We start from the raw sequence: 72,089 nt of genomic DNA on the forward strand, positions 1-72,089 counted from the left end.
ACGATTAGATCGTTTTGAATGTTTAATTTGAAAATTTCAGGATGTGCTTATGGTGCGTGGGGGCAAGTTCAAGAAATCTGGAAAGAAGAGGAATGCTAAGAAAGGTGGCAACAAAGCCAGCCCAACTAAGCAAACTGGCGCCAAATCTGCAAAGAGAAAGGTCAGTCAACCCACTTCTGAATCCGAATGCTTCTACTGCAAGAAGAAGGGGCATTGGAAGAGAGATTGCTTGAAGCTAAAGGAAGATCAGAAGAACGGAACAGTCGTTCCATCTTCAGGTATTTTCGTTATAGACTGTATACTTGCTAATTCAACTTCTTGGGTATTAGATACAGGTTGTGGCTCACACTTATGTTCCAATCCACAGGGACTAAGAAGAAGTAGAAAGTTAAGCAAGGGTGAAATCGACCTACGAGTGGGAAATGGAGCACGGATTGCTGCATTAGCTGTAGGAACTTACTATTTGTCGTTGCCCTCCGGGCTAGTTTTGGAACTGGAAGAATGTTTCCATGTTCCAAGTCTTACTAAAAACATCATTTCAGTTTCTTGCTTAGATGCTAAGGGATTTTCCTTTATAATAAAAGACAATAGTTGTTCGTTTTATTTTAAAGAGATGTTTTATGGATCTGCTAGATTAGTCAATGGACTTTATTTATTAGATCACGACAAACAAGTATATAACATAAATACCAAAAAGGCCAAAAAGGATGATTCAGATCTCACCTATCTGTGGCATTGTCGATTAGGCCATATAAACTTGAAACGCTTAGAAAGACTTCAAAGAGAAGGAATTCTAGAACCATTTGACTTAGAGGATTATGGTAAATGCGAATCATGTTTACTTGGCAAAATGACAAAGCAACCTTTCTCTAAAGTTGGAGAAAGAGCAAATGAACTATTGGGTTTAATCCATACAGATGTATGTGGACCAATGAGTACAAATGCTAGAGGTGGTTTCAGCTACTTTATCACTTTCACTGATGACTTCAGTAGGTATGGTTATGTCTACCTAATGAAGCATAAGTCTGAATCCTTTGACAAATTCAAGGAATTTCAGAGTGAAGTAGAGAATCAATTAGGCAAGAAGATTAAGGCACTGCGGTCTGATAGAGGCGGTGAATATCTGAGCTATGAATTTGATGACCATCTGAAAGAATGTGGAATTCTATCAGAATTGACTCCTCCTGGAACACCACAATGGAACGGTGTGTCAGAACGGAGGAACAGAACCTTGCTAGACATGGTCAGGTCAATGATGGGTCAGGCCGAACTTCCATTAGAATTTTGGGGACATGCACTAAATACAGCTGCACTCACTATAAATAGAGCTCCGTCTAAAGCTGTCGAAAAGACTCCATACGAATTATGGTTTGGAAAGCCTCCAAATGTGTCTTTTCTTAAGATTTGGGGATGTGAAGTATACGTCAAACGATTAATTTCAGACAAACTTCATCCAAAATCTGACAAATGTATCCTTGTGGGCTATCCAAAGGAAACAAAGGGGTATTACTTCTACAATACATCTGAGAACAAAGTGTTTGTTGCTCGAGATGGTGTCTTTTTGGAGAAGGATCACATTTCCAAAATGACAAGTGGGAGAAAAGTAGACCTCGAAGAAATTCGAGTCGAACAACAAACTCTAGAGAATGCTCAAGATGACATTCAGGATGAAACTCAGAGATCTTTAGAAGAATCTGGTGAGAATCATGGTCAATCTAGAAATGTTACCCCGCGTAGATCGCAAAGATATAGATCTCAACCGGAAAGGTACTTAGGTATTTTGACGAACGAGAGCTATGACGTTCTATTACTTGAAAGTGATGAACCTGCGACTTACAAGCAAGCTATGACGAGCCCTAGCTCCAAGCAATGGCAAGAAGCCATGCAATCTGAATTAGACTCCATGTCTGAAAACCAAGTATGGGATTTGGTCGATTTGCCAGATGGCTACCAAGCCATTGGAAGCAAATGGGTTTTCAAACTGAAAAAGGACAAGGATGGGAAACTTGAAGTTTTCAAAGCTAGATTGGTTGCAAAAGGTTACAGGCAAGTCCACGGTGTGGATTACGATGAAACCTTTTCACCAGTTGCAATGCTAAAGTCTATTCGAATAATGTTAGCAATCGCTGCATATTACGATTACGAAATATGGCAGATGGATGTCAAAACTGCTTTCTTAAACGGCGTTTTAACAGAAATTGTGTTTATGACACAGCCTGAAGGTTTTGAGGATCCAAAGAATGCTAAAAAGGTATGCAAGCTAAAGAAGTCAATCTACGGATTGAAGCAGGCATCCAGGAGCTGGAATATACGTTTTGATGAAGCAGTCAGTGACTTTGGTTTCATCAAGAACGCGGACGAATCTTGTGTATACAAGAAGGTCAGTGGGAGCAAAATTGCTTTCCTAGTATTATATGTCGACGACATATTGCTTATCGGAAATGACATTCCTATGTTGAACTCTGTCAAGATTTGGCTTGGGAAATGTTTTTCGATGAAGGATCTAGGAGAAGCACAGTACATATTGGGCATCAAGATTTACAGAGATAGATCTAAAAAGATGATTGGACTTAGTCAAAGCACTTATATCAATAAGGTGCTTGATAGGTTCAAGATGGCGGACTCCAAGCGAGGCTACCTACCCATGTCTCATGGAATGACTCTAAGCAAGACTCAGTGCCCAAAAACACTTGATGAGCGTAGACGAATGAATGGGATTCCATATGCATCATTGATTGGTTCAATAATGTATGCTATGATATGTACACGCCCGGATGTTGCGTACGCACTCAGTGCTACGAGCAGATACCAGTCAGACCCAGGAGAGGCGCATTGGACTGCTGCCAAGAATATTCTGAAGTACCTGAAAAGGCGCAAAGATGACTTTCTAGTCTATGGTGGAGATGATGAATTAATTGTTAAAGGCTATACGGACGCAAGTTTCCAAACCGACAAAGATGATTTCAGATCACAGTCTGGGTTTGTCTTCTGCCTCAACGGAGGAGCAGTAAGCTGGAAAAGTGCTAAGCAAAGCACCATTGCGGATTCTACAACTGAAGCGGAGTACATTGCTGCACATGAAGCAGCAAAGGAAGCTATATGGCTAAGGAAGTTCATAGGAGAACTTGGTGTAGTCCCCTCCATTAAAGGACCAATAGCCCTGTATTGTGATAATAACGGAGCTATTGCACAGGCAAAAGAGCCTAGACACCACCAGAGAGTCAAGCATGTACTTCGTAGATTTCACCTTCTACGAGAGTTCGTTGAAAGAAAAGAAGTCGAGATAAGCAAAATTGGAACTGATGACAACATATCAGATCCATTAACTAAACCTCTGCCGCAGGCGAAGCACAACTCGCACACTGCAGCTATGGGAATCAAGCATATTGGAGAATGGCTTTGATGTCTCTGTTTAATGTTTTAAAGTTTTAGAGTTTAAATCTTTGTAAAACATTATCGGTTAATCATTCACAATAAATGAAAAGAATTCATTTTTCCATTTAATTTGTGGTTTATTAAATGATGAGTCCCTTCAATTTGACGATATATTCAAGATAGACTGTCAGGACCAGTCCTGTGACTAAGAAATGTCTATCAAGTGAACTTGAATGTCAAAGGTTGAAAATGGTCCCTAATCGGAGTTTTCTATAAAATTGGACGCATAGAAAACGTTAGACGATTAGAATGCAAGATGACTAGTAGTTCTGTTTCTTGAACTATGTGGACATGGCAATGTCATAATCATTTGCATAGATACTTACTTTGGGAAGACTAGTATCGGACGAGACCTATGAAACTTTACTGTAAGAGATGAAAGTCTGTCATAAGTAAATTTCATTAAATTATTAGACACTAAATCCTCAATACCTGAGTGATTTGAAGATTACTTGTTTGAGAACTGGTTGCTTTGACGTTGACCAACCGTCGCACCGTAAAAGGAGGCTATAAAGGCAACGCTCAGGTAATCACCTATCAAACGAAGTCTAATCTCAAGATCGCAAGATTGGGATTGTCCTCCCATAAATCGGGATGAGATGCTTAAAAGTTGTACAAGGCCACTCGGAGAGCTAGAAACTGTGAAATGCATGGCCGTGCTCGGATGAATCATAGGCTATGATTATCTGTTTATTTGATCAGTTGAACTCTGAAACCGAGGAACACCTCTGGACATAATAAGGATGACAACTCTTACCTTATGTTCAAGAGCAAGCATCGAGCGACAAAGGAATTAGGAAATGCACACTTGTCCCTAAGGACAAGTGGGAGACTGAAGGAAATAATGCCCTTGGTCCAAGTATGCATTCTATGATAAGTCTAATAAATGCGGTTCAGTATTAATTAACAAGTTAATAATTCAGTGAGATCAAGTGAGCTGAATGCCTAGCTAGAGGCCGCTTCAGTTCAAGTGGAATTAATGATATTAATCCACAGCTTACTCTTGACTGAACCCGTAGGGTCACACAAATAGTACGTAAACGGATCAAGTATTTAATAGCATTAAATACTCCATCTATGAATATTCGGAACCGACGGATCTTGGTTTCAGTGGGAGCTAAGATCGTCACAGGCAAGGAATGAATACTCCGGAAACGATGATATTGCCGGAAACGGAAATATGGATCGTATCGGAAATATAAATATTATCCAAGTCGTAGATGTTGCCGGAAACGGAAACATGGTACGTGTCGGAAAATATTATCGGAAATGGAAATATTGCCAGAATCGGAAATATTGCCGGAAACGGAAATATTGTCAGAATCGGAAATATTACCGGAATCGGAAAATAATTCCGGAAACGGAAATATTAAATATTTGTTCGAAACGGAAATTAATTCCGGAATCGGAAATATTAAATATTGTTCGTATCGGAAATGAATTCCGGAATCGGAAAATTTAATCGGAAGCGCATCGTACGAATAAGCATCGGACGAGGCCTGCCGGACGAGGCCCAGCACGAAGCCAGGCCATCGCCCAGCAAGCCAAGCGCGCCGCACAAACAGCCACGCCAGGCCCAGCGCAAGGCCAGGCCCAGCAGGCTGCGCGCAGCGCGCAGCGCGCACAGCGCGCACAGCACACGCAGCGCACAGCGCGCACAGCACGCGCAGCGCGCAGCGCGCGCGGGCGCTGAGTGGGCTGCTGCTCGCGCGCACGCATGGGGCCCATCGTGGCTGCCGTGCGTGTGTGTGCAAGTGTTTGTGTTCGTGCACGTTTCCTAAAACATGCAGAGTTCGGTTAATGATTAAATTCCTAATTCTATTTGATAAATTAATTAAATTAGAGTTCTTGTAGGATTCTAGGTTTAATTAATTTGTATCTGAATAGGATTTCGATTCCCTTTCCATACCGCTATAAATATGAGGCTAGGGCTCACAATTTATAACAGAAGTTTCAAAGTATTCAAAGTGAGTTTTTTGAGAGAAAAATTCAGTCACACATTTGCCTATAAAGTGCCGAAAATAATAGTACCTTAAGGGCGATTCTAGTTGGTCAATCTTAAGGCGGATCCGGACGTGCTGTGGACTATCTACGGAGGGACGACACTTGGAGTCCTAAAGACTTGTTCTTGTTCGGTTCGGGCGCAGCTAGGGAAGGCACGCAACAAAGAGTATGCATCTAATCTATGCTAAATGATTATGTGTAAATAATATGTTTTCCTGGGTTTATGGTTTTTCCGCATGATTTATGAATTGTCATATGTATCATAACCTAACACTTCCAAGACTTTGTATGAGACACCCTGGAGTTTGACAGTCTGTTAGGCACTTAGCATGAGATCGTACTCAGAAAACCCTAGAGCCTTCAAGGTGGCGAGGGGGCAGATGTTTTCTTGAATATCGGTGGTTACCCTAGGTTCGGGGATCACCCAGTTTTGAGCATTTGGGAGTAGATGGCAAAAGCTTGGAACCATCCGCTCGTAACCTGGCTTGTATATTGTATAGATCAAATTGCATGGAAATCCCTCTTCTTCATCTTCACAGTCATAGGAGATGGCTTGGACCGAGGGAGTTTTCTTGGCCCCGGGTGGTAAGGGTAAGGTCTTGTTGTCGACCATGTTCTGGATCAAGCGCTTGAGCTTGTAGCAATCTTCGATATCGTGACCCTTTCCTTGATGGTACTTGCAATGAGCTGTCGGATCCCAACTCTTTGATCTTTTGTCGACCGGACGATCAGGTGCTGGGCCGATTGGTGCTATGACTTGCTTCTCAACCAGCCGATCGAATGCCTCACTGTAAGACATACCAAGGTTTACGAACACCCTTTGTGGTCTGCCTTGATAGCTGCGCTGGTTAGCATTGTTCTTGAAGTTGCTTGACTTTGGACCTTGAGGAGCCTCTAGGACGTTGACCTCATGAACTTTGGACGTTGCTTCAGGTCTCTTTCCCTTCCACTTCTCACTTTGTGCAGCTGGGGTTGCTGTTGCTTTCATCAGGTCATCCTCTATGTCGACCCCGATGTCGTAGGTTCTTTTGAAGCTCTCTAGACCGAGGTACTTCATATGAGAGTTGTATTTCTGGAGAAGACCGGCAATGAAGATTTTGACTAAATCTCTCTCGGAGGGCCGAGTTACCATTTGGGATGCCATTTCCCTCCACCGGTTGAGGTAAGTAGTGAAGCCTTCCTGAGGTCCCTGCCTGAGAACCTCTAGCTCCCTTAGAGTAGTTTGGAGTTGAATGTTGGGTTGATATTGCTCCATGAATGCTCGAGCAACTGCTTCCCATGTGCATGTTTGATTCTCCTTGAGTGAGTAATACCATTTCTGGCAGACAGGTTCCAGAGACATGGGGAATACCACAGGGTATAGTTCCAGTTCAACCCCCTTGATGGCCATTGTAGCTCTGAAATTCTTGAGGTGGTATTTGGGATTGTCAGTTGATTTGAACTTTGGAATATCATTGGCGGAGAACTTGTCCGGCAGATTCGCCTTCCCCTTGAGGTTGTCTTCCATTGAGGTGTCAAAGTAGTTTTCTTGATTGGTAACTTTACTGACCAGGCATTCAATTTTCTTGGTTAGGTCATCAGTTTCTACGGCACCCAATTGGTTGCTTATGTTCTCGACATTGGCGCTGAGGCTGGCAAAAGCCGCTAGGAGTTGTGTGAGTTGATCAGAGGCAGACATTTGTACTTTTCCCTGAATGGGGCTAGGAGTTTGGTTTGCTGGAGATGATCTGGCTGCTTGTCCGATACCGGCTATGCGGGAGGCTAGGGCTGATGGAGTTCTTTTCAACCTCTCCCCTCTTCGGCGAACCCACAGGATCCTTAGACTCCTAGTTAAAACATACCAGGCGATTTTAGAACTTGAACTTCCCGACACATGATATGATATGCATGCAATGAATGAGACCTAGACTTGACTCTAAGTGTCACTCCGAAGATTCGGGATTTTGGATTTTTGTACTTGTATCCGGGATTTGCAACCCGTTGGAAGTGTTTGAGAGGAGCCTTCATTCTTTTGTAGAAGCCGACTCTTTGTACTAGAATTTGGGAAATCGAAAAAGAATATCTCGACCTATTGGAATTTGAACTGCTTTAAGGGAATTTCAACCCGCTCAAGAATTTGGAAATCGGACTTGTACTAGGAAATTGAATTTTGTATTATTTCAAGGGAATTTCAACCCGTCAATATTTTAGGGGACTTTCAACCCGATTGGACTTGGAATATTTGAAGGGGATTTCAACCTGATTGAAAAGAGATTGATTTTGTATTGTTTCAAGGGAATTTCAACCCGTCAATATTTTGGGGAGTTTCAACCCGATGAGGAATTGGAATTTGCATTATTTCAGGGGAATTTCAACCCTGAGATAGAATTCGAACTTGAATTTGTATTATTTCAGGGGATTTTCATCCCGTTGGAAGTATAATATTTTAGGGGAGTTTCAACCCATTGAAAGTAGAATATTTTAGGGGAGTTCCAACCCGTGAATAGAATGCGGAATTTGAACTTGTACTATTTTAGGGGATTTTCAACCCATTGGAAAATTGAACTTGTATTATTTTAGGGAATTTTCAACCCGTCGGAAAATTGAATTTGTATTATTTCAGGGGATTTTCAACCCGTTGGAAGTATTTTGACTTTTGTACTTGGAAGACAAAGATTTTTTTTGTAGCTTGAAGATGAGCTTGAAGTTTGAATTCGATTCGAAGTTTGAATTTTGAAATGGAAAGAGATGCACTTTTGTATATAGAATATGAGGCCTTGAATTTGGAAAATCCGGCATTATGCCGCCATGGATCTGAGACATTGAATTTGGAACTTGGAAAGTCCGGCATTATGCCGCCGTGGACTTGGAATTTTGAAGTGTTTGAGAATGAGATCGAATGAGGAAAATCATGCCATCATGGATTTCGGATTTGAAGCTTCGAATATAGGACTTGAGATTTGAAAGATTGGATATAGGAATTTTGAACTTGAGGTTTGGAATATGGAATGGAAAAGTCAGCATTACGACGGCATGAATTTGGAACTTGAAATTTTGAGTATAGGACTTGAAGTACGAAAGGTTGAACATGGAATTTGAGATTTTGAGTTGAAAAGTTGGCATTACGCCGGTGATGAGTTTGGATATTTGAACTTGAGGTTTTGAGATTGGAATTGGAAACTTGAGTTTGAGGTTTGAAGACTTGAATATTTGAAATAGGAAATCCGGCATGGCGCCGTTGGATTTGAGCTTTGATCTTGGAAATTTGACTAGAAAATCCTGCATTATGACGCCGTTGTATTTGGGTTTTGAATTTTGAACTTGAAGTTTTGACTAGAAAATCCGGCATTATGGCGCCGTTGGATTTGGGTTTTGAATTTTGAACTTGAAGTTTTGACTAGAAAATCCGGCATTATGACGCCGTTGGATTTGGACTTGCAAATTGAGGTTTTGGGCTAAAAAATTAAGTTTTGAATTGAAAACTTGAAATTTGGATTTGAAGATCCGGCATAATGACGCCGTTGGATTGAATTTTGAACTTGAAATTTGGAATTTGGACTTGAAATCCGGCATTATGACGCCGTTGGATTGAATTTGGAATTTGGACTTGAAAATCCGGCATTATGACGTCGTTGGATTGAATTTTGAACTTGAAATTTGAACTTGAAAATCCGGCATTATGACGCCGTTGGATTGAATTTGGAATTCGGAATTTGGACTTGAAAATCCGGCATTATGACACCGTTGGATTGAATTTGAACTTGAAATTTGGAATTTGGACTTGAAAATCCGGCATTATGACGCCGATGGATTGAATTTTGAATTTGGCATTTGTGCGTGAGGCGTGTTTGAGGGTTGTGAATCAAATGGAATGACACTCCTAAAGACCCTAAAATCGGCAATTTAGATGCATGAGGTTGAATGATGCTCCTAGGGGTTTGGTTTCCTAGTTGGAGGCTAATGGGTTTTGGCAAGCTAGATCGAACTCGGGGTTAGCCATTCACGCGTGCAAAGACGCCCACACAATGCACAGGTAGCACGTTGTCACACTAGTCATGAATATAAATGTGACATGCACAGTTCTCAACCTAAGGTCGGTCTAAGTTTTGTATGATGCAAGTGGTCGGCTTAGGGTGCCAAAAGGTACTCGGCTAAGAGACGGATCCGGCGACAAGCTTTCACATCCGCCTAAGGGAAGTGTGTGTCGGCAGACGGCCTCCATACTTGACATCGGGAATGTCAAGAAAATGCCAAGTTTCGGTAGGCGCGGAAATGGTCACACACTTTGGTCAGGAACCGTATGGAGAGTCACCATTTCGTTGCCCCCGGGGCTAGCCCGAATGTAGAGCACATCCGTTTCGGCAAAGGTAGAAATTCATTTTGCACAAATATGGTTTTCGAAAAATGCATGAAATGCCTAGAAATTGAAAATTGAAATCGTACTTGAATTTGTATTTGTAAAGCTCGTTTTTCGGCACTCGTTCACGAGGTTTGGGAGCGTCCTTCGAAGTTCAAAAACAGCCTAACTCCCAACACGAAAAGTTGAGCAAAAGTGGGCGACAAGCCACTGTGAGCCACTGTCCTGGATGCAGGCAGTGGCGTTGGGCGCAGGGGCTGCGCGTTGCGCCAGTGCTGGCACCCAGTACTTAAGCAGATCAGTGGCTTGCTGCTCGAAATCTACTCGCATTTTCGAAATTGAAGTTAGAAATTCCCCAGTGGAGTCGCTAGAATTGTAGAGGGGGTTTTTGTCGTCCCTTCCACAAGGGGTGCGCGCGGCGGTTCGTTTTAGAGAACCATTGAATTTTTGTGCCTCGAAGGAGTCGCCACCAAACATTATTTAAAGTCTCGTTTGGAGAGACCGCATGTGACTCTATTTTGGATAAGGCTTTGAATCCTCGAAACGGATGGGTGAGATCCGGGCACGGGAACGAAATGCTTATGAGCTTTAGAAATATTCAAGTACGTTGGCACAACATTTTCTAAAATATACCCTACATTACGTTGGCACAACATTCAATTTGTCCTTAATTCAAACCCACATAGTCTGAACAAGGGTATTTTCGAAAATGTTGTGTCACGCACTTGAATTATTTCTAAAGCTCGCGGAATAAGCATCTCGTTCCTTGCCCGGATCACCCATCCGTTTCCAAGATTCAAGTCTTATCCTAATAGAGTCATGTACGGTCTTTCCAAACAAGACCCTAAACAGTGTTTGGTGGCGACTCCTACAAAGTACAAAAATACGAAGGTTTCTAAAACAACCGCCCCAGTAGGGGAAAAATCCAAAAAACACTCCCTACAAACACAATATAGCAGCAACTCTTATCCTGAAGGTCATATAAAGAGTACTATTCAGGCAAGCGATTTCAAAAAATAGGGTGAGAAGCAATACTACTCTGTTGGATCTTGTTGAACCACCCGCGTGGATTATGATTGAAATCATAATTTTAATATTTATTTGATTAATAAAATCAATTTGGAAAACTCAATCCTTTTTCCATTTAAAAACCCTTCCTTGTATAAGGACACGTAAATTTGAATTGCTCAATTATATTATCAAAATCGGCTTAATTCGATAATCAAAAACATCAATTCAATAATAAAAAACATTTCTATAAAATCAAAATAATAAATCAATGACGATTTACTTCCATAAACTATTATAATATGCTTAGGATAAACTAATTGATAAAGAAGAGTTGGGCAAGAGTTATACCCTTAAGAGAAAACCGAGAGGCAGAGAAACAACAACACAGGAGTCCGGCAACTAAAACCAACAATAACAATGCACGGCAACAACAACTGCAACAGCAACAGTGATTGCTCCGACAAGGAGGAGAATAAGAAGCGGATATGTGATTGTGGAGACATGGAAACACCAATCAACAACCAAGGCAGCATCACCTGCAATAGGAAAACGCAGGCGGTGGAGGACGACGCACCACCAATATAGGAGAGAGAAAATCGACTGAGTTAGGGTTTGTAAATTAGCTTTTTTTTCAATTCAACAAATCAATGAACATGATTAAAGAGATTACACCTCAATAAAGTCGACCAAAGTCATACTACTCTTCATTAGTTTGCACTTCATCACTCCTCGTCCTCGTCCTCGTCCTCGTCCTCGTCCTCGTCCTCGTCCTGCCATTATAAATTACGATCTACTATTAATAAGAAATAAATCATTTATTTCAAATAAATACAATCGATATATAATGAGTACAATTAACAAATTACCTCATCCATATCCAATTCAGACATATCATAACCCAAAGTTCCAAAATATTTCTCATGTGCCCTTCCATAACTTCCATTAGTTTTTTTTTCTAGATTTTTATCTCCTTCTTGCTCTTGCAAATTATTGTCATCATTATTCTCTAAAATTTTCCTTTTGTTATGCTCTAAATCAAACGTGTTTTCATGTTAAGTAGCAGAATATGCAGATTTGATACATGTTTTGAAATAAATATATGTACAGCCAAGTATAATGTGTATGGGAGAGTGCAGGGCTTTTGGGGATGCAGGGCAGTTGGGCTACAAGAGTGCATTGATGCTGGTCTGGTTGGCAGGGGATGCAGTTCGTGTAGTGGCTTCGTGACGGTCGTGGTTGTTTGAGTGAAAGTTGGTGTACAGGTGACTGACAGGTAACGGTGGGATATTGTGCTGCCATTACCAAATAATAAAAATAACTTACCTCCATGGAAATGACTGTTGTTTTTATCATCCTTTAACGCCTTTTTTCGTTGACGTTCTAGCAAACATGAATTATAAATTCATCAATTCCTAATAAATGTGTAATTTAATCATATATGAAATAACATGAAAACTCTAATGACTTAATGAGCATATAAAATGAACCTTCTCGTAAAGCTGTAAGCTAGGGTTGCTTCAATAGTTCCGACTTCTTTCGTTCCATGTTTTGCTTATTTTTCCTTGTTCGATCTTGGTTTTAATAACTTAGGAACTGACATCGATGGAATAAATTTACTCATTACTTTTGACCAGAACAAGTTTTAACAATAAAAAGTAAGTACGCAATGGATAATATACACAAAAGCTACCATTCAAGAAACGCATTGAGTCTTGGTAACATGAGAATACTCATTCAAGATAGTCTCAAGTAGGCTCTTTTATCTTTCAGAAAGATGTGAAATCATAATATAAACAACAGAAGGAAAGTAACTGTTCTGTTTGAGCAATCTGCAAAAGGATAGTTTTACGGTGTACATGTGTAGGTGAATCTACATCTATTGTAAGCTTTTAAGATAAAACAAGCACACTGTAATTGTAAGCTTACAAGATTGCAGTGGTTAGCAGCTGTCGGTAATCTGTAGTAAGAAGCGAGGAGGCACAAATGCAACTTTTCGATCAATTAAGGGGTTGAGGAGGGGAAAATTATTTCAAGCTCCAGTCACAACTCAAGTGAGAAGCTTAGCTTTACATGATGGTCGTAAAACATAATTGTATACAAAAAATGATGAAAATGTATTAGATGATCAGGAAATCATCGTCAACCACAATAAAAAAATAGTGCAGACATGCATCTCCAACTGTGCACAAAATGTGATGCAGGAAAGTAGACAGACCCGATCATCCAGGAAAACAAAACAATTAGACAAATAAACAAGAGTAGCTTGGAGAAAATAAAATGAAAACTTAAACAGAAGTTCAATCGTGCTGCACTGTAAACGTTTTTAAGTTACTGGAATCAAAACCCATGTTCTATCATGTTATTCCCTAGGTAATTAATCATCGTTTCTGCTTCAATAACTTGAGACAAAATCTCATAAACTTAACTCTAAAAGACACGCCCCCCCCCCCCCCCCCTACCCAACTCTTCACCAGATGGTTAAACAAGGAATGCTGCAAATAAACGTTTTTGATAGACCCCAACACAAGTGAAAATCAAGAAAGAAACCTTTTACACTAGGAGATCCTTCTACGATAAAGGTTATTCAAGTGTCTAGGATGAAGTCTAGTACCAAGAGATGTTGCCTCATTGCTGGTGGAAATGTTCCATCATTGACCCACAAAGACCATAAAAACTATAAATATAAACTTTCAAATGCAAGAATGGCCGATTTCGCTTGGCTGAAAAATTATTCCAGCAGAAAATACAAGGCAGCTAACCTACTATGGGTTTGTTCTGTTCACCTTTCTTCCCTTCTACCCTGTACAATCACTGGTAGTCAGCAGACCCAAATTTGAACTCGTGAGGGGTCAGGACAGCGAAGAACACCATGGCTGGGAGGCCCTGGCCCTAGCAGTACCAACAATTGTTTACTTTTTGTTTTTTCCTCTTTTAACTTCCACGCATCAAGATGATACTACTCAAAATCAACAGATAATATCAAGAAGCTATGGAATCAAATCTTCTCAACAACCCAAGATCATAAGATAATGATGACAGGAAAGTTAAGGATCCAATTGAGAACCAACCCTACTCCATTAAGAACACACCCAACAAACAATGTTATTAGTCAGCTTAAACAAACATGGATGTTTGAGAAATATCTTCCCTTTACTCATTCATTCAAATATCAGTACATATTTCATATCATTGTTCTGATCAATCAATAACATTCTTGCTCAGATTAGGCCTTTCACATTAGGAAAAAAAAATGTAATTAACTAAGTATTACAGAATACACATCAGGATAGATTTAAGCCAAAACTCCGGACCATTTGAATCTCCTTCTCTGAGCGCTTTTGAGGAAGCAATCAGAAAAGAAAAAGAAAGAGCATAGAAAACATCTAAATAGTATTATCCAAAATCCTTCCCCGCTTAGATGATAACATGAACAATTGTTTGAATTATTAAGAGTCAAAATTAAACAAGCCGCAATAAGATGAGAACATTAACCAAAACAAAGAAATTTCGTCCTAAACACATACAATTAATTGATAAGTTCAGATAATGTACTCCAATCCAAAATTCTCGCATAAACCAAACAAATCACACAAATTTGCCACATATAAATGAATAAATTATTAAGAGTCAAAAAGTTGAAGAAAGATGCAACTACCTAATTTATGATATGGCAGCTTCGTAAAGATGAGGTTCAATTCCGGCAGGCGATGTTCAATTTACGCAGGTGATGACGTTCAATTCCGGCAGGCGGAGTTCAATTTGCGCAGGCGAGATTCAATTTGTGTATGAGATGTTCAAGGCGTCGCACAATGTGAAGAGAAAATCTCCATCGGTTTTGAAGTCCGCAATGAAATCGCTGCTTCTGAATATGAAAACTACAATTAGGTCTTTAGGGAAAAAATAAAACCTAATTGTACTTTCCATATTCAAGTACTGCGGGACTTTCTGGAGGGAATAATTGATTACGATTTTAAAAAGTCCCTCTGGGGATGTTGATTCGAGCAGGCAGCAATACAACATCAGAAATCTCCATACTTTTTTATTCTTTTTGTTATTGGAAAATATGTTTGACAAAATATATACTCCATCAAATTGTAATTTAAAAATAAGATTAGGGTTCGTACATTTACGAATATTCTAAAATTATATTTTAAAAAAATTATACTTCAATATATTTGAGTGATATAATTTTGTTTCTAAAGTTTTTGCATAATTAATAAATCTTGAAAATACTATTTTTATTTTTTGAAACTAAAATTAATTCATTGATAAAACGTCATACGACATCTACAAAAGAGATATGAATCTATCAAATACTTAACAAATCGAATCAAATAAAACTGTTTTTCCAGCAAAACTACGATCGTTGCACGTCAAATATCTTGTATACCCTCTTACACATCGTTGTTTGATACAACCTTCAACGAGGGGTTCTTTTGATCTATTGTAGTTTTAAAATTCAATTAAATCAGATTCAATTGATTGTAGACCTAAAACTAACATTTGTTGCGACACCAAACAAGTCTTCTTTGACGAATAAAAAAAAATCATTTTTAGCAAATTATTATTATGTGGCATGTATTATTCTATAATCTATAAACATATATTTTTTTCCATAAATAATAAATCAAAAAAGGATAGAAACTAAAAATCAAAAATTAAAAATTAGAATTTTTTAAAGGAACTTTTTTTGGCAAAAAGTTTGCACCATGGAATAACACGTGTCACTAATGGTGTCTGTTTTAGTATAATGTAATAGATTTTTGGACAATAACTCTTATGTGGCCATGTGGCAAATACATTTGGGTTAACAATTCCTTTTTTATTCATTTTTTATGGCAATTCGATTTTAGGTTTGGTTAAATGGTGTTGGGGTTAAAATAGGTCGAATTGAAACGGGTTTGGCTGCACTAAGGGGTGGATTTTGATCGGTTTCGGAAACCAACACGTCGATTCGGTTCTGTTAATAAAAAATTCCAATTGAAATGAGTCGGGATTTAAACAGTGGTCTGATTACGAGTAAGTGTGAATTTTTTTATCATTTTATAATATTAATAAGATATCAATTACATCTACAATTATAATCGTATACCGAAGGTAACAGGAATAAAACAACATGAGATTATAACAAATATAGAGGTCACCCTCTTAAACTTGAAAAATTAAAGTTCATGTCAACAATAAGTTTTTTAAAGTTATAATAAAGTTTTATTAGGTTAAAAAGTTTCACTAAATTTCAATTTAAATCATGTCAATAAGTTTACACTAACTTCTTATATATAATTTTTTTTTTTAACTTTAAGAAAGGACATTGATAATCATAAAGCCTCGGCATTGATGGTTAACACTTTAATCTATAATCTATAATATATATAAAAAGGAGTTAATAAGAAAGTATACGAGACATGTGGCGCTATATTTATGAGTCGTTTGCTTCATGTAAATCTTCATATACATTAAAAAAAAAATCGAACATGATTTGTGTAATGTTCGAACCCCTAACCTTGAGTTTAAACAATAAACCTTTTACCACTAAACTATTACATATTCCATGTTATCATTGCAAACAAAATATGTATAACTAAATATGAATATTATTAATGTAGTAACCCGGGGTATCGCTGGGGCCAAAAACTAGATTTTTTTATTAAATATTGTTTTGGATATTAACGTCAACTTAACATAAAAAGTAAATGAAAAACTAGTAAAAATAAATGAAATCGGCCAAACATTGATGGACGGAGTCACATGAATCAATGGTTTTCTTGAAGCTAGGCCAACAAAACGTTTGGGCCTCTAGTATTGCAGCCAAAATTCGTTTCCTTAAAAAGAAGGCCAAAACATTGATGGACAGTGTTAGATGCTTCATTCGATGAGACGCAATTGGGTTTCATACTGACTTTGTGCCATGAGAGTTCTAGGACAGGATGTTATGTAGGAAATAAAGTTGCACCAATTTCACATAATCATGCCAAATTGTGCATTCTAGATTCTAACATAAACTGAACTTATTTGAACTTAGTTTTACTAAAATGAATCGAAATAAGTTAAAATAAATTAAAACAAACAGAACCTAGTTGAATATTCAATTGAATATGATATACCAAGTATAACATTAATGAGCTCAAACAACGTAGCAACGAGTCAAACAAGTTTCATCGGCGATGAATTAAATCAATGTTAGTTAAAAGTAATATTCATTTTCGATAAAATTAGACCCATTATTTATTTTATTTACAAAATCCAACATATAGTCAAATACGTATTATACCATTTTAGTTTAAATATATAATCTCAAACAACATAACAACGAGCCAAATAATGAAGTTATTTAAATAAGCTTGAAGTCAAATAAGTTCCAAAAAGTTCATATAATTTCTATTTATGTCAAACTCCTACAAATATAGTTTCTTGCAATCAAGACCGATTTAGTACAATCATTTGCTATAAATTTCAATCATGTTCAATCAGGTCCAATAAGATAAGTTATATTCAGATAAATTTAGGTACGTGTTACAATACGAACATGACTCACTCTTAGTTCAAAACAAAGTAATGTTTAATTACTCGGTTGAATATATTGTAACGAAATAATTAATCCATTTATAAATAGTCATTAGTTTAAACACTCAAAAGGCTTAACAAAACCAACACGAAATAAAACACGAGCCTTTTTCGCAACTAGCCTACTACAAGCACCTGTAAGGATTAGTAAGTGAGATCGCAATCCACAAATAGCAATAACAAGTCCCTATTCAAGGTTATAAGTTAAATTTCACAAAACCGTGCAATGCACCTAAGCTAACTGGTTATACAATACAATACAATCTATTGCGCGGTGATTTAGAGGTAGGAGCCCGTTGTTCTACATTGTCCAATTTCAATCCCGTTGCATGGAATTCATTTCAATTTCATTTCCCGCTGTGCCTCATTGATTCAACAATTCATTTCAATTTCATTTCCCGCTGCGCCTCATTGATTCAACCAAAGAATTTTTTTCAGTCAAGCCAATATGTAACTCATTCTATTTCATATGAAGAATGAAACATAGGGTTTCTCTTAGTGAAAGTGAAACCCACAATTTCCTTTCCCTCAACAAATAATTACAATTTCGTCAATCTTTGATTTCGTACATGAAGTTGCAATTACCGACGAAGAAGAAATTGGAGGAAGTGAGGGAAGAAGTGCTGCTCTTGGTGGTAAATTTATTTCTCTATTGAGTATATAGATCTCGATTTTTATTGGGAAGCACCAAAAATGGAGTCTTGCTAAAGCTACCGATCAACAGGTAACTCCTATCCACCTCATTTCTTTGCTCCGGGGTTTTTAAATTAAGCTTTTGTTGCAATCAATTAATCTTACTAAATTGAAGAAGACCATATTTTTTTTCTCATGAAGTTGTTCAATGTAAAAATCAGACCCTTGTTCCCATATCTTATGTCGTATTCTGCCTTTTCTATAAAGAGAAATTAATGTTGCGTTTAGTTTTCTTTCAGTGTGTCCTGTGGCATGTGAGCTGTAATTATGTAGCTAATTAATCTACTGATATAACAGATCAATTATTGGACATTCAGAGTGGGGAGTCAGTCTAATTTTTCCTGATGTTATGATGTGAAGCAATAAGCAGTATTGATCAGTAGAGTGTCAATTTTAGTTCAAGTTTAAGATTATTGCTAACCTTGCATAAGTTGTATATTTTATTGGACATAAATACTGGTAAAATTTTGTCGCCATACATGGATTTGGAATTCATACAGTAAATGGTTGTATGCAAATTCTAATTATAAATTAGGTTGGATTTTGTTAATTGCTAAATATGCTAGTAGGTAGTATTCATTCATTCCTTCAGATCTGGCTTGTAGCGCGTATTGAGAACTTTGATGCCCATTTCGTATGAAAGGGGATGGGATTGGTAGTTGGGCTGTGAACACATTTGAACCTTCTGTAGGAACTAATTTAATGTTTCTTATTTTGTAGTTAGACTGTGAACATCTCTATTGGTCTTTGAAGTAACCTTCACCATTTGCTAAACTAATACAGGACCAAAGCAAAACTGAACATAACCAAATCTATAGGTTCTGATCAGTCTGCTACAAGACTTCATGAACTCAGAAAATACATTCGAGCTAAACCAGGCGCGGATAATCTTTTAGTTTTGGTTGATATGATTAAGAGAGGCAAAGTGTCTCTTCGCATGATCAGGTATTTATACATAGTGTTCAATTTTTTTTATTTCAGGGTGTTAGCTAAGGCTTGTGATTATGAGCTGTAGCACAATTAGTTTATTTTTAGTGTACTTTATTTATGACAAAGGAAACTTCGCATAATTCAAAGGAAACAATGCAGATTCAGTTTGACTAATATAACCGGATAGGACATTCTTACTTGATCTCATTGACCGTGGCGTCATCTAGAATCTAGTTATGGACGTTCAAGTGCCTGCCTGGTATAGAAATAAAGAGGCATCTTATCACCTTTTAGCTTGGTTGTAAGCGGTGAATAGTTTTTTTTTTTTCTTACAGGCATTGGTTCCTTTGCACTTATGTAGTCAATATAATGTTTGTTGAGAGTTTTTCTTCAAGGTCGGTAACTGTTTGTTAGTTCATACATCATTAGTCTTGAAAAGGAATGTTTGGAAGTTGAAACCCTAGAATATCCGAAATGAGTTTTAACTTGACTTATTTTCATGCCGCTGAAATGCTGGATTTGCCTGATTGAATCTAAAAAGGGAATCTTATCTGTGCCTGTCTACATTTGTCAAACAATCTAATATAATTTATTTATTTTAATTTCAGGAAAACAAAACTGCTCAAGGAGATCGGTGGACTGGAAAAGTTAACTTCGTTGAGATTATATTCAAACGTATTGGAACGTCTTCAGAAGTTTGACAGAATGTGGAGCTTTTTTATTTTGGCTTTGCATGCAACAGTCTCTTCTGTTATCTTAATCTGAATGTGGAATAATGTTGCATTTCTGGTTATTTTCAGGCCATGATTATTATTGCACTGGAATGGCACAGGCGACCCAAGTGCAATATTCGAAGTATGTACTAAGCATACTTCAAATATTGCAGTTCATCCCAGCTTCAATAATTAAGCTTGTGCAAGGTAGGTTGTGCTACACTTAGTTCCATGCTTAAGTTTTTGTCATAAGCTCTAACAGAAAATTATTTCAAATCTAATTGTAAAGTTTTTTTATCTTCCCTTTTGCTCCTCCTTTTACGTTTATGGGTACTCTTAAAGCTGGTTTTTCTTTAGACTGGAGTCACTGCTTGAAATTATGTTGTTGCCGATTCTTTGGAGTTGTGACTGTATATCCAAGTAAATTTGATGTTAATTTTTGTTTCTTGCTCTCAGCTGTCCTTGATGTGGTTCTCGGTTGGAAATCAAGACGAACCATGTCATTTAATGTTAGGCTTAGGTACATTTTGAAGGTTGTCTCAGCTGCTGCATGGGTGGTATTCCTGCCAGTGACCTATGCATATTCTTGGGACAATCCCAAGAGTCGCACAGACTATTAAAAGTAGGTTTGGGAGCAATGCTCACTCACCTTCACTGTTTTTTCTGGTTGTTGTCTATCTATTGCCAAATATGCTCTCTGACGTGTTGTTTTTGTTTCTTTCATACGATCTGCTCTTGAAAGATCCAACTACAGGATCGTGATGCTGATGATGTGGTGGTCACAAGTAGTCTAGGAAACTATATTTTTGTTGCCACCTTGTGAAGCCACGTGGGAGGAGGCTCTGTTGGTTACAGCAAATGCCACAGGAAGGAGCAAGCACAAAGGACTTTATGCTCGACGGTACCACTTGCAGCTTGTTATCCTAAATGTCAGCAGCATCTTTCAACTTCTTTAATTCATTCTCCGAGCTAGTTCTAACTACATGGGAAACATATATTGTTCTCATCAGTTAGCACAAAATTTCTGGTTAGCATGGGCTCACTTAAGATAATAAAGACTATGTGAACTAATATGTCACTACACTTTGTTTTATATGCAACTTCACAAACTAATACTCCCTCCGTCCCAGAATACTTGACCTGTTTTCCTTATCGGGCCGTCCCTTAATACTTGACCTATTTCTAAAAATGGAAATATTCTAACAATATTATATTATTTCTCACTCCACCCCTATTAACCCACCTACCCCCTACTCCATACAAAAAATAATTAAAAATTCAACCCCTACTCTCCCCCAACCCCACCTCTTAACCCACCTCCCACTAACTACATTAAAATAATGCCCCACTATCAACTACTACCTATTAAACTAAATAAGTCAATTCAAGTTCCTTAAACTCTGTGCCGGTCAAACCGGGTCGAGTATTCCGGGACGGAGGGAGTATGTCACTACACTTTGTTTTTTCCTCTTAAAACTACCATGACACTATACCAATAAAAATAGTCTATTAGCTCAACTGGCAGAGCTTTGTGCAATTGCACGATGATGTAGGTTCGAATCCTACATAGGCTACTTTTAGTTTAAATTATTATTCTCCTATTGGTTGATCGTTTACTTTAGTTTATGATACCCTTATTAATACAAGGAAAAAATAAGAAACCTAATTCATGAAAAATAAGTCGGAGAAATGAACAGAAGAATATAAAAAATACGGCTACGAGCACAAAATATGGATAAAAAGCAAAAAAGAACAATAAAAATCAAAGACCTGACCTAAATTTTTTTTATTGCTAAAAAGCACTATTTAGGGACATTATAAAGTTCAATGATGCTAAAATAAAGGTTTTAAAGGCAAGCAATACTTTATTAAAGGGGAGTACTATACGCGTCGAGTAAAAGTAGGTTGCGTTTAGCAACCGTGTTATTAAAGCTAAAAAAATAATTTAGGGGCAACTAAAATTTCACTGATGATAATTTTTTTAGAGGTAACCATTACTTCATTAATGCTAAAAATACATTTTTAGGGGCAATTTATTTTTCATTGATGCTAAAAAATGTTTAGAGGCAACCATTACCTCATTAATGATAAAATGTACTTTTTAGGGGTAACTTAAATTTCACTGATGCTAAAAAAAAGGTTTTTGAGGCAAACATTATTTTAATAATTCTAAAAACTACTTTCTAGGGGCATCTAAAATTTAACAAATGCTAAAAAATAAGCTATAGAGGCAACCATTATTTTTTTTATGCTAAAAAAAATATTTTAGAGGCAACAATTATTTCATTAATGCTAAAACGTATATTTTAGGGGTAACTAAAATTTAACTGATGCTAAAAAAAAAGTTGTAGAGGCAAACTTATTTTCTGATGCTAAAAAAATGTTTTAGAGGCAGCAATTATTTAATTAATGCTAAAAGGTACTTTTTAGGGGCAACATAAATTTCATTGACGCCAAAAAACAGTTTTAGAGGCAACTATAATTTCATTAATGCTAAAAGGTACTTTTTAGGGGCAACTTAATTTTTTTTTGATGCTAAAGAAACTTTTTAGGGGCAACCATTATTTTATTAATGCTAAAAAGTACTTTTAGGGGCAGGCTAAATTTCACCCACCCTAAAAATAACTTTTAGGGGCTACCATAATTAACTAATGCTAAAAGACACTTTTAGAGGCCATAAAAAATGAATTGCCTCAAGGTGTTGCCTCTGTTGCGATTAAAGCGAGAATTAGAACAAACTTATCTGATTCGATGAACTGAACGAAGAACAATTGTTGCGTCGTGGACACCCACTGTCCTAAAAGACGATTCCGCGCTACCTCCCGGTGCAGTAGAACAGAATGCGGTCGCCCTCCAGGATTAGCGCAACTCCGACGTTGTGTGCACTCACAAAGCCGGATGGAGTCAGAACGTATGCCCAAAACCGAGAGCAATTTTGTGTGAGAGTAAGAATGTGTTTTCGTATTTTGTGTGTATGATTTTCTGTGTGAAGGGAACTGAAACTCTGATTTAAATAATTAGAAGGAAAGCATTGCAACAGACAAAAACGGCTGAGGGAATGAATGTTGCAACAGCCAAAAACGGTCAGAGACATTGAATGTAGTAACGGACGTAATTAATCCAACGGTTACGTAATCAATACAGATTCCCGTAACAATGACTTAAGCAAAACGGTCCAGTTACCAAAAAGAATAGGGTTGACCCACAAAACCCACCCCACGCCCGCGAACCGCATTCCCAAGTACCAAGTACCAAGTACCAAGTACCAAGTACCAAGTACCAAGTACCAAGGCCCAAGGCCCAAGGCCCAAGGCCCACGGCCCACGGCCCGCGGCCCGCGGCCCGCGGCCCGCGCCCGGCCCGGCGCGCGCGCGCGTGTGTGATGTGTCCACCCATACCATTCTCACACTTTCTTAAACAAGAGTTACACTCATTCCCCAATTAATAAACAAGAGGAATATGAAGAGTTTTTCCAATGTGGGACTCTTGAATTTTCACTCACCCTTTTTTCCTTTGTGTTTCCCAATGAGAATTTCCAACAATCCCCCACAGGTTCGAATATGCGGAAAAGAAAGAAAAGAAAGGAGAAGGATATTGGTTTTGGGCAAACAAAACAATTGAATAGGTGTCAATGTCTTTCGACTTGAATTAACACTTAGTGACATTTAAGCTATGATCTCTTTCCTACCAAGTGACTTTCGTATTGAACTTGATAGGGAGATAGAAACCCGTCACTTAAAGCACGCAACTGAATATGTATGACATTCTGACTCCGCGAATAAAGTGACGCCTTATACTGGCCATACGTCCGACCTGGATATGCTCATAGGTGCTCTAGAGAATAGCCCACATCGCAATTCTCATAGGAAGCGGCCACACTTCCACACCTACGTAGGTGAATCCCATCAAGTGTGAGCTACATTCACACCACCAAACATATGGTATGGGTTCATTAAGAGCCGTATGCTCAACCTCTTTCCTATTGTAGCAAGCACATTATAACATCTAGGGGATGGACAAAAAATAAAATTTTGTGCTTCCGAATTATAACAATAATGTCGTCCTTTGAACTCTGTGAGTAGGAGTTCATTATTTTACAATTCATTCAACGGGCTTCAGGCCCATCCCTTCCGATGTTTCCAAAACTAGTTTTCTACATAGGCCTTTCGTTAACGGATCCGCAATGTTCATTTCAGACTTTACATAGTCTAGTGATATCACCCCACTTGACAACAATTCTTTGATGGCCTTGTGCCTCAAACGAATGTGCCTTTTCTTCCCATTGTAGGCATGGTTGTTTGCCACAGCAATAGCCGCTTGCGAATCACAATGAAGTGCAACTGAAGGAGCTGGCTTCCCCCACAGCGGAATATCTGCAAGCACATTTCTCAACCATTCTGCCTCATGACCTGCCAATTCAAGAGCAATAAACTCAGATTCCATAGTAGACATAGCAGTACAAGATTGTTTACAAGATTTCCAAGACACAGCTCCACCCCCTAGGGTGAAAACATAACCACTGGTAGAGTTAATTTCATCATTGCCAGAAACCCAGTTAGCATCACAATAGCCTTCCAAAACTCCTGGAAACTTGGAGTAGTGCAAACTCCAATCCATGGTACCCTTAAGGTACCTGAGCAATCTCTTCAAAGCATCCCAATGTTCATGACTTGGGTTATGAGTATACCTGCTTAATCTACTCACAGAATAAGCAATGTCAGGTCTAGTGTAGTTCATCAGAAACATAACACTACCAATAATCTTAGCATATTCAGATTGGCTAACAGGATCACCATTATTTTTCCTTAAGTGGATGCTTGGATCATAGGGAGTCCTAACTGGATCGACGTCAAAAGAGTTAAATTTTTTAAGTAACTTTTCAACATAGTGAGCTTGGCTAAGACAAATGCCATTTGGAGTTCTCTTGATTTTCACTCCTAAAATCACATCTGCCTCACCCATATCTTTCATTTCAAACTTAGAACTTAGAAAACTTTTTGTCTCATTTACTCGATCCAAATTAGTCCCAAAAATTAACATATCATCCACATAAAGACAAATAATCACACAACCATCAGAATCATGCTTAGAGTAAACACAAGAATCACCTTCATTTACATGGAACCCATTACCTGTCATAGTCTTGTCAAATTTGTCATGCCATTGCTTTGGAGCTTGCTTAAGCCCATACAAGGACTTGACTAATTTACAAACCTTATTCTCTTGACCAGGAACAACAAACCCTTCCGGTTGAACCATGTAAATTTCCTCATCCAAATCACCATTTAAGAATGCAGTTTTAACATCCATTTGATGCACAACAAGATCATGAATGCAAGCAAGAGCAATCAAAGTTCTAATAGTAGCAATTTTAGTGACAGGAGAATAAGTATCAAAATAATCAATACCATGCCTTTGGGTGAATCCCCTTACCACAATTCTAGCCTTATACTTGTCAATGGATCCAGTGGATTTCAATTTTTTCCTAAAGATCCATTTACAAGTAATGGGCTTGCAACCCCTAGGCAGATCAACCAACTCCCAAGTATTGTTACTTAGGATTGACTGAAGTTCACTATCTATTGCCTCTTTCCAAAACACTGCATCAACAGATTTCATAGCCTCTTCATAGGTCCTAGGATCATCTTCCAAAATAAAGACATAAACAAAGTCATCATCAATCAAGTAAGGTTCAGTTAAGAAAGCAGTAATAAAATCATCACCATAACTGGTTTCCTTTCTTGCCCTCTTGCTCCTCCTTGGCTCCAATTCAGAATTCACATCAGAGGTGGGAGGAGCAACAACAGGCATACTAGAAGAAGTGCTAGAAGAAGGCACATCATTGATACAAGATATTTTCAAAGGAAATACTGTTTCAAAAAACTCGGCATCTCTTGCCTCAATGATGTTACCACCTGCATAAGAATTGTTAGCACCTTTAACAAGAAAACGATATGCAGCACTTTGGTAAGCATAACCAATAAAAATACAATCAACCGTTTTAGGACCAATCTTGTCCCTTTTGAAGCTGGGTATAGCCACCTTTGCTAGACACCCCCACACTTTCAAATAACTTAGGTTAGGTGCACGACCCTTCCATATTTCGTATGGAGTCTTGTCTAGCTTCTTGTGAGGTACCCTGTTTAAAACATGACAAGCAGATAATATAGCTTCCCCCCACATGTTATCAGAAAACCCAGAACTAATAAGCATAGAATTCATCATGTTCTTCAATGTTCTGTTCTTCCTTTCAGCAATCCCGTTCTGCTCGGGTGTGTAGGGAGCCGTTGTCTCATGAATGATCCCATTCTGCTCACAAAATGCCTTAAGAGTGTTAGGGTCATATTCACCACCCCTATCACTCCTAAGTCTCTTGATCTTCCTATCAAGTTGGTTCTCCACTTCGGCCTTGTATTTGAGGAACATTTCCTCAGCCTCATCTTTTGACCTGAGAAGATAAACCATGGTGAATCTTGAGCAGTCATCAACAAAAGTAATATAATACCTTTTACCACCCCTGCTCTCATAATTTTTAAAATCCCCCAAGTCACTATGAACAAGCTCTAGTACTTTAGTTTGTCTATCTATTGATTTAAATGGCTTCTTTGCAAACTTGGCCTCAACACATACTTCACATTTTGCAAAATCAGTTTTAGAAAAACTGGGAATCAAGTTAAGTTGTTTAAGCCTTTTAATTGAAGCAATGTTAAGATGACCCAACCTTGCATGCCATAAATCAATAGACTCAGCAATATAAACAGAAGAAGTACTAGCATTCTTATTCATAATTTCAAGTTTGACATCAAGAGTAAATAAACCCCCATTACAGAAACCCTTTCCCACAAACTCCCCATTATGAGTAATAACAAGCCTATCAGAATCAAATGAAAGCTTCAATCCAGCCTTCATTAGCAAGCTACCAGAAATCAGGTTCCTACGCATTTCTGGAACATGCAACACATTGGTAAGAGTAATAAGTTTTCCAGAGGTAAGAGTGAGAACGATCTTCCCTTTGCCTTGAACAGTTGCAGAAGCTGAATTACCCATGAAGACATTTTCACCATCAGTTTTTTCGTAGGTAGTGAACATGTCTTTGTTGGTGCAAATATGTCTCGTTGCTCCAGTATCAACGATCCATTCAGCAACATTACCTGTCAAGTTAGCTTCTGAAACAACAGCAACAAAATGGTTAGGATTAGAAACTTCATTAGCTTCAGCAAGGTTGGCTTGGTTCTGATCCGACTTCTTCTTGGATCTGCAATCTACAGACTTGTGACCAGTTTTCCCACATTCAAAACACTTGCCCTTGAACTTATACTTCATTGGTTTCCCTTGAGGCTTGAAAGGACTTCCCTTTCCCTTAAACTTTTCAGAATATGCATGAGGCTTAGGTTCTACAAGGTTAGCCTTAGCAGACCCGGAAAACACAGATTGACCCTTATCCTTAATACGATTTTCCTCCTCAATTTTCAGGTGACCTACAAGCTCCTCTAAGGTAAGGTCCTTTTTCTTATGCATTAACTGATTACGAAAATCTTTCCAAGAGGGTGGGAGTTTCTCAATTAAAACTATAGCAAGGGTAATCTCACAAATACTCAAACCCTCGGCAGCCATGGCAATGCAAATATTTTCATAAGCATGAATCTGATCAATAATTGGTTTATCATCTTGGACTTGAAAAGCTAACCACTTACTGACACAATAACGCTTAGTACCAGCATCATCAGTTCCATATTTCTTTTCTAATGCATCCCAAATATCCCTAGCATGATTAAACCCCATATAGATATCAAGCAAAGTATTCGACATATGATGCAGCAACATGCCCTTACATGTCCTATCATCTTTAGCAAATTTCAACTCAAAAGCATGCAATTCAGTTTCATCATCAGGTTCGACAACGTCATCAAGCACATAAGCAATCTCAATTTGTTCTAAATAGAATCGCATCCTAACAGCCCAACGTTTATAATTCTTGCCATCAAGAGGTTCTAACCTAGACATATCAGGAATCATGAATTTGGAAGTCAAAGCCATAATAATCGTCTTTTAGATTGTTGCGATTAAAGCGAGAATTAGAACAAACTTATCTGATTCGATGAACTGAACGAAGAACAATTGTTGCGTCGTGGACACCCACTGTCCTAAAAGACGATTCCGCGCTACCTCCCGGTGCAGTAGAACAGAATGCGGTCGCCCTCCAGGATTAGCGCAACTCCGACGTTGTGTGCACTCACAAAGCCGGATGGAGTCAGAACGTATGCCCAAAACCGAGAGCAATTTTGTGTGAGAGTAAGAATGTGTTTTCGTATTTTGTGTGTATGATTTTCTGTGTGAAGGGAACTGAAACTCTGATTTAAATAATTAGAAGGAAAGCATTGCAACAGACAAAAACGGCTGAGGGAATGAATGTTGCAACAGCCAAAAACGGTCAGAGACATTGAATGTAGTAACGGACGTAATTAATGGTAATTAATCCAACGGTTACGTAATCAATACAGATTCCCGTAACAATGACTTAAGCAAAACGGTCCAGTTACCAAAAAGAATAGGGTTGACCCACAAAACCCACCCCACGCCCGCGAACCGCATTCCCAAGTACCAAGTACCAAGTACCAAGTACCAAGTACCAAGTACCAAGTACCAAGTACCAAGTACCAAGTACCAAGTACCAAGTACCAAGTACCAAGGCCCACGGCCCACGGCCCACGGCCCACGGCCCACGGCCCACGGCCCACGGCCCGCGGCCCGCGGCCCGCGCCCGGCCCGGCGCGCGCGCGCGTGTGTGATGTGTCCACCCATACCATTCTCACACTTTCTTAAACAAGAGTTACACTCATTCCCCAATTAATAAACAAGAGGAATATGAAGAGTTTTTCCAATGTGGGACTCTTGAATTTTCACTCACCCTTTTTTCCTTTGTGTTTCCCAATGAGAATTTCCAACAGCCTCTGTATCTAAATTTTCTTGTAGTGTTCTATCCGTCAAGTATTTCTTTCCCAGTGTGGGTCACAATAAGTTTTCGTACTTTCATTGCAGCCCAACCCAGTCCATTACCAAAGAACTCGCCCATCTTACAAGACCATTGGTCATAACTAAGAATATTGCCAAAGTAGTCATCTGAAATGGGTGGATCGAGCCGACCCCTGGCACCAATAGCCAACAAGCAAGTAGTTTTTTTTATCTAGTGGTAAGTCTCTAACTCGAACGTTGGACTTCCATACAAGCACAATTAAAGCTTGAAAAGACGATATAACAACATTATTGGGTCCACCTTCTTGGTTGGCCTTAGCCTTAAGTCTCGCCATCGAAGTTAGTGAAAAGTAGAAGATTCTCTCCCTCAACCGGTCGGGGTCATATCCAAGACATAAAAGCTCTTCCACATCAAGAAATGGAAATTTAATGACTTGGACATCCCAAGGCCTATAATTAAATAGCGGCATACGTGAAATCTTTGTGATCTCGCTAACATAATAATTCGATCTAAAGATTTTAGACAATATGTTAAAAAAATGAATAAAAGAGGTGTCATCTACCACGTTATGATTCATGCTAAACCCAAAGAACACCCCATCTAAAAGTCCAGTTGTCTGGATTGATAGTAATGCCTTAATATGACCATCATAATTTAGGTACTTTTCATCAAGATCAAAGAACGAATGAGCGACCGGAACATCAACGGGAGAAAGATCATCGGATATAGTGAGGTCAAGGGCAGTAGCATGGATGAATCTTGCTCCAGGGCCCTTGTTGCAATCAACTAAGACAAAGGTCGTGTTTTGTTCGGGTTGTTTTTGTGTCGCGAAACGACCAGCTAACATATACGGAATAGAAATGTAAGAGGGCGATTGAGAGTGAATGTTTGGCTTTTCTAATAGATTGGACACTGTTAGGGTACGGGTAGTGTCATTAATATTATCATCACCGTGGCCGATTTGGGAAGATGATAATGAAAAAAGAAGGCCCTTTGGAATAGGATCCGTTGATAAAACACAAGATCAACGGATCCTAAATGGTAAGATTGTTTAGCGGCTTCTATTTCGTGTTTTGGTTTAACAAAGGATTCTGAAATGAGTTTGATGGGTTTCATTTTGTTTAAAGCTTAACTTAAGATGATAATTTCATCTTATTGGTGTAATGTGTTTTATAATATATATGACGCTTAAATTTGCTATTCTAGATCGACAACGATTCAACGTAATTTTGTAGATAAAGCGGAAAGTTACAAAGACTACGGAGTATGGACTATTTAATTGGACATTAACTTATTTTTTGGAACTATTTTTTGTTGTTTCTGCTTTCTGCTTGCTGCTTGCTGCTTGCTGCTTGCATCATTACTCGCGTAGTTGCCGACGTAAAATGATTCTGGCCCTTTGTATTCTGGAATAAAAAATTTGTCCATCCGAATGAACCCGGTCAACAATAATAATAGCGTAGATTCAAGTTAATCAATTTCTTCAAATAATCCTTTTACATAGTGACATTAATTATTTACGTATAAATTATAATATATTAAAAATCAGTTCTCTTAGATATAGTAATCATATTTTGAATCAAAGTGGCCCTGTTTTTTAAAGTAAAATTTGACTTACAATTTTATTATTCAAATACAACTCGTAATAATGGCACAAAATTAATATTTTTTTAATACTAACCCTAATAATGTTGGTCTTGCAATGATTGATCCGACGTGGACTCCTTTATATAGCTAAATAGCATTTTGACCCGTGCCTTGCACGACAGCATTTTGTAAAGTTTTATAAGAACTTACATAGTTATATTGCTCGACATACAATAACTTAGATGTTATGATAAATTATTTATATGCATTGATAATTTTTTTATTAATGTAAGTTATAATTATATAAATAAATAGAACCACATTATGTATGTGTTAAGGTTATTACTAAGTTAATCTAACAACATTTAGTGAGAATAATCGATCAAAGGTGATGATAATTGTAGGACTAGTTTTTGATTCCCATTCCTACGGGGGCGGTTTTTTAGAAACCTTTGTATTTTTGTACTTTGTAGGATTCGCCACCAAACAATGTTTAAGGTCTTGTTTGGGAAGACCGAAAATGACTCTATTAGGATAAGTCTTGAATCTTCGAAACGGATGGGTGAGATCCGGGCAAGGGAACGAGATGCTTATTCCGCGAGCTTTAGAAATAATTCAAGTGCGTGACACAACATTTTCGAAAATACCCTAGTTTAGACTATGTGGGTTTGAATTTAGGACAAATAGAATTTCTGCTTTGTATGGTGGTCACTTTGCTTTAAAGTTAATTTAGAGGAACCTAAGATCGGTTTGTCCAAGAAATTATCTTTGTTAAGCGTGGTGTAACCTTGTATTTTGTTGAATTTAGCATGTGAGGTGATGAAAGCGATAAACAAGTAAAGCAACATCACAATTGAAAATAAATGCGGAATTAGTAAAGTACAAGACCCCCTAAAAATGGACTAGGGAGTAGGTCCACATTTCCTAGAAGGACTAGGCAAGTAAAGTTGCGGAATTGAAAGTGCGGAATTGAAATGCGGAATTGAAATTGCGTAATTGAAAGGTGCGGAATTGAAATTGCAATATTGAAAGGTGCGGAATTGAAAGGTGCATAAGTGAAATTGCGGAATTGAAATTGCAATATTGAAATAGAATTTAAGCACATGAGGTCCGAACGCCAAACGACTACTTAATAATAAGTGCGTCCGACACAGAGTCAAAGCTAAAAAATCTCAACTTAGGATGGATTGTTCACCCAAAGTATCCTAGATTTTGCATATAGAACTTGAACTTGAAAAGTTTGAAACTTGAAATGTTGAACTTGAAATATTGAACTTGAACGTGAAATATTGAACGTGAAACTTGAAATATTGAACTTGAAACTTGAAATATTGAACTTAAGAGACTTGAATCTCAAAGATCGAGCCTTTTAATATTGAAAAGGTTAGATCTTTGATGAACTCTTACTTTGAAATGTTCCTAGTTTAGGGAAGTGATCATGAACAACCCTAAACATCATTGGATCTTGAAACTTGAACTTGAAATTTGAAAAGTGGAGTCTTGAATCTCAAAGACTAAACCTTTAAACATTAGAAAGGTATCATATTTGATTACTCCCTATTTTGAAGGTGATTCTAGTTCAAGGAAGTGATTAAAAACAACCATGAACATCATTGAATCTTGAAAGTTTGTATTTTGCATCACATAAAGTTTTGATTTTGAAAGAAATGTATGATTGTTGTAAGTGACATTTTAAGTGTTAAAAATGCCAACTTACTAATCATTTTTGAAATAGGAAAATCAAAGAACATGATTGAATATGGTGGGATTCGAAATTACCTATTTAGGCTTAGGCAAGAATTCCTTTTAGAGCTCCCAATTGCTTAGAACTTGAAAATTGTATGTGTTTTTGAAGGATTTTTGGATTTTGATTTGAGGGGCAATTTTTGTATTACGATGTTATGTTTCGATTTTGCCTCCCTTAATGCTTGAAATTAAGGGGTATTTACAGGAGGATTGGCTGCTAAGCGCCAGCCATTGCCAGCGCAGCACGCAGCTGGCAGCGCCCAGCGCTGGTGACGTGGCGTGAATGCCGCCAAAATAAGGACGCGGGCTTCGTCCTTGCTTTGCCTTGTATTGGTGTACCTTCGTACGAATTGTACGAAGTTTGGCACGTAGTGTTTGCTTGGGGGTTAAGACTTGATTTTGCGTCGAAAAACAAGCCGTTTTGGGTTTTTGAATTTCGGTTTTACGGGAAGAGGCACGGCTTGCTCGGTTTTGTGGGTTGGTGCCCGAATTTGGATTGCTTAATGTCATTTCGACTGGAAAAGGCCTTGTAAAACCAATGGAATGGTCCATTGGGTGAGATTGTACTTGGATTTTGAAATTGATTTTTGGATATTGTATTTTGTACCGAGTTCCGGAATGGGAACGACCTCGGGATCGGATTTTGGCTCTTGGATTTTGGAATGTTCTTAGCAATTGGAATTTCCGCATGGAGTTTCCCCAACCGCCTAGTAAGGATAATGGTATCGTCATCATCCCAGAGGGGAGACACGATTTAGGTGTCTACAGAAGCCTCCACTTTGACTTAGCGTTCTATAAGGAAAGCGCTAGTCAAAGTACTCGACTTGGGACGGAGAACGGTCAAGATGTTCTGCAATCAAGACCATTCTTTGTACGTCGGTATCTGCACAAAACAGGCGTTAGAAAAAAGGATAGAGTCTACCTCCGTGCCGTTATGACGACTCCGATTTGTACTTGTACTGTTCTTCCGCCTTTGGTCTAGGACGGAGCTTGGCATCGAAAATTTTGAATCTTGAATTTTTGAATCTTGAATTTTGAATTTTGAATACCCGGAGTTGATCCGTTGGGGATGTGCTTCACTGGGGATAAGAGCTTTTTATTGGCTCTTAAGATTTTGAAATTTCAGCTGACTTTCTTTGAGCTTGGGTCCGTTGGGATTCTTGAAATGCTCATCTGTTTGTGCTTGGAGATACAGGTGTATACCCGTATTTTCGGAGGATAGCATGATTCGACGTTTGATGCTTGGTGCAGAAAACCGTAGCAGCAAAGGACGTGCAATCAGCACGGGAGACCGCGCGCTGAAGATTCCTGCGCATGCAGCAGGCAGCGCTGGGCGCTAAACTCGGCGTTCGACACAGGGCTGTGCTATAAAAGCACCCCTTGCCGTGCCATTTTGAGGAACGCTCACTTGAATTCTTTTGCTCTTCTCTCTCAAAGGTCGAATTGTCTCTCCCTTGGTCTTGTTCTTGCCTTGTCCATGTAAGTATTTCATGTTTTCTCTTATGAAATAATCTCTAGGATTGCATGTAGTTTGATCTTTCTTGTACTTTGGAATAATGCTTGTATGCTTAGGCTTCTTGAATTTTGTAGAGAATTGTTTGATAGCCACTTGAACTGGAACTGTTGGAACTTGTAGATTTGAATTTTGAAAATTTTCTTGAATTTTGTAGATAGTAGTCTCACTAGTGACCTTGCGGGGTGTCGGGAGAGAATAGGTTAGGATTCCCAGATGTTGTTTGTAGAACTTTTGAATGCTGGCTTCGGCATGGGTAGCCTAGGCGTTGGTGTAGAACTTGTGTACCTGCTTCGGCGTGGATAGCCTAGGCGTTGGTGTAGAACTTTGTATACCTGCTTCGGCATGGATAGCCTATGCGTTGGTTGTAGACTCTGTATGTTGAACTAGAGGTCCCTGGCTGAATTTGTACTGCCACTGGGGATTTTTGAATTTTTGACTTTGTATAGGCTAGTATAGGATAGCCTCTGAATCTTTGACTTTCACTACTACAAAACCCGCCCATTGGAGACGCTTTTTAGCCCATTTTACGACGATAATAAGCGTCGGAAATTTAGCTCTCGACGCTTCCTAGAAGCGTCGAGAAAATTGAAGTCGAGAATTTTCTCGACGCTTTCGGGCGTCGAGATTGAAGTCGCCTTTTGCCGTCCACATTTTTAGTCTGGCGTCGAGAAGATCGACGCTTTTATGCGTTTAGAATTTTGATATTGTTGTCGGCAACATTATTTTCCCGCTATGTCCACCTTTAAATATATATTTTTCTCGACGCCTAAAAGCGTCCAAAGATTTTGTTTGTCGACGCTTAAAAGCGTCTAAAAGTTTTTGCTGACGTGAATTTTAATCTAAATGAGCACGACTCCAAAAAGCGTCCATTTATTTGTATAAGCTTTTTCTTCCACGTATTCGTGTATCGCATATAAAGTATCATTCATCACAATTATAAATTTTTTAAAAATAAAGTGCAACACAAGATCAATGAAACCTGAATTGTGAATAATTGGTCTTCAATTAACAATAAAATTAACTTACAAAAACTTAAGTAGTTTAAAATCATAGTACGTACACGTATGTTACTAACCAGAATCCAAAAATACACGCATCTATATCACTAATCGAAATCCTAACCAACAGTCCAAAACAACATCATAAATCAAACCCAAGAAATTTAAACTAAAACCTAAACTAACTAGCTAGCTAGGATGTACTATATATACTAAATATAGATGATCGATGGTAGTAGCTCATATGAAGCTCATCTGTCTTGGCCTTCATGCTGCTTTTGCACCTTATCATGTTGGATGACCTTCAAAGAAAAATACAATTAAAATGTAATAAGTACATACTAAGTCGGAAACCAAAACCACGAAGGAAATTAAATACAACATGAGGAGAATTTCATATAAATTGTTTAATCACGCAAATTGTTTACATATCTTTGGACTTTAGCCTATTAGTTTTTCATGTAGGTTCATTCTTTTGTATTCATCATGGCTGAAGAAGGAATTCATTACCTTAGTTACTTAGAAGAACGGTTCTTCTAGTGCAACTCTTAGGAAGATCAATAGGTTAAACCTATGGCCTTTTTACTCTTAGGAAGATCAGTAGGTTACTCTGTTTCATTTGATTCTAAAGCCTGAATTTCTTTGTCTATAGAAGCAACCCAACGTGGACGATCTTTAGCTTTCTTATAGGATGATGGCTCAAAGACAAACCATCACATTTGAGATGAAAGAACAAAAATAGGATTTGAGTTTAAAAAAACATAAAATGAATGAAAAGAGGAAGAAAATGATTATCTTCTGGTATTTATCTAGGTCTTATGACAGGTATAGAGTGGACAAAATCATTATATTCGAAAGGTAGTTTAGGTACACATGTAGAATAACAGGTACAAACATAGGTGAGTTTGAGTTGGAAGATGAGGATGGGTGTGATGTGGACAGGAAACAATAGGAGAAGAGACATTCAAATAAACATCTCTATTAGATAATCTTAGTTATCTGTGATTGGAAATGTGATGGAATGGTAGTCTATATACATGGATTATGTCTGCATAAACATAAAAATAAAACTAATCAGTGTAAGTAAACCATAAACAAGTTTGAAATGTAAAACCAATGCACTTGAAGACATAAACAAGAATATACCAAGCAAGAAAGCCACACGTACAAGATGACTCTTACAGGGAAAAAAATCACCATCAAGTAAATGGCCGAAATACCAACAATCAGGCTAAGATACAAGAAATCCTAAAAGATATTTAGAACAAGATTCAGCTGCCTTTCTTCTTTAACTAAGCTTACTTAAAAAATTATTAATTTCTTGACATATTACGATAATTAATCTTTCACACTATCTTACATCTTTCAACTGTTTTTTGGCAGCTGTTGCATATATCTTACTTAACCTGTGTAGAAATTTTGAAGAAATTAGGGAAAGTGGGTCATGATGAAACTAATGTTGCAAGGGTCTGATAGTAGAGATCAAATCAGAGATAAAGATCAATAGTACGTATAGGATAATGGGGATCAGACCAACATTACAGCTTTGTGTAAACAGGCCTTTGCTTTATCCATTATGTTTCTTGGAAGAGTTTACAAATTCAATAACTTCATTCAATCTTCCCAACTGCAAGTGTTGATAGGTATCACAGTGAAGAGGCTACATCCATAATTTATATCTTCACAACCACAACTTAAATTAATCATTGCATAAAAACCCATAGAAAAAATTGCATACTTGACCAACTAGTAGTATGTCCCCCTTTGCCATAATGTTTAGGCTTTTAGTTACCCGGAGTTCTCTGGCTATTTACAATTGGAAGTAAGAGTTTTCAACATATTTAATTCTATAATATTGCAAAATAGAGTCCAGTCTTATAAGTCTGCTTCAGACTAATTAGGTACAAACAGGCCATAATTTCTGGTGGAGAAAAAATGAGTCTGACGCATGTTCAATACTGAAACCTAATGAGCATCCTTTAGTGATTTACTCTAGTATGGACTTGTGGAGTATGAATGAAGGAATCTATGCTAGAGAATATCAGGAAAACAGAAGAATCACCATCGGGTACAATGTAGTAAGAGGTTCTTATCAGTTTCTATTTTATAACGACAAACGGAAGGTAACAATGCAGCATATAGGGGATTGTCAACTCATGAGTAATAGGGGAATAACAAATAGTGGAAAATGAAAAAAATGTTAGGGGAAAGTAATATGCTTCTTTTCTCATTACCAATATAAAAGCACGTATTAAGGCAAAAACAATTCTCATTAGCCTTACTCCAAGCAGTGTAATGTTCAAATATGTATATATATATATATATATATATATATATATATATATATATATATATATATATATATATATATATATATATATGTTCAACTCCACTAAGTGAAATTACAGTGAATGAACAACTAATAAACAACACAAAGTAATTACAGCTTATTGTCCACAGAACCAGAATCATGATTTTTCCCTCTCCAAAAGAACTAAAGCTCACATTTTATTACCACCAACAAGTTATATCTCAAAATATAAACACTCTCCCATATAACCTGCATACATTAAGAGCTAACCTGCACACACAATCTTGTCACCTAGTATGGACCTTGTCTAGCTAGGTATTCTGTAATTGGGGAGTATTGTATTCAACTTCTTCAATAAAAAAAAAACGGAGGCAAGTATACATAAAATCCATATACTAGTTGTACCCCTCATGCATTCAAAACAATTTACATCCTCATATTGAAATATTAAATACGTCTAACGAAAGGAGATGTTGATCTTTATCTAAAAGTCCAAAGATAACGTACTTTTGGGTTGGAACTCAATTTACTTTTGGGTTTTCTGCCTGTCTTGGCTTGATTAAACAATATATCAAATTATCAATGCATCATATAGAGAGACTAGAGTCCATATACAACTTTTTTGGGAATTGTTATTTTGTAAAGTATACTTTTGCATAGAATGAAAAATAAATCAATTAGCAAGCAAACTGGGATTATTACAACCTCATATATAAATTGAAGAGATAAGATTTTCTTTAGAAAAAATACATGTAGGACTTGATCTAACTCTAGTGATAGACTGACATCTCGTAAAATGATCAATTAGCTAAAACCGAGATAAATTATTCGTAAAATGTTATTCTGTAAAAGTCATTCATCAAGAAGATAACGAATCCAAAACCTTAAACAATGAACAAGCATTAATAAACTAATCCCTATAAAACGATCAATCAACAATAAATCTAGATGCTTAACATTCATAGGATAACCAAGTCAGAATTGATCAAAATCAACATAATAATTCATACCTTTACAAAATTAATTCTTCAATCTACACGGTCATACATAAATGTATAACACTCAATGAGAATTTCAGAAAATTAACAGTTTAAAGATGGAGAGTAGGAAATAGTTTATTGCGTACCTCAGAAATTCGAGCACAAGGAAGCAAAATTTGGAAGAAAACTCAACTGAATATAAATTAGAAGAATCTCGGGGTTTCCTCCTCTTTAATGTGTGAAGGGTGATGAGATCGAAGATGAAAATTCAATGAAAAAGGAATTTTCCACCAACCTGGGTACAAAAAATGTTGGAAGAGATAAACCCTTGAATTACTCCTCGAAAGTGCACCTTGCGATTCAAGCTCACTAATAATCCCTTGCACAACCTGTAAAACAATTCACAATCACCAAAAAAGTAAAAGATGGACGAGGAACTCCCTCAAAAAATTCCAAACAATTGGGAAAGTATAAACAATAATCACCTTTCAGAAATCAAGAGACTGAGCATAATCGAAAATCGGTCAAACCATATCAGAATCCTAATCAAAATTAATTCATAAAAATCAGAAGAACAAAAAAAATCAGCCAAATCAAGAACTAAATAACTGAAAAAACATCAAAATTAAGAAGATTAATTTAGTGGAGAAAGAAACGCTTAGCAGATTGAGCAGGACCTCTGAGAGAAGAGAGGATGAAGTAGAGAAGTTGTTCGCCGAGTTTAGGATTGGAGTAGCATAACAGTCAGTAGATCGAGTGAGACGATTTTTCTAGGGTTTCTGCTAGGAGTTAGGAAGCAGTTTAATTTTTTAAGAGCGGGCCTGTTAGCTAAAGGTTCAATTCCGCTTGCATGGACCCGGTCCACCATTAAGGTTACCGCTTGCATGGACCCGGTCCACCATTAAGGTTACCATGGACCAGGGTAATTAGTTAATTTGCAGCGCTGAACCGTTTGAAATCACGTGTTCCAAAATAACAGAATGCGCGAAACCCTTAAATTGAAATCTCTCTCCTCCAGCAGCAGCTTCTCTCTCCTACAGCAGCTTCTCTCTCCTCCAACAGCTTCTCTCTCTTCGAGCTTCAACAATGGAGGACGATTTAATCGATTTGAATATCGATTTAAATCGCGCAATAGAAGAAAAATTGTATAATTATGACGGTAATATTCGAATCCTAATAACTAACTACGAAGAAAATTATAGTAACTTTCATACTCATTGAGTAATTATTATTATTTTAGAAAACTTAGAGAATCATAGAGAAGTATATGATGTTGAAGATGAAGATGAAGGCACATCTCAGCAAGTTATGGTTGCAAATCAATGTATTGAAGAAAGTATGATATAGTATCTTTTAATATATATATAGTAACTGTTATATTGATATAGTTAACATATTATAATTGCAGTAGTGTAACTAACATAGAAAGAGGAATTATATTTAACGCAGAGTAACTATAACATACAAAGAGAAACTATGTTTAATGTAGAGTAACTATCTCATATAGACAGGACTTATAGTAACTGTAGAGTAACTATAAACTATAGAGACTAACTATATAAAATGAAGAGTAACTATCACATATAAAGAAGAACTATATACTGTAGAGTAACTATCACATATAAACAAGAGTTATATTAAGTGTGAGTAACTATAATATATAAACAGTAACTATATAAAATAAAGAGTAACTATCACATATAATGATAACTATATTTAAAATAAAGTAACTATAATTTATGAATGGTAACTATATTAATTATAGAGTAACTTCACATAACGAAATAATATAAATAAGAAATAACTACATTTAATTTATAGTAACTATAACATATAAAGAATAACTATATTAACTGTAGAGTAACTATAACAATCAATAGATCCTAAGTAAGTATGTTAAATATAGAGTAACTATTACATGTAAAGAGTAACTATATGAACTGTAGAGTAACTATAACAATCAATAGATCTTAAGTAACAATGTTAATTATAGAGTAACTATAACATATAAAAAGTAACTATATAAAATGAAGAGTAACTATCACATATAAAGAAGAACTATATACTGTAGAGTAACTATCACATATAAAAAGGAGTTATATTAACTGTGAGTAACTATAATATATAAACATTAACTGTATAAAATGAAGAGTAACTATCCCATATAATGATAACTATATTTATAATAAAGTAACTATAATTTATGAAAGGTAACTATATTAATTATAGAGTAACTTCACATAACGAAATAATCTATATAAGCAATAAACTACATTTAACTTATAGTAACTATAACATATAAAGAATAACTATATTAACTGTAGAGTAACTATAACAATCAATAGATCCTAAGTAAGTATGTTAAATATAGAGTAACTATTACATGTAAAGAGTAACTATATGAACTGTAGAGTAACTATAACAATCAATAGATCTTAAGTAACAATGTTAAATATAGAGTAACTATAACATATAAAAAGTAACTATATAAAATGAAGAGTAAATATCACATATAAAGAAGAACTATATACTGTAGAGTAACTATCACATATAAAAAGGAGTTATATTAACTGTGAGTAACTATAATATATAAAGAGTAACTGTATAAAATGAAGAGTAACTGTCCCATATAATGATAACTATATTTATAATAAAGTAACTATAATTTATGAAAGGTAACTATATTAATTATAGAGTAACTTCACATAACGAAATAATCTATATAAGCAATAAACTACATTTAACTTATAGTAACTATAACATATAAAGAATAACTATATTAACTGTAGAGTAACTATAACAATCAATAGATCATAAGTAAATATATTAAATATAGAGTAACTATAACAAATAAAGAGTAACTATATGAACTGTAGAGTAACTATAACAATTAATAGATCTTAAGTAACTATGTTAATTATATAGTAACTATAACATATAAAGAGTAACTATATAAATATTAAGAGTAACTATATAAATATTAAGAGTAACTATCACATTTAATGATAACTATATTTGTATTTGTACAGGTTCAATAATACATTCAATTGATACAAACCACAACATCTTTGAAAATCCAAATAATGAGCAAGAAGAAAACATTGATAAAGAATTAGATGGCAGTTTAATTGGAGAAGCAAGGAAAGCAACCGATGAGATTTATGATCTATATTGCAAACATGCTGCTATTATTGGTTTTAGTGTACGAAAAGGGAAGAATAGATATAAAGAAGGAACCACAATTGTTAATGGAAAATACTTCTACTGCTCTGCTGTGGAATAAGAGACCCTCCTAAAAACAAAGAACTAAAAAATGAAGATGATCAATCAGATGCAAAAAAGAAAGAAAGGAGAAAGAGGGTTATGATAACAAGAACAAAATGTGAAGCTCAAATATTTGCAAAGAAGAATGAAAATGGAGATTTTGAAATAGAAAAGCATGTAGTGGTACATAATCACCCATTGACAAGAGAAATAAGTAATTATCTCCACCGATCGGAACGACAAATGACAGAACCTAAAAAAGAAGCTATTGAGGCAATGTCAGAATGTGGTCTAAGACCAATGGAGTCTTATAGGTATATGTCAACAGAAACTGGCGGAGACGACTGTGTAGGTCATACGATGATTGATCATCTAAACTACTGCTACAAGTTAAAAATGAAGCAAATTGATGGCAAGGATTCACAAACACTAGTGAACAAACTGTATGACATACAATCAATAGATCCCGAGTTCTTTTTCAGAGTAAGACTCAATGCTGAAGGAAAAGTTGAGTGCCTATTTTGGAGGGATTCTATGATGAGAGAAGATTACAAAATATATGGAGATGTTCTAGTTTTTGATACTACATTCAGAACCAATAAGTACAATCTCATATGTGCTCCATTTGTTGGTATCAATAACCATTGCAAAAACACAATGTTTGCTTGTGCTTTCATTGGGGATGAAACCACAGAATCTTTCGTTTGGGTGTTTGAAACTTTTCTGAAGGCTATGGGAGGAAAGCACCCTATATCAATTTTCACTGATCAAGATGCAGCTATTGCTGCTGGAATAGAACAGGTACCTCTTCATATATTATAGTTACTATTTTGACAATATAGTAACTCTTTATAAAATATAGTTACTATTTTAACAATATAGTAACTCTTTATAAAATATAGTTACTATTTTGACAATATAGTATCTCTTTATAAAATATAGTTACTATTTTGACAATATAGTAACTCTTAATTCAATATAGTTACTATTCTGAAATTATAGTAACACTTTATAAAGTATAGTTACTATTTTGACAATATAGTAAGTATTTATAAAATATAGTTACTATTTTGAAAATATAGAAACTCTTATTAAAATATAGTTAATATTTTGACAATATAGGAATTCTTTTATAAAGTATAGTAACTCTTTATAAAATATAGTTACTATTTTGTGGAACTATATATATTCATTATTGTTTTTCAGGTTTTTCCTTCTTCAAGACACAGGTTATGCTTGTGGCACTTGAGTAAAAATGCAAACAGTAGGTTTGGTTTATTGAAGTCTGATAAAAACTTCAAAAACGCATTCTACAAGTGTTTAAGTGGGTGTATAACACCAAATGATTTTGAAGAAACTTGGAAATCTATGATCAACACTTTTAAGCTGGAAAAATATGACTGGTTCAACAGATTGTATGGTCTTAAAGAAAAATGGTGTACAGCTTTAAGTAAAGATTTTTTTTCTGCCGGTATACTTTCTTCACAAAGAAGTGAAAGTACAAACCATGCTGTTGGTTTTAAAGCAAATAAAAGTACAACATTAACAGAGTTCTATAGTATTTTTCAAGCTACAATAAATCGATGGAGAAAAACCGAAGAAAAAGACGACTTTGACTGTACAAGGGGAATACCAACTTCAGAGCTAAGTATGAGTGCTATATTAAAACAGGCAGCAAATGTATACACGATAACACTTTTCCGTGATTTTGAAGAAGAGTTCAAGCTTTCTGTGGCAAGTAGTACAATGTTCAAGGGAAGTGTAGGAAGAACAGTGTTTTTTGAAGTGTGGATAGAAGGAATAACAGGTAAAAAAACTATAAATCTTTATTTAATATTTAGAGTAGATGTTCTTTTGAATAATATTACATTATATGTAAATAATCTAACAGGATCAAGCCAAGAAGTTCAATACAAAATGGAAGATTCAACCGTCACTTGCACATGCAAAAACTTTGAAGAATCTGGATGGTTGTGCTTCCATTGTTTAAGAATATTGCATTTACATTCAATCAATACAATTCCAGATCGTTACATAACAACAAGATAGACTAGATATGCAAAGAAACAGATATGGGAAAGGGTTGATACAATAAAAAGGGAGAAAGGTGAAATCAACAATTTTACTGGTTGGAGATTACATATGATCAGAAGGTAATTTTTTCAATATACATTAGTTCATTTTCATATAGTTACAATTACAGTTGATATTTTACTTAACACTTAAACTCTATACCACAGATACTATAACTTAATTTTGAAAGGGCATAAGATAGCAAAGGCCAGAAAATTTATCGAGGAGAAGTTTAAAATGGATAATAAAGCAGTTGATGAAATCATAAAAAAGGAAGAAGAAAGGAAGGCAAAAGAAGAAGCTGCAAAGATAGCAGAACAAGAAAAGGCAAAAGCTGAAGCACAACGAGAAACACAAGACGGGGAATCAACTAATTCTGAAATAACAATTGTGCTTGATCCTGATCGTGCTAATACTAAAGGAAAGAGTAAGAAGAGAATAAAGGGTCAATATGACAATTACAAGCAGCCATCAAAGAAAGGAAAAAAGAAACACAAAGAATTTGGATCCAAGACACCCAATATTCAATTATTTACACCTAAAGAACAACTATTTTAGTGATGTTCTTGTTTTATTATCATATACAGTTACTTCAACATTTTTAAACAAATTTATTGAGTGTTTATACTATAGTTCTCCTTTACAATACATAGTTACTATACATTCAGTATAGTAACTCTTTATAAACACACAATTTTTATTTATAGTAACTCGTTATAAAATAGTTACTATTTTGACAATATAATATCTCTTAATACAATATAGTTACTATTCTGAAAATATAGTAACTCTTTATAAAATATAGTTACTATTTTGACAATATAGTAACTCTTAATAAAATATAGTTACTATTCTGATAATATAGTAACTCTTTATAAAATATACTTACTTTTTTTACAATATAGTAACTTTTTATAAAATATAGTTACTATTTAAAAAATATAGTAACTTTTAGAACAATATAGTTACTATTCTAAAAAAATATAGTAACGTTTTTTATGCAATCAAAATGACTTATAGTAACTATATGTTACTCAAAAATAAAATACCATAAAAAAGAGAGTAATTGTATCTTATTAAAGATAACTATATCTGTAAGATAGTAACTATTTGAATTTATACACAAAATTATTCACTTTTTATATATACCAACTCTTCACATTTAGTGGTCACCCTTCTTTACATATAGTAACTCTATATAAAATATAGTTACTATTTTGATAATATAGTAACTTTCGTTATGCAATCATATGACTTACAAATTTATAAGAGTAACTATATTTGAAGAAAGGTAACTATTTCATTCAAATAGAAACTATATTTAAAATAAGTAAATTGAACAATCTGACACAAATACTGCAAAAGTTATAATTACTCTCATATATCAAACAATTAAAAATCATTGAGAGTAACTATATCAAACTTAGAATTAATTGTACATTCTAAGTAGTAATTCGACTACATACAAACACAAAAAATTAAATTGTTTTTTCAGCAATAATTATTAACCACGTGAAGCACCTCGTCCACGTGCCTTCCCGCGTATGCCTCCTCGGGTGCGTCTCCCGCCTTTGCCACGTCCTTTCCCTTCAACATTGACATCTGTCTCAGCTTCATCTTCTGTTTCAACATGTTTGGATTTCCTTGCTGAACTATTTCTTGCAACAATTTCAATTTTTGAAGCATCATTCATGTATTTCTGCGTCAACTCTTCCCTTTGTTTAATTAGGGCATCCAAAACATCTCGTTTCCTGTATTTCCTGAATGCAACCATTCGTTTCAGATATTCATCTCTGTAACAATTCAAATCTGACAACACAATGGTGCCACAAATACAAGCCCTGAGAAACTTCCTGAAATCTTCCTGCAAATATTTGAACAGTAACTATTAGAATAAAAACAGTAACTATGATAACAAAACAATAACTATAAAGAATGAAAAGAAAAATATGAATAACATTAATTATTTTTAACACAAAAACTTACATCTGCCAAGGGATCAAGGTCAAAAATCCCAACACCATCTTGTACCGTTTCAACACCATGAAAAACCATCATAAACATCATCAAATAGACACAACAGTCTTTGTCATAAGCACCTCGCTTCCAATTACCACCGACCGGGATAAATTTGAAGCTTTTAATATCTTCATGATGAATGTTATCCATATTTTTCAGTAGTTTTTCCAATGAAGAACACTGTACAAAACATATAGTAGGTATTATCAACATATAGTAACCTTTGAAATCATATAGTAACTATTACCAACATATAGTAAGAATTAAAATCATATAGTAACTATTAAAATCATATAGTAACTATTACCAGTTGGTTAAAAATCATATAGTAACTATTAAAATCATATAGTAACCATTAAAATCATATAGTAACTATTAAAATCATATAGTAACTATTAGAATCATATAGGAACCATTAAAATCATATAGTAACCATTACCAACATATAGTAACCTTTGGAATCATATAGTAACTATTTTATAACGATAGTAACTATTTTAAAAACATAGTTACTGTTTTAAACAAATAGTAACCTTGTCAAAAATATAGTTCCTCTAAAAAAGAAAGACTAATATAAAGGTAACTATAACATTTATAGAGTAACTACAACAACAAAAAAGGTAACTATAAAAAAAACTTACCAAGACAGAATAAGCTTTCTTCCTTTGTTCCATCTCTTTTGGTTCCAGAAGCATATTATCAAAGAAATAGACACTTTTGTCTTTCATACTAATGACAAACAGGTAATAATGCTTCGGGTCTTCAATCAGAACAGGAGCATAAATCTATATAAAAAAGAAAAACAACAGATTACAACTACAAGAAAGGAGACAAAAAAAAAAGATAATATGGTTATATAAAGAAAATATAAATCATACCATATTACAATCTTTCAACGATTGAACTCCATTTACATCTTTCACACCATAATTAAGACAAACACACAATTCAGACAAGATTTTTTCATTGCCTGGTTTCTCAATCAAATCAGCAACATATTTCTGCAAATCAATATTAAAAGAAAAATTAAACAAAGGCCAAAAAAATTTAAAATAATTAACATTTTATATTATTAAAAATATAACTTACACAATATGTGCCACCTAAAAACAGCTTCTGAGGAGAACCAGCAGGATTCCTTTCATTTTCATTCAATAAAAAAGCCCAAGCTTCAATATGAATCAAAAGAATATCAAATGTGGAAGGAAGGGTCCACATGTCATCTCTTCCTACCGCAATAAAATGATTGTATTGTATAACTTTATCACTGAAAAACATAAAAAAGAAACAATAAATATGTCAGAAGAATTATAAAGGTTACTATAATAAATAAAAGGTAACAATAGAATATAAAAGGTAAATATAGTAAACAAAAGGATACTATAGTATACAAATAGTAACTATATTATATGAAAGGTTACTATAAAGTTAGGGCAACAACTTCACTTTTAAGAAAGGTAACTATATTATATGAAAGGTAACTATATTATATGAAGGGTTACTATAAATAATGAAAAGTAACTATATTATATGAAAGGTAACTACATTATATGAAAGGTAACTATAATATATGAAAGGTAACTATAATATATGAATGGTAACTATATTATTTGAAAGGTAACTATAAATTATTAAATGAGAAAACTTCTACTTACTCAGTCAAAATACCCTCTCCATCATTCAGAGCAGCAAAGTCCACAGCTTCTTGAACAAATGCTGGAAGATGCCTCATTAAATCTTCAAATGCTATCATAAACGGAGACATAAACATCACATTTTCCTCTATGCCATAGACACTGACATTCACTCTTGATACAACATGGTTGTTAATGATGCATTTTTGAAATGCAGCCCACACGCGCTCATATTCTTCTATTTCTTCATCATCATCCTCCGTAATTTCTTTATCTTTGCTTTTCAAAGAATCAAGAACTGCATTTATTTGAGTGTCAGGATCAACTTCTCGAATAATTGCTTCGGTAGATGTTGTTGCATCAACAACAGCAGCTGTAACAACTGCAGGCTCAGTTGGAACAACGGCAGAAGGTTGAGGGACAGCAGTAACAACTGGATTGTTACTTGAACCAAAAATGTCATCCCAACCATTTGGTAGATTCTTCACCAACTGATGAATCTCCACCAACTCATCAACCATCTTTTGATAAGTGGAATTTTCCAAAATATCATCGCCATGGTTCTGCGAAGGCATTGAAGCCTTTAATTTGAACAGCTCTTCAGCATGGATGGCTGAAACTACATCCAGATCTCTCTTCATCAACAACCACTGACCATGAAAATCCTAATAACAAAATACATAAATTTAAATATGGAACATAATATGAAAATTTAACTAAAAATACAAAAAATATTATAAGAAAATGTATCTATAGTATATAAAGATAACTGTATAAAAGTTAACTATAGTATATGAAAAGTAACTATAGAATATAAAAGATAACTATAGAAAATAAAAGATAACTATAGTAAATAAAAGGTAACTATAGTATATAAAAGATATCTATAGTATACACAAGATAACTATAGTACATAAAACATATAGTAACTATTTATACCATATAGTAACTGTTTAAAACATATAGTTACTATTTATTAAAACAAAGTAATGGTAACATAGTGTATGAAAGATAACTATAGAATATAAAAGATAACTATAGAATATAAAAGATAACTATATATACCTACATTTACTAAACCAAAGATAATGATAACAATAGTGTATAAAAGATAACTATACTATATATTGACAAATATATCAATAATAAAATAAACTTACATCAGTGGCTTTAGAGAAAATTTCTTCATCTGTAGGATGAGAATTAGGGATTTCAAACTGAAGAATCCTAGGACGCCGACTTGGAATTCGACGCCCAACATAGGTCTGTTCAGCTCTTCCCCCACTGCTGCCTGCTTCATTTTCTTTCGAAATAGATTTGATTTGGGCCAAATCTATTTGACCATCAACAAAAACAAACTTTTTGGAATTGGATACTTCTCCTTCTCCAATATACCAGAACCATATAATGCACTCATATTGGCATTTTCAGCATGAATCCGATCGGTTACCATCTTCGATGTCCAATGCTGAATAAGAGGTAATTGATCAGGAATACCACTGGAATTCCTAAACTTAATCCTCTGAAAATACACAAGTTGCAAAAACACAACACAGCCTCCAAATGTCTTTTGATCTTTGCCTTTCAATAAACAATTTTTAAATTTCACTGTTTCCTCACATAATACGTCAAGAACGTATTTACACCAATTGTATTTGGAAATCATTTTAGGATCTTCCAAAGCCTTAGCCAATCTCAAATCTACAGTCCTATTGGCTGTTGGAGTAAAAAATATAGAGAAAGCAACAAAAACAAATAATTGTTTAAACAGATCACCACCATCTGTCAACAATTTAATCTTGTCCTCAAGCAACCTTATAGGAATTTGAGCATTGACCTCTTCAAAACCGAACTCTTTTCTCCACTTGATCTTCAAATCAAAATCAGGATTAGTGGAATTGCGCCCACATTTAACCCCTTCAACCTCCAACTCAGAAAGGGGGAGCATAAACAAATCGTACACATCATAATCAGTGATTTCAAATTGCTTGGAATCACTGATTGTAAACAGAGAACTCACACCATCAAAGCACTTGATGCACCAGTACATCATCTGAGTATTTTTTCGACTTAATTGAAGGCCTAACAATCCTCCAAACCCTATCTCTTGAACAGCTGCCTTTTGATCAGGAGAGAAGTCTTTAATTAATTTACACAATGATCCTCCTGAACATTGTGTATCAAAATTAAACCTGAAAAAAATGAATAATGAAAGTAAGTCAGCTTTATATATCATATAGTAACTACTTAGAACACATAGTAACTGTTTAAAACATGTAGTAACTATTAGAAACATATAGTTACTATTTAGAAAATATAGTAACTGTTTAAAACATATAGTAACCTTTCAAATAATATAGTAACTATACTACACATAGTACACATAGAACCTAGTTATAACATATAGTAATTATTTAGAAGATATAGTAACTGTTTAAAACATAAAGTAACTATTTAGAACATATAGTAACCTTTGATATAGTCAATATTGTAAACATAGTACACATAGAACCTATTTAGAACATATAGTAACTGTTTAAAACATATAGTAACCTTTGGAGTCATATAGTAACTATTGTAAACATAATACACATAGAACCTATTTAGAACATATTTCAAAACATATAGTAACTATTTAAAACATATAGTAACCTTTGGAATCATATAGTAACTATTTAAAACATGTAGTAACCTTTGGAATCATATAGTAACTGTTTACAACATATAGTAACCTTTGGAATCATATAGTAACTGTTTACAACATATAGTAACTATTTTAAAAAATATAGTAACTATTTAGAACATAGTAACTATTTTGAACATATAGTAACTATTTAGAACAATTAACTAAATTAAACTAACACTTACACGATAGGCAGGCCATCAGCGCCAACTTCTTTCAAAACTTGTGAATGAAGTTGATGAGATTCAGGCTGTGGAACGTCAACTAGAGAAGAATTTTGTAAAACTAGTTGATTAGGTTGTTCTTCTTCAATTGCTTCTTTTTCAGATACAAGCGCAATTGCTTTTGATTTCGGACTGCCAGCCTTTTTGTTCTTCTTTATAGACACAGATTCCTTAGCAATTGAAACAAAACAATTATAAAACAAAATATTACTATATAGTAACCATTACAATCACATAGTAACCAATAAAATCATATAGTAACCTTTCAAATAATATAATAAATACATAAACATAGAGTATCCATTTAAATCAGATAGTAACTATTTATTCGACATAGTAACTGTTTAATTTTATAATAACATTTAAGAAAGATAGTAACTATTTATAACACATAGTTACTGTTTTAAAGTTATATTTACTTTCTAAAAACGATAGTAACTATTTATAACACATAGTTCCTATTTTAAAGTTTATTTACTTTCTAAAAACACAGTAACTATTTATAACACATATTTACTGTTTTAAAGTTATATTTACTTTCTAAAAAAGATAGTAACTAATTATAACACATAGTTACTATTTTAAAGTTAATTTACTTTCTAAAAAGACAGTAACTATTTTAAAAACATAGTTACTGTTTTAGAAATATAGTAACCTTTTAAAAATATAATTACCCTAAAAAACTACGAACAAACCAGTCACTAATAAAAACACTTAAAAACTTCGTAACATAAAATAAAAAGTAACTATATCTTTGAAACAGTAACTTCAAACAAAAACCACAAACATTTCAATAATTCAAAATCAAACAAAAAATAAGTTCGAATTACTAGAAATTTCTTCAGAAACAGCAAATAAAAGGTAACTATATCTTTGAAACAGTAACTGCATGAAACACTAAACCTAATTTCAGCAAAAACCACAAACATTTCAATAATTCAAAATCAAACAAAAAATAAGTTCGAATTAACAGGAATTTCTTCAGAAACAACAAATAAAAGGTAACTATATCTTTGAAACAGTAACTGCATGAAACACTAAACCTAATTTCAGCAAAAACCACAAACATTTCAATAATTCAAAATCAAACAAAAAATAAGTTCGAATTACCAGGAATTTCTTCAGAAACAGCATTTGGCCTTCTTCCTCGCCTTCGAGGAGCTTCAACAGCCATTTCAGCGACGGAATTGTCGAATTCAAGTTTCTTCGCTGCCGGTTTCTTCGCTGCCGGATTCTTCGGTGCCGCTTTCTTCACCATTTTTTAGAAAAAAGAAGATCGGAAGAGTAATTTGATGCAAATGGATGAAAATAATCACTAAAATTAAATTTGAAATGGAGAGAGAAATTCAGAGAGAAGTTCGAAAGCAGTTTAGAGAGAGAAGTTGAGTGAGAAGTTCAAAAGCCGGGAAAAAGGAAATTAAAAAAAAACATATATATAATTAGGAAAGCACGTGACAGTTACACGCAACTTCTCGCACGCAACAACGCAAAGACTATAATACCCTGGTCCATAGCATGGACCAGGTTTACTATAGTGTAAATACTAAAGGTTATAACATCGCGCAAATCAATATACAAGAAAACACACGTGCAAGGCACGCGCATTCTCGACGCGGAAAGGAGCCGAAGAAATGCTCGACGCCCAAAAGCGACTAGAAAGCGCGGAAATTTAATTTTCCCCCAACGCTAAAGCCCAAGCGTCGAGCTCCTTGCGTCCAAAAATCACGCCTTTTGTAGTAGTGTTTTGTGCAGGCTAGTATAGGATAGCCCCCAGTTTAGAATCTTGACATTTCGTACTCTACTTGATTTAGTATGCCTCGTCATACTCGGAGGAAGCTCGCCGAATGTTCGGTGGTTCGAGCTGTTGAGGAGGATGCTTCGGACGATGAAGCGGCTGCGACCAACATGCCGGAGGGGGGTATGGTTCCTCGGAGAGCACCCACTTTCGTCGGCACTGGATGGAGTCCCTCCGATCTAGTGTTTCAACCGAAGTTTCACTTGTCTCAGCGGCCTCGCGCTGGTTTGGTTAGTCTTGTACTGTGTTTTATTATTGAACTTGTATAGGTTTTGAACTGACCGATTTATCCATAGGCTGATGGAGATCCGTTGCGCACCTATTTTCCTTGGCGGACCTTCACAAGGTTTTCCCTGCTATACAGGATGACGCGGAGGCTATGGAGATATGGCAGCAGACGGGCCTAGTCGACTTCTGGCGTGCCATGGGAGATACTCCGAGGAAGACGGGCATCAAACCCCGGTTACAGGCTTTGCTGGAGCGGTGGTGGGATACCACCAACACCTTTCATATGGCATGGGGAGGAGATTACCATCACCCCTTTTGAGTTTGCGATGATCACGGGTCTTCCTTTTTCTAAGCTGATCGTGACTTTTGACTCGGAGCTGACGTGGCGCTCGGCCGTTGCCAGGGACTTGCTCGGCCCTGTTGTTGACTTGGCGGACGATGACACCCATGCTTCCGTGACTGTGATCATGGCGGCGATCCGTAGCGTGGGTGTGTCTGCAGAGCAGAGGGTTAGGCTCTTCCTCTTGGCTTTGATGAGTAGCGTGATGGCCCTGAGCAGGAACAGTCGGGTGCACATTAGCTTCCTGACAGCTTTGCAGGATTTGAGGGTCGTTTCGAGCCACAACTGGGGTGGTCTGGCATATAACCACCTCTTGTATAAGATGAAGTGGGCCTCCCGGACTCCGCCGGAGAGTGAACCGAGCATTGCTGCTTTGTGGAGTGTGCTGGAGGTATTTAAGACTCCTTGTACTTTGTGTCTTGTACTTGTATGTTTGTATCTTGAACTTGACTGATGTTTTCTTGTTTTTGAAAGATTTGGATGAACGAGCACTTCCCGACTTTTGCGCCGGCTCGCACTAGGGATGCGGCTTACCCGTATGTTTCCTCTTGGATAGGAGCGGTGCGCAGGAGGGTGCCTCTGGCGGCCTCCCGTAGAGCTTGGAGAGTTGTACCTGGTGATGAGGTAAACCTTTTGTACTGTTTTGTCTTTTTGTATTTGCACTTGTATAGTTGCCTGAGTTGTCTTCTTTGTAGGTGATTTGGCGTCCTTTTGCTGACGCGCATGTGCCTGCCTCAGCTACTCGTGCCCACTTCTTGTCCGGGCGGCGGGTCTTGCTCCCGGGGGTGTATCGCCACATGTGGTATCTGGGGGAGCGAGTGTCCCTTCAGCACAGTACGGGGGATAGGCTTGTCCCCAAGGACCCACCGGAGTCCATGTTCGCGCCGGATGAAGAGCTTGCCCGGCTCTATTTGAATGCTAGGGGCGATGTTGTTTGCCGCTCGTGGAGGAATTTTGTAGACAGAAAGGGCCGCTATGACGACTTCTTGAGGAGGTTGGATCCACCAGTACGCTTTGTACTGTCGGTGAGCTCTTGAACTTTGTATCTTGTATTCTTGTATCATTGTATGAATGCTTGTAGGAGGAGGAGGTCGACCCCGAGGACATTCTCTATGTTGATAGGGTTGTCCGCTATAAGAACTCGGATGAGGAGCATGTGGAGGTGACCGTCCTTGTAGCTTCTCCTACGCACCGAAGGTCGTATGATGCTGTACCGGAACATTATGCAGCTGTAAGTACTGTTGCATTTTCTTGAAATTGATTGTAATTTTGTGTCTGGAAATTGATCTTGAATTTTGTACGCAGGCGCCTCGGGTGAGAGTGCGTCGTTGGATGCTCATAATTGATTCTTTGAAGAGACATTGTGCCAAGCTGACCCAGAAGCTTTCTGGCCGGAACAGAGAGGTGCTTTTCATTGACTTTGAGGCTTTGTATTTTAGAAACTTTGAACTTGGATGTCTGATTCTTGAACTTGTATTTTGTACAGGAGCGCCGTCGAGGCCGCATAGGTTCCGTTGATAGGGAGCCCCAGGTTGAGACTTCTTCGAGGCAGGAAGGACCGAGCTTGGATCTGGGACAGGGGTCCGGTGCTGGTACTTATTAGAGGCATTCTGATGCTGATTGGGGAGCTGCCCCTTTTGCATATGCTGATCCTACCAGGCATTCTTTTGGGGGTGCGAGCAGTTCGAGGCCTTTTGTTCCTCCTCCCAGTTACTATTTCGGAGGGAGCGGCCCTCAGCCTTGGGGCGCGGACCCTTGGGCTTGCTGGCAGGAGATGGAGAGGATGCGTCAGGCCCAAATGTTTGGGGGGCAGTGCCAGTTCATGGCGATGCCGCAGCCTTATCAGTACCCTTCCCCTCAGCAGGGAACCTATCACTCTCCCAGTACTCTTCATATTTCGGAGCAGGATCCTGGTGTTAGGTTATGATACATATGAATAAATATAAATCATGCGTAAAAACCTTAATGCCAGGAAACATATTATTTACACATAATCATATAGCATAATTTAGATGTATAAACTTTGTAGCGTGCCCTCCCTAGCTGCGCCCGAACCGAACAAGAACAAGTCTTTAGGACTCCAAGTGTCGTCCCTCCGTAGATAGTCCACTGCATGTCCGGATCCGCCTTAAGATTGACCAACTAGAATCGCCCTTAAGGTACTATATATTTTCGGCTAACAGGGCAAGAATATGGCTGATTTTTCTACTTAAAAATCATAGCTTTTTATTGTTTGAATACTTGGAATTGTGTCCATAAATTGTGACCCTAGGCACCTATTTATAGAGTTATGGAAAAGGACTTGGAATCCTATTAGGATACGAATTAATTAAATTAGAATCCTAGTAGAACTCTTATATAATTAATTTATCTTTTAGGATTATGAATTTAATCATTAAACGAATCCTATACGCTTTAGGTTTCGTATGTGAACACAAACACACACGCACTCACAGCAGCCCACGAGGGGCGCCATGCGCGCGCGCACAGCCCGAGCAACGCAGCCCAATTGCCACGAAGCCCACGACTGCCGTAGCCTTGGGCGCGCGTTGGGCCTGCCTTGCGGTGGGCCTGGCGCAGCCTTGGGCTGGCGTGTTGTGGCGCACGTTTCCCTTGCTGGACGTGGGCCTTGCTTCGTGTTGGGCCTTCGTCTAGCAAGCTCGTCATATGCTAATTCGTACGACGCGCTTCCGATTAATTTCCCGATTCCGGAATTCATTTCCGATACGAACAATATTTAACATTTCCGATTCCGGAATTAATTTCCGTCTCGAACAAATATTTAATATTTCCGTTTCCGGAATTGTTTTCCGATTCCGATAATATTTCCGATTCTGACAATATTTCCGTTTCCGGCAATATTTCCGATTCCGGCAATATTTCCATTTCCGATAATATTTTCCGATACGTACCATGTTTCCGTTTCCGGCAACATCTACGACTTGGATAATATTAATATTTCAGATACGATCCATATTTCCGTTTCCGGCAATATCATCGTTTCCGGAGTATTCATTTACTTGCCTCTGACGATCTCAGCTCCCATTGAAACCAAGGTCCGTCGATTCCGAATATCCATAGATGGAGTATTTAATGCCATTAAATACTTGATCTGTTTACGTACTATTTGTGTGACCCTACGGGTTCAGTCAAGATTAAGCTTTGGATTAATATCATTAATTCCACTTGAAGTGAAGCGGCCTCTAGCTAGGCATTCAACTCACTTGATCTCACTGAATTATTAACTTGTTAATTAATACTGAACCGCATTTATTAGACTTAATATTATATGCATACTTGGACCAAGGGAATTATTTCCTTCAGTCTCCCACTTGTCCTTAGGGACAAGTGTGCATTTCCTAATTCCTTTGTCGCTTGATGCTTGCTCTTGAACATAAGGTAAGAGTTGTCATCCTTATTATGTCCAGAGGTATTTCTCGGTTTCGGAGTTCAACTGATCAAATAAATCATAGCCTATGATTCATCCGAGCACGACCATGCATTTTACAGTTTCTAGCTCTCCGAGTGGCCTTGTACAACTTTTAAGCATCTCATCCCGATTTATGGGAGGACAATCCCAATCTTGCGATCTTGAGATTAGACTTCGTTTGATAGGTGATTACCTGAACATTGCCTTTATAGCCTCCTTTTACGGTGCGACGGTTGGTCAACGTCAAAGTAACCAGTTCTCAAACAAGTAATCTCAAATCACTCAGGTATTGAGGATTTAGTGTCTAATAATTTTAATGAAATTTACTTATGACAGATTTTCATCTCTTATAGTAAAGTTTCATAGGTCTGTCCGACACTAGTCTTCCCAAAGTAAGTATCTATGCAAATGATTACGACATTGCCATGTCCACATAGTTCAAGAAACAGAACTACTAGTCATCTTGCATTCTAGTCGTCTAACGTTTTCTATGCGTCCATCTTTATAGAAAACTCCGACCAGGGACCATTTTCAACTTTTGACATTCAAGTTCACTTGATAGACAAGGACATCAAAACCATTCTCTAATATGCTTGATTCCCATAGCTGCAGTGTGCGAGTTGTGCTTCGCCTGCGGCAGAGGTTTAGTCAATGGATCTGAGATGTTGTCATCAGTTCCAATCTTGCTTATCTCGACTTCTTTTCTTTCAACGAACTCTCGTAGAAGGTGAAATCTACGAAGTACATGCTTGACTCTTTGGTGGTGTCTAGGCTCCTTTGCCTGTGCAATAGCTCCGTTATTATCACAATATAGGGCTATTGGTCCTTTAATGGAGGGGACTACACCAAGTTCACCTATGAACTTCCTTAGCCATATAGCTTCCTTTGCTGCTTCAAGTGCAGCAATGTACTCCGTTGTAGAATCCGCAATGGTGCTTTGCTTAGCACTTTTCCAGCTTACTGCACCTCCGTTGAGGCAGAAGACAAACCCAGACTGTGATCTGAAATCATCTTTGTCGTTTTGGAAACTTGCGTCCGTGTAGCCTTTAACAATTAATTCATCATCTCCACCATAGACCAGGAAGTCATCTTTGTGCCTTTTCATGTACTTCAGAATGTTCTTGGCCGCAGTCCAATGTGCCTCTCTTGGGTCTGACTGGTATTTGCTCGTAGCACTGAGTGCGCGATATGCATGTTTTTTATAGTATTTTTACCCCCGTCCCTTAGTACTTTTATGTGTCAAACGTGCTCTTAGCAACCGTTTCTAGTACTAATGCGTGTTATTGAGTGTGCCTTGAGTTTCAGGTTTGATTATGATAAATTGGTCTTTTTAGACCCGTTTCATGTTGATCTAGGCCACTATATGAGCCCGAGGAAGTTCGGGATCTCCATCGTCGACTTTCGGGAGCCTTGGATGCTTATGGTTGAGCCCCGAGAGTTAGACTCAGTGATATGGGCGAGCTACATTGAAGATTGCAAATCGCCCTAGAAGCTGAGGGCGAAATGCAACCATCGGGCGGAATTTAGGCCATTTGGATTCATCAACGCGCGCCCGATCGGGCGCATCTCGCCCGATCCGGATCGGGCGGTCATCCTGGAGGCTATGTGGAGAGTTCACAAACCTCCCGATCGGGCGAATTTTGGCCCGATCGGGCCGACTATCGAGTGGATCGCCCGATCGGGCGAAGCGACGCCCGATCGGGCGACGCCAACCTCCAGCAGTTTTTCGCGCATTTGTTTTCCTTTTTTTAGGCTTTATTTTGGTAAACTATATAAACAAGCTTTAATTATTTTTAGAGGACACTTTATTTTCTAGTATTGAACCTTAGTATTATTTCCCTTAGCCTAGTTTTCTCTCTAGTTTATGCAAAAACACTTAGTTTAATTCTCAATAAAAATTCAAGCTTTCACTTTCCTTTGTTCTTCAAATAGGTATTATTTCTTATTTCAATTCATTGTCTTGCTTTAATAATGCTTTCAATTATGATTATTGCTTTGTTTATTGTCAACATGCTTGAGTAGTTTAATTTCTAGGGTTGGGGATCCATGAATAATATGAAGGGATGATTGAATGATTATGATTGTTGGCATTGTAATTGATTCCTATTGATTGGTTTATTTCACTATACAATTAGATTTGCGCAGGTTTAATTGTGGTAGTTATGCAATATCAAATTAAGATTCGAGAGATGCAATTTGATGTTTAGGCTTGTGTCAATAGGTGGAATTAGAGTTAATACGTAGCAAGAGCCCGTTAATTCTAAGTCTATGATTAGTATCGACTTGAGAGAGCATGCTAGTCTAATTAATTACTTTGTTGATTATCGTGATTGTTCAATGTCCTGGATTATTATTTGTTGGCGAACCTATACCCTAGATTCCTTAATATATTGATTCATTCTTGTTTAATATTCGTTCGTAGTCTTAGCATACAAACCATCAACCAACTTTTGTTCACAATAGTCTAGACTAATTAATTGATAGTAGAAAGAACGCCTGTTTCCCTGTGGATTTGATCCTGACTTCCCTTGCTACCTAGCTAGTGGACCTTAGGTTATTTTTGATTAGGTGATACGACTTTAGCCTGTCAGTGCGTACGCAACATCCGGGCGATAGCATACATTATTGAACAAATCAATGATGCGTATGGAATCCCACTCATTCGTCTACGCTCATCAAGTGTTTTTGGGCACTGAGTCTTGCTTAGAGTCATTCCATGAAACATGGGTAGGTAGCCTCACTTGGAGTCTTCCATCTTGAACCTTTCAAGCACCTTATTAATATAAGTGCTTTGACTAAGTCCAATCATCTTTTTAGATCTATCTCTGTAAATCTTGATGCCCAGTATGTACTGTGCTTCTCCTAGATCCTTCATCGAAAAACATTTCCCAAGCCAAATCTTGACAGAGTTCAACATAGGAATGTCATTTCCGATAAGTAATTCTCCTAGATCCTTCATCGAAAAACATTTCCCAAGCCAAATCTTGACAGAGTTCAACATAGGAATGTCATTTCCGATAAGTAATATGTCGTCGACATATAGTACTAGAAAAGAAATTTTGCTCCCACTGACCTTCTTGTATACACAAGATTCGGATGCGTTCTTGAGGAAACCAAAGTCACTGACTGCTTCATCAAAACGTATATTCCAGCTCCTTGATGCCTGCTTCAATCCGTAGATTGATTTCTTAAGCTTGCATACCTTTTTAGCATTCTTTGGATCCTCAACACCCTCAGGCTGTGTCATAAACACAGTTTCTGTTAAAACGCCGTTTAAGAAAGCGTTTTTGACATCCATCTGCCATATTTCGTAATCGTAATATGCAGCAATTGCTAACATTATCCGAATAGACTTTAGCATTGCAACTGGTGAAAAGGTTTCATCGTAATCCACACCGTGGACTTTCCTGTAACCTTTTGCAACCAATCTAGCTTTGAAAACTTCAAGTTTTCCATCCTTGTCCTTTTTCAATTTGAAAACCCATTTGCTTCCAATGGCTTGGTAGCCATCTGGCAAATCGACCAAATCCCATACTTGGTTTTCAGACATGGAGTCTAATTCAGATTGCATGGCTTCATGCCATTGCTTGGAGCTAGGGCTCGTCATAGCTTGTTTGTAAGTCGCAGGTTCATCACTTTCAAGTAATAGAACGTCATAGCTCTCGTTCGTCAAAATACCTAAGTACCTTTCCGGTTGAGATCTATATCTCTGCGATATACGCGGGGTCGCATCTCTAGATTGTCCATGATTCTCACCAGATACTTCTAAAGATCTCTGAGTTTCATCCCGAATGTCATCTTGAGCATTCTCTAGAGTTTGTTGTTCGACTCGAATTTCTTCGAGGTCTACTTTTCTCCCACTTGTCATTTTGGAAATGTGATCTCTTTCCAAAAAGATACCATCTCGAGCAACAAACACCTTGTTCTCATATGTATTGTAGAAGTAATACCCCTTTGTTTCCTTTGGGTAGCCCACAAGGATACATTTGTCATATTTTGGATGAAGTTTGTCTGAAATTAATCGTTTGACGTATACTTCACATCCCCAAATCTTAAGAAAATACACTTTTGGAGGCTTTCCAAACCATAACTCATATGGAGTCTTTTCAACAGCTTTAGACGGAGTACAGCTGTATTTAGTGCATGTCCCCAAAATTCTATTAGAAGTTCGGCCTGACCCATCATTGATCTAACCATGTCTAGCAAGGTTTTGTTCCTCCGTTCCGACACACCGTTCCATTGTGGTGTTCCAGGAGGAGTCAATTCTGATAGAATTCCACATTCTTTCAGATGGTCATCAAATTCATAGCTCAGATATTCACCGCCTCTATCAGACCGCAGTGCCTTAATCTTCTTACCTAATTGATTCTCTACTTCACTCTGAAATTCCTTGAATTTGTCAAAGGATTCAGACTTTTGCTTCATTAGGTAGACATAACCATATCTACTGAAGTCATTAGTGAAAGTGATAAAGTAGCTGAAACCACCTCTAGCATTTTTATTCATTGGTCCACATACATCTGTATGGATTAAACCCAATAGTTCAGTTGCTCTTTCTCCAACTTTAGAGAAAGGTTGCTTTGTCATTTTGCCAAGTAAACATGATTCGCATTTACCATAATCCTCTAAGTCAAATGGTTCTAGAATTCCTTCCTTTTGAAGTCTTTCTATGCGTTTCAAGTTAATATGGCCTAATCGACAATTCCACGGATAGGTGAGATATGAATCATCCTTTTTGGCCTTTTTGGTATTTATGTTATAAACTTGTTTGTCGTGATCTAATAAATAAAGTCCATTGACTAATCTAGCAGATCCATAAAACATCTCTTTAAAATAAAATGAACAACTATTGTCTTTTATTAAAAAGGAAAATCCCTTAGCATCTAAGCAAGAAACAGAAATGATGTTTTTTAGTAAGACTTGGAACATGGAAACACTCTTCCAGTTCCAAAACTAGCCCAGAGGGCAACGACAAATAATAAGTTCCTACAGCTAATGCAGTAGTCCGTGCTCCATTTCCCACTCGTAGGTCGACTTCACCCTTTCTTAACTTTCTACTTCTTCTTAGTCCCTGTGGATTGGAACATAAGTGTGAGCCACAACCTGTATCTAATACCCAAGAAGTTGAATTAGCAAGTATACAGTCTATAACGAAAATACCTGAAGATGGAACGACTGTTCCGTTCTTCTGATCTTCCTTAAGCTTCAAGCAATCTCTCTTCCAATGCCCCTTCTTCTTGCAGTAGAAGCATTCAGATTCAGAAGTGGGTTGGCTCACCTTCTTCTTTTCAAATTTGGGGGCCGCCTGGCTGCTTAGTCTGGCTGGCCTTGTTGCCACCTTTCTTAGCATTCCTCTTCTTTCCAGATTTCTTGAACTTGCCCACGCACCATAAGCACATCTTGCTTATCACTTTAAGCGTCTTTTCAGCGGTCTTCAGCATACCGTGAAGCTCAAAGAGCGTTTTGTCCAGACTATTCATACTGTAGTTCAGTTTGAACTGATCATACCCGCTATGAAGAGAATGGAGGATGGTGTCTATAGCCATTTCCTGAGAAAATTGATGATCCAGCCGACTCATATTCTCAATGAGTCCAATCATTTTGAGAACATGTGGACTTACCGGCTCGCCTTTCTTAAGCTTGGTCTCAAGAATTTGCCTATGAGTCTCGAATCTTTCGACTCGAGCCAGATCTTGGAACATGTTCTTTAACTCACTGATGATCGTGAAAGCATCTGAGTTGATGAACGTTTTCTGTAGATCTGCACTCATGGTTGCAAGCATTAGACATTTCACATCCTTGTTGGCATCAATCCAACGATTGAGGGCTGCCTGAGTGACCCCGTCGCCCGCGGCTTCGGACATCGCCTCTTCCAGGACATACTCCTTTTCTTCCTGCATAAGAACTATTTGCAAGTTCCTTTGCCAGTCAAGAAAGTTTTTCCCGTTCAACTTCTCCTTTTCAAGAATTGATCGGATGTTGAATGAATTGTTGTTTGCCATAGTTAAAACTACAATTGAAAAGAATAAACAAATAAATAATCATTCACAGTTTCTCTTAATAAACTTAAATTCTAGCATACATACATAATTTAATGTTCATTAAGCATTTTATTCAAGTTAGAATAAAATGATTCCAAGACCCTAAAACCATTGAAGAATTAAGCACATTATGTATTTTGACTCAATTCTAAAATCTCTTAGGTAAGCAAAAGCCTTTTGCTAATAGTCTAGAAATTATCTTGGTTGATAGGTACGTCTAAGAACTTATTAGGTAAACCTATCGATTTTTCCACGACATAAAAGGACTCCTTACTTATATCGTTGAGTTTCACCAAAACTAACATGTACTCACAATTGCTTGTGTACCTTACCCCTTTAGAATCAATAAGTAACACCTCGCTATGGCGGAAAACTATTACTAAGATTGATGTAAAGGTTATCCAAGTAAGTGTTATTTTGGCATGGCACCTTTTAACTCAATTTTTAAGTTTGGAACTTAAGGCTCTTACTATGTTGGTTAGATTTTAAGTGAACTAAAATCCTTAATCATGCAACATAATCAAGCCACAATCTCATGCATATTTAAGAGATATTTAAAAGCAATAAATAACTTAAAGCATGCATAAGATAAATGTGATCTAGTATGGCCCGACTTCATCTTGAAGCTTCAACTTCAAAGTCCGTCTTGAATTTCACCATGGGAGGCGCCATTTTCTTCAAATAGGATAAGCTATAATTAAACTAATTACAACTATTTGATGGTACGCAGAGCATATTTGAATTTTAAAACAAACTTTGGTGCATTAGACCAATTACATTCAAATTAATGGTACGGATACCATATTTTCTATCCTATGTGGGCCATACTAGTCACTTCATAACCTGCAAAACAGTACATATACAATATATACCATTCACCTATTCATTATCATGAATGGCCCACATAGCTGGTTAGTAAAACACATTGTTATGCATCACATAAATATTTGCAGCAATTAATCAAGGGCACCAATAATCTACCAATTATTCAGTCCTTATTAATTCTAATCAAGTTGTTTAACCTTAAAGGATTTGTAGACCTAATCAAGAGTTTATGACTAAAAATGCTCCCACTTAAACCAATAAATTCATATGCTTTACTAATTTTAAGCATAAAATTGTATTTCTAGTCTGACCGGAAACATACAAATTTAATTAAAATTTAAAGCTCATATAAATTTATAATTGAATCCACTTATTTAATTTATTTTCAGTTGAATTTAAACGAATTTAAATTAATTCAAGGTTTTAATTTTAGTAAAATAATTAGTATAAATTAAAATTTATAATAATTATAATATTCAAAATTAAAATCTGAGAAAACAATTTAAATTATTAATTTTTAAATTAATTAAAATTATTTCTGAACTGAAAATCTCAAATTAAAATTCAAAACGACTCAATCGTAACACGACGAGGCACCTGGGCTTGCGCCCAAGCCCCGTCGAGTGCACGAGGCTTAACGCCCCTCGACCGATCGTACAGCACCACGCAAGCAGGCCACGCTACGCGCAGCCCGCTCACTCGTCGCGCCTGCTTGCTTCGCGTATGCTTGCTTTGCTGGGCGCGGCAGCGCGCGCTGTGGCGCAGCACGCTTGCTGCCCACACGCGTCTGCTCGCTGGCTTGCGCCTTGGCCCATCGCCCTTGCCTACTCGCCCACGCTGCGCACAACACTTGACACAAGGGCAGCGTGCTGCCTTGTGCTTGTGTGCTATGGCCCTTGCTCGCTGCATTGTACCGCATGGGCCACGAGCTCCCTTGCTCGTCGTCGCATGACCGCACTATACAACATCCCTTAAGGGTTTCACGTAGCGTCCATTGCTTTGTGCGTGCAAGTTTTATGAGCGAATTTCATAAAAATTAAAACTTTTATTTCAAAATTAATGACAAATTAATAAATCATATTAATTTCATAATTTTAGGGCGAAAAATCGAAAATTTATTAATCAATTAATTTCCGATTATCATGGATTCAAATCTAGGTCATAAAAATTTAAAATTTATCATAAATTAACAATTTTAATGGTGGTTTTAATCTTGGGTACCTAATTAAATCAATAATTAATTATGAAAATCAAATCAATTCTAAATTATTCGAATTTCAACAAATTAATCATAATTACAAATTAGGTTGTATAATTAACAAGTCTAGGCATTCAAACTTGTTAAACATATACTGTAGGTCAATCAAAAATTCAAGATTTATCAACAAGAATCGCAAATATTCAATTTAACATCTTAAATATACAAACTTTTGCTTTCAAAAAACTAAAACCTCCGAAAAGTCATAGTTAGGCTTCGAATTTGGGAATTCTGGGTTCGGCCAAAAAGTAATAGTTTTGTCAAAATTTTAGAATGCCTTTTACATGCGGAATTGACACAAAAATCACTCGATTTCGTTGAGTAACGAAGAAACTGCCGAAAAACTGCGTACATATAATTAAATAAACGCAATTTGCAATTAATTAACAATTACGAAAATTAATCACCCCTTTTAGTTCTTTGCAAATTTGTAAAATTTAACCATGTTATGCAATCTATAGATTATGCAAATAATAAGAGGCTCGTGATACATATGAAGAAAACATAAATCATGCGGAAAAACCTTAATGCCAGGAAATATATTATTTACATATAATCATATAGCATAATTTATATGCATACACTTTGTAGCGTGCCCTCCCTAGCTGCGCCCGAACCGAACAAGAACAAGTCTTTAGGACTCCAAGTGTCGTCCCTCCGTAGATAGTCCACAGCACGTCCGGATCCGCCTTAAGATTGACCAACTAGAATCGCCCTTAAGGTACTATATATTTTCGGCTAACAGGGCAAGAATATGGCTGATTTTTCTACTAAAAAATCTTAGCTTTTTATTGTTTGAATACTTGGAATTTTGTCCATAAATTGTGACCCTAGGCACCTATTTATAGAGTTATGGAAAAGGACTTGGAATCCTATTAGGATACGAATTAATTAAATTAGAATCCTAGTAGAACTCTTATATAATTAATTTATCTTTTAGGATTAGGAATTTAATCATTAAACGAATCATATACGCTTTAGGTTTCGTATGTGAACACAAACACACACGCACAGCAGCCCACGAGGGGCGCCATGCGCGCGCGCGCACAGCCCGAGCAACGCAGCCTAAATGCCACGAAGCCCACGACTGCCGCAGCCTTGGGCGCGCGCTGGGCCTACCTTGCGGTGGGCCTGGCGCAGCCTTGGGCTGGCGTGTTGTGGCGCACGTTTCCCTTGCTGGGCGATGGCCCGGCTTCGTGCTGGGCCTTCGTCTGGCAGGCCTCGTCCGATGCTAATTCGTACGATACGCTTCCGATTAAATTCCCGATTCCGGAATTTATTTCCGATACGAACAATATTTAATAATTTCGATTCCTGAATGAATTTCCGTTTCGAACAAATATTTGATATTTCCGTTTCCGGAATTATTTTTCGATTCCGATAATATTTCCGATTCTGACAATATTTCAGTTTCCGGTAATATTTCCGATTCCGGCAATATTTCCATTTCCGATAATATTTTCCGATACGTACCATGTTTCCGTTTCCGGCAACATCTACGACTTGGATAATATTTATATTTCCGATACGATCCATATTTCCGTTTCCGGCAATATCATAGTTTCCGGAGTATTCATTTCTTGCCTTTGACGATCTCAGCTCCCACTGGAACCAAGATCCGTCGATTCCGAATATCCATAGATGGAGTATTTAATGCCATTAAATACTTGATCCGTTTACGTACTATTTGTGTGACCCTACGGGTTCAGTCAAGAGTAAGCTGTGGATTAATTTAATTAATTCCACTTGAACTGAAGCGGCCTCAAGCTAGGCATTCAACTCACTTGATCTCACTGAATTATTAACTTGTTAATTAATACTGAACCGCATTTATTAGACTTAATATTATATGCATACTTGGACCAAGGGAATTATTTCCTTCAGTCTCCCACTTGTCCTTAGGGACAAGTGTGCATTTCCTAATTCCTTTGTCGCTTGATGCTTGCTCTTGAACATAAGGTAAGAGTTGTCATCCTTATTATGTCCAGAGGTATTTCTCGGTTTCGGAGTTCAACTGATCAAATAAATCATAGCCTATGATTCATCCGAGCACGACCATGCATTTTACAGTTTCTAGCTCTCCGAGTGGCCTTGTACAACTTTTAAGCATCTCATCCCGATTTATGGGAGGACAATCCCAATCTTGCGATCTTGAGATTAGACTTCGTTTGATAGGTGATTACCTGAACATTGCCTTTATAGCCTCCTTTTACGGTGCGACGGTTGGTCAACGTCAAAGTAACCAGTTCTCAAACAAGTAATCTCAAATCACTCAGGTATTGAGGATTTAGTGTCTAATAATTTTAATGAAATTTACTTATGACAGATTTTCATCTCTTATAGTAAAGTTTCATAGGTCTGTCCGACACTAGTCTTCCCAAAGTAAGTATCTATGCAAATGATTACGACATTGCCATGTCCACATAGTTCAAGAAACAGAACTACTAGTCATCTTGCATTCTAGTCGTCTAACGTTTTCTATGCGTCCATCTTTATAGAAAACTCCGACCAGGGACCATTTTCAACTTTTGACATTCAAGTTCACTTGATAGACATTTCTTAGTCACAGGACTGGTCCTGACAGTCTATCTTGAATATATCGTCAAATTGAAGGGACTCATCATTTAATACTAAACCAAGATTAAATGAAATATGAAAATACATTTCATATATGATAAATGTTTAACCATAATGTTTTACAACCATGGGCCTCAAACCCATCTTTAAAACAGTTCATGGAATTCAAAGCTATGCTTGATTTCCAGTGCTACAATGTGAGTGTTGCTTCTCACTTGTTGCATAGGTTTAGTTATCATCCTTTTCCAATCTTAATATCCTTTTTATCGAATGTTCTTCGAGATATGATGATAAGATCTTTTGAGTTTGTTTATTTTGTGATCTAGTCTTTCTTTGCTACATTAGTGGTTCTACGCATTTTGCAATGAAGAACCATTAAGTCAACAGACATGTGATCTACCCAAGTTCAGTGAAGAACTCTTTAACATAAACAACTCTGTTTTATTGCTTCTTAGGCAATAAGTAATTTTACTTCAACTGTATAGGTTGCTAGTGATGCTTTGTTTGGATTTGCTTATCCAAGCAGTTCACAGATATGTGGAAGACTTTCCAGCTATATCTTAGAACATAGAAATTAATATTTAATTTCCCACGCAACAACTCATGGTCTCCAATCCATGTTGCCATTTCAAAACACGATACTCTATAGCCCGTCCTTGTCAATGGTTAACTCCAAAGGAATCTTGCTTGATCCTTTGCCAGTGTTTATGCGTGTAGCATCAATATTTAGCATATCTTATTTCCTTGAATCAAGAACTATTCCTATGTACCTTTTCAAGTACCATAAATTTTTCTTGATCTTAATCTAGTTGATCTTTACTTAGACCAATAGAGATTGGTATGTGTTCTTGATGCCTAAAGCCATACGATACATTTTGGCGATCCTCATATTATATCATACATGATAAATTCTTTTGCAGAATAATTCCCAATTGAATTCTATTCATGTAACTTTAGCTCATTCAATTTCAGCAGATACTGAATCCAGTTAATTCTTTGACATATAATATAGGTTTAAGAATCTCATTTAGACTCTTTGATGTTTAACTTAGTAAATGCTTATACATAGTTCAAACATTCTTTACTTAGATTTATTCACATGGGTCGAATATCTACAATGGAGTCTTTCGTGTTTGATTTAGTAAATGCCATTACTTACTCCAAAACAATATCATAAGATCTTTGTAAATAGATCTTAATACCCAGTATGTACTAAGTTTCGCCTTGATCCGTCATTGATGAATAATTTTCAAATCTAAGTCATTAGCATTTGAATGTTATTTCACAATAGAGAGATATGTGTATGACACACATAGGACCAATTAAGTTTTATGTACTCCCACTAAACTTCTTTTATATCTATAAGAATCATGTACATTTTATGAAACTAAAATACTTATTAGCTTCACTAAAATACAATTCCAATTCCCAATTGCTTGCTTAAATCTGTATTTAGATTTCATAAGCTAGCATTCATTTCAAGCATTATTTGGATCCACAAATCCTATGACATGCCATGTACATAGTTTTCTTCCAACATTTGATTGAGGAATATGTTTTGTCATCCAATTTCCATATGTACCAATATGCAATCATTGCTTGAATTATAGACTTAAGCATTACGATTTTGCATGAGGTTTCAACACAATCCACACCGTGAATTTGCTTGTAACCTTTAGCAACTAATCTAGCTTTGTGTGTGAACACAATTTCATGTTTGATGGTTTTTATCCTTAAAACAAACTTGCAACCAATAGGTGTGAAAATTATTCTTGCAAATTAACAAAATTTCAATTTTGTCATCAAAACATTGAGTATATTTTATGGCCTCTAACCATTTAAAACATTTGAGTCTATATATGACCTCTAACCATTTTAGGGAATCTGGGTTTCGTCATAGCTTTCTTACAGGTCACAAACTTATTAATCTACATGATAATAGTTTGACTGCAAGTTGTAGGTTTCTTCACTATCTAATAGAAGAATCGCATAGCTTCAGTGACCTGAACTCCATGTTTCTTCACTATCTAATAGAAAAATCTCATAGTTTCAGTGACTTGAACTCTATGCCTACTTGGGTATAGAACATCAAACAATAGAATATCAATATCCACTTGAAGGTCCTTTGAATATTCTGTTCTCCCTGAAGCACTTGTAAAGTCTTCTAAGAGATGTCTATTCTTTAAAAGCCACTTCTAAAGTCCTTAAAGAATACGTGTTCGGATTTTCTAAAGAACTTCGAAAAGCCTCTGGAATTTCCGTTTATGTTTGTTGTTCGCCTCGAAGACTTTCGAGGTCTATTTTCTCCCACTTGTCATTTTGGAAACGAATCTCCAAAAGGACATTATTTCGAGCAAACAAACATTATGCTCTCAAAAATTCGTGGTAGAAACAATACCCTTGTGTCTCATCACAATGAAACATATATCTATACTTGGGCCTTAGTTTGTTGAATAACAAACACTAAGCTCCCACTGAGTTTAGGAACTCTGTAGATATATTATGAAAAGATATTCTGAAATTACTTTTCAATAGCTTTGACGAATTTGGTTTAGTTTGGTGGTAGTTGAGCATTTTGTTTTAGAAATTATAGGAAAAGTCTTTATGATTCATCATTGATCGAATCAAGTACTAATTGACTTCGATCATTCCACTTAGATATGCCATATCTCATGGAGCTAGATTGTGAAATTACAACACACAATCATTGATGATCATTTTTGGTCTCAAGCAATCATTAACATGATCTATCCTAGATCTTTATGATTTCTTACCAAGTGGGATTTATACTTCTGAATCTTTGAACTAGCCAAATAGATTCAAACTTATATCACATTGAGTAAATAAACCTATATTCACTCAAATCTGTGTGAAATAATAAAGTCATAAAACCTTTCTTTAGCTTTGAACTCTATTGTCTAGGCGTTCTAACAATAGTTCATATCTTTTGTTACTTTCAACAAGTAAGACTAGATGTCTTAAATTGATCTAGAAATCAATGAACTTTCAAAAGTCCATCAAAATAGAGCTTTTGAATGTTAACTTGTTGATATGGTCTAAGCAACAGTGCCAAAGATTAGTGGAACTTAAATCAAGGGGTTGATTTGAACCTAGTAAAGTTTATATTTAAAGAGTTGTTTGTTTTAATCAAGCATATTGACTCAACCCGTAAATGACCATTTCATTCAAATAAACAAACAAACAAGCATTGTTTTTGTTCTTCTGAATGTGAGTCTTTCTGTGTTTGAAGCAGAAATTTAGGTATGCTGATTATGGAACAAAATAGCCATTAAGTTTCAGCCTTTGAGAGGACTTAAAACAAACTTAGATGACCCTACAACTAATGTAGCATTTCCATGCTTCATTTCCCACTTGTAGGTCATTAGTGTATCCTAGCTTCCATTGTTTGAGTTATTACCAAAGTAAGGACCTCAAGCGGTATATATGATACCATGGAAGTTTGATTGCTAGGTCACTGCTCTTTAAACATAAACTTATAGGTAGAAACGGAATTGTAAGTTCCTTTCATTTGTTCCTTTGTTTTCCTATTTCTTGTACCCTTTCTAATAGCCTTAAGAATTGAATTCTCTAGTGTTGACTTTTATACTTTGTTTAGACATGTCCAATGTTACTCCAACAAAGTTCTTACCATTTATGTTGAATATTCTGTTTCAACTAGACGATCTTACCAGAAACTTCTAAAGTTCTCTAAGCATCGATCTATTCGAATGTCTAAGGACTAGATTCATTCGAGAATTAAATGGACAAAGATATTAGGTTGTTAACCATTGTTAAAGCTGAGCGTTTAAACTCAATGCTTTATGATCTCAAAACCACATTGTATGTTGAATTCACAAGCACCAATCGGTTCGCCATTCGATTTTCATACTCGAAAACAACCAAAAAAGTCGCTAAAAGAAACATACATTTAAAATTGCTCACTTTCTCCCATTTCTGTGAATCGTTCTTGGATCCACTACCAATCGAGGAAATTACTGTTACCTTTCTAAAAGGATTTATTGCAGTGCAAGATATTTAATTATAAACAATAATTAAAACATACATTGAAGCATGCAAAGTCTAAACATTTATCATGAGTAATAACTTGAAAGTTAAAGCAATCATGCAATTTAAACAAGTTATTAGCATTTTATTCGAGTTATGTGTTCCGATAGGTGTGAATCATTTTAGGTGTGAATAAAATGATTCCAAGATCCTAAAAACCATTGAAGAATTAAGCACATTATTATTTAGACTCAATTCTAAAATCTTTTAGGTAAGCAAAAGCCTTTTGCTAATAGTCTAGAAACTACTCTTGGTTGATAGGTACGTCTAAGAACTTATTAGGTAAACCTATCGATTTTGCCACGACATAAAAGGACTCCTTACTTATATCGTTGAGTTTCACCAAAACTAACATGTACTCACAATTATTTGTGTACCTTACCCCTTTAGTATCGATAAGTAACACCTCGCTATGGCGGAAAACTATTACTAAGATCGATGAAAAAAGGATATCCAAGTAAGTGTTATTTTGGTATGGCACCTTTTAACTCAATTTTTAAGTTTGGAACTTAAGGCTCTTACTATGTTGGTTAGATTTTAAGTGAACTAAAATCCTTAATCATGCAACATAATCAAGCTTTGATCTCATGCATATTTAAGACATATTTAAAAGCAATAAATAACTTAAAGCATGCATAAGATAAATGTGATCTAGTATGGCCCGACTTCATCTTGAAGCTTCAACTTCAAAGTCCGTCTTGAAAATCTTCGTGGGAGGCGCCATTTTCTTCAAACAGGATAAGCTATAATTAAACTAATTACAACTATTTGATGGTACGCAGACCATATTTGAATTGAAAACAAATTTGGTGCTTTAGACCAATTACATTCAAATTAATGGTACGCAGACCATATTTTCTATCCTATTTGGGCCATACTAGTCACTTCATAACCTGCAAAACAGTACATATACAATATATACCATTCACCCATTCATTATCATGAATGGCCCACATAGCTGGTTAGTAAAACACGTTATGCATCACAAAAATATTTGCAGCAATTAATCAAGGGCACCAATAATCTACCAATTATTCAGTCCTTATTAATTCTAATCAAGTTGTTTAACCTTAAAGGATTTGTAGACCTAATCAAGAGTTTATGACTAAAATTGCTCCCACTTAAACCAATAAATTCATATGCTTTACTAATTTTAAACATAAAAATGTATTTCTAGTCTAACCGGAAATTAACATACAAATTTAATTAAAATTTAAAGCTCATATAAATTTATAATTGAATCCACTTATTTAATTTAGTTTTCAGTTGAATTTAAATTAATTCAAGGTTTTTAATTTTAGTAAAATAATTAGAATAAATTAAAATTTATAATAATTATAATATTCAAAACTAAAATCCAAGAAAACAATTTAAATTATTAATTTTAAAATTAATTAAAATTACTCGAACTGAAAATCTCAAATTAAAATTTAAAACGATTTAATCGTAACACAAGGTACGCACATCACCACGCAACGCACAGCCATACGCCACACGCACACGCAGCCATCGCTGGCCACGATGCGCGCAGCCTCTGTGCTGTGTCGCGTCTGCTGCTGCTCACCCTCGCAAGGCACCGCTCGCTGCACGCGAGCCAGCGCTCGCTGCACGCGAGGCAGTGCGCGCTGTGGCGCAGCTCGCTTGCTGCCCACACGCGACTGCTCTCTTGCCTTGCCCCTCGCCCTCGCCCTCGCCCATCGCATAGCACACACGACCAGCTCCTTTGCTTCGCGCGCGCGCCACGCTTTGTTGCTCGCTGCATTCGTATCGCACGGGCGACGAGCTCCCTTGCTCGCCGTCGCATGCCCGCACTGTACAACACCCCTTAAGGGTAA

General features: G+C 36.5%; 1 protein-coding gene, 2 long non-coding RNA genes and 1 pseudogene across 5 annotated transcripts; 2 read left to right on the forward strand and 2 right to left on the reverse strand.

The window, feature by feature from the left end:
* Positions 1-11,010: 11,010 nt before the first annotated feature.
* Positions 11,011-15,158, reverse strand: LOC110787246 (uncharacterized). Of its 2 annotated transcripts, XR_008930692.1 has the most exons (6): positions 14,442-15,158; positions 12,713-13,675; positions 12,274-12,379; positions 12,110-12,166; positions 11,459-11,556; positions 11,011-11,322 (listed from the first exon to the last, which is right to left on the reverse strand). It is a non-coding gene; the product is annotated as an uncharacterized lncRNA (long non-coding RNA). The 2 variants fall into 2 exon arrangements; XR_002533055.2 differs by lacking the exon at positions 12,713-13,675 and having other exon boundaries at positions 14,442-14,840.
* Positions 15,159-17,536: 2,378 nt separating this feature from the next.
* LOC110787245 (uncharacterized) lies at positions 17,537-21,190 on the forward strand. 2 transcript variants are annotated; one of them, XR_002533053.2, is made up of 6 exons: positions 17,537-18,074; positions 18,827-18,988; positions 19,582-19,680; positions 19,774-19,893; positions 20,143-20,308; positions 20,429-21,190. It is a non-coding gene; the product is annotated as an uncharacterized lncRNA (long non-coding RNA). The 2 variants fall into 2 exon arrangements; XR_002533054.2 differs by lacking the exon at positions 18,827-18,988 and having other exon boundaries at positions 17,540-18,074.
* A 7,473-nt stretch (positions 21,191-28,663) lies between these two features.
* LOC110787240 (uncharacterized acetyltransferase At3g50280-like) lies at positions 28,664-29,776 on the reverse strand (annotated as a pseudogene).
* An 11,529-nt stretch (positions 29,777-41,305) lies between these two features.
* On the forward strand, positions 41,306-43,789 carry LOC130469809 (protein FAR1-RELATED SEQUENCE 5-like). Its single transcript, XM_056839300.1, has 5 exons — positions 41,306-41,863; positions 42,269-42,869; positions 42,954-43,035; positions 43,117-43,215; positions 43,303-43,789. The coding sequence occupies exons 1-5, from the start codon at positions 41,306-41,308 to the stop codon at positions 43,691-43,693; spliced, it is 1,731 nt and encodes a 576-aa protein (XP_056695278.1). The 3' UTR covers positions 43,694-43,789.
* The last annotated feature ends 28,300 nt before the right edge of the window (positions 43,790-72,089 follow it).

Source organism: Spinacia oleracea, chromosome 3 (assembly GCF_020520425.1).
Source record: "Spinacia oleracea cultivar Varoflay chromosome 3, BTI_SOV_V1, whole genome shotgun sequence".
Classification (NCBI taxonomy): Eukaryota; Viridiplantae; Streptophyta; class Magnoliopsida; order Caryophyllales; family Amaranthaceae; genus Spinacia; species Spinacia oleracea.

Bases quoted from the DNA above. Each gene is read 5' to 3' on its own strand.
- LOC130469809 (XM_056839300.1), top strand. From the start codon at position 41,306: ATGACAGAACCTAAAAAAGAAGCTATTGAGGCAATGTCAGAATGTGGT. The intron at 41,864-42,268 runs GTACCTCTTCAT...ATTGTTTTTCAG, and splicing joins TTGCTGCTGGAATAGAACAG to GTTTTTCCTTCTTCAAGACA. The intron at 42,870-42,953 runs GTAAAAAAACTA...ATAATCTAACAG, and splicing joins GTGGATAGAAGGAATAACAG to GATCAAGCCAAGAAGTTCAA.